The following is a 72,089-nucleotide window of genomic DNA, read 5'->3' as shown; positions in this document are numbered from 1 at the left end:
AGAATCGATAGGAGGGAAAAAGATCTTTTTTAATTTTTTGAAATTTGCTTTCTGCTGTTCATGAGTGCCTGTTACTTTTTTAAAATTATAATTCACCAAAATGGTCAAAATAAAATATTTGTCAAACAAAATACGAGTACCAGGCTAGCAGAATCGATAGGAGGGAAATAGATTATTTTTTATTTTCTGAAATTTGCTTTCTGCTGTTTATGAGTGCCTGTTACTTTTTTAAAATTATAATTCACCAAAATGGTCAAAATAAAATATTTGTGAAACAAAATACCAGGCGAGCAGGATCGATAGGAGGGAAATAGATCATTTTTAATTTTCTGAAATTTGCTTTCTGCTGTTTATGAGTGCCTGTTACTTTTTTAAAATTAAAATTCACCAAAAAGGTCAAAATAAAATATTTGTGAAACAAAATACCAGGCGAGCAGGATCGATAGGAGGGAAATAGATCATTTTTAATTTTCTGAAATTTGCTTTCTGCTATTTATGAGTGCCTGTTACTTTTTTAAAATTAAAATTCACCAAAAAGGTCAAAATAAAATATTTGTGAAACAAAATACCAGGCTAGCAGAATCGATAGGAGGGAAAAAGATCTTTTTTAATTTTTTGAAATTTGCTTTCTGCTGTTCATGAGTGCCTGTTACTTTTTTAAAACTAAAATTCACCAAAATGGTCAAAATAAAATATTTGTGAAAGAAAATACCAGGCGAGCAGGATCGTTTGGAGGGAAAAAGATCATTTTTAATTTTTTGAAATTTGCTTTCTGCTGTTCATGAGTGCCTGTTACTTTTTTAAAATTAAAATTCACCAAAATGGTCAAAATAAAATATTTGTCAAACAAAATACCAGGCGAGCAGAATCGATAGGAGGGAAAAAGATCTTTTTTAAATTTCTGGAATTTGCTTTCTGCTGTTCATGAGTGCCTGTTACTTTTTTAAAATTAAAATTCACCAATATTGTCAAAATAAAATATTTGTGAAACAAAATACCAGGTTAGCAGAATCGATAGGAGGGAAATAGATCATTTTTAAATTTCTGGAATTTGCTTTCTGCTGTTCATGAGTGCCTGTTACTTTTTTAAAACTAAAATTCACCAAAATGGTCAAAATAAAATATTTGTGAAACAAAATACCAGGTTAGCAGAATCGATAGGAGGGAAATAGATCATTTTTAAATTTCTGGAATTTGCTTTCTGCTGTTCATGAGTGCCTGTTACTTTTTTAAAATTAAAATTCACCAATATTGTCAAAATAAAATATTTGTGAAACAAAATACCAGGCGAGCAGGATCGTTTGGAGGGAAAGAGATCATTTTTAAATTTCTGGAATTTGCTTTCTGCTGGTCATGAACGCCTGTTACTTCTTTAAAACTAAAATTCTCCAAAATGGTCAAAATAAAATATTTGTGAGACAAAATACCAGGCGAGCAGGATCGTTTGGAGGGAAAAAGATCATTTTTAATTTTTTGAAATTTGCTTTCTGCTGTTCATGAGTGCCTGTTACTTCTTTAAAACTAAAATTCACCAATATTGTCAAAATAAAATATTTGTGAAACAAAATACCAGGCGAGCAGGATCGTTTGGAGGGAAAGAGATCATTTTTAAATTTCTGGAATTTGCTTTCTGCTGGTCATGAACGCCTGTTACTTCTTTAAAACTAAAATTCTCCAAAATGGTCAAAATAAAATATTTGTGAAACAAAATACCAGGCGAGCAGGATCGTTTGGAGGGAAAAAGATCATTTTTAATTTTTTGAAATTTGCTTTCTGCTGTTCATGAGTGCCTGTTACTTTTTTAAAATTAAAATTCACCAATATTGTCAAAATAAAATATTTGTGAAACAAAATACCAGGCGAGCAGGATCATTTGGAGGGAAAGAGATCATTTTTAAATTTCTGGAATTTGCTTTCTGCTGGTCATGAACGCCTGTTACTTTTTTAAAATTAAAATTCACCAAAATGGTCAAAATAAAATATTTGTGAAACAAAATACCAGGCGAGCAGAATCGATAGGAGTTAAAAAGATCTTTTGTAATTTTTTGAAATTTGCTTTCTACTGTTCATGAGTGCCTGTTACTTCTTTAAAACTAAAATTCACCAAAATGGTCAAAATAAAATATTTGTGAAACAAAATCCCAGGCGAGCAGAATCGATAGGAGGGAAAAAGATCATTTTTAATTTTCTGAAATTTGCTTTCTGCTGTTCATGAGTGCCTGTTACTTCTTTAAAACTAAAACTCACCAAAATGGTCAAAATAAGATATTTGTGAAACAAAATGCCAGGCGAGCAGAATCGATAGGAGGGAAATATATCATTTTTAATTTTCTGAAATTTGCTTTCTGCTGTTCATGAGTGCCTGTTACTTCTTTAAAACTAAAACTCACCAAAATGGTCAAAATAAAATATTTGTGAAACAAAATACCAGGCGAGCAGAATCGATAGGAGGGAAATAGATCATTTTTAATTTTCTGAAATTTGCTTTCTACTGTTCATGAGTGCCTGTTACTTTTTTAAAATTAAAATTCACCAATATTGTCAAAATAAAATATTTGTGAAACAAAATACCAGGCGAACAGGATCGATAGGATGGAAATAGATCATTTTTAAATTTCTGGAATTCGCTTTCTGCTGGTCATGAACGCCTGTTACTTCTTTAAAACTAAAATTCACCAAAATGGTCAAAATAAAATATTTGTGAAACAAAATACCAGGTTAGCAGAATCGATAGGAGGGAAAAAGATCATTTTTAAATTTCTGGAATTTGCTTTCTGCTGTTCATGAGTGCCTGTTACTTCTTTAAAATTAAAATTCACCAAAATGGTCAAAATAAAATATTTGTGAAACAAAATACCAGGCGAGCAGGATCGTTTGGAGGGAAAGAGATCATTTTTAAATTTCTGGAATTTGCTTTCTGCTGGTCATGAACGCCTGTTACTTTTTTAAAATTATAATTCACCAAAATGGTCAAAATAAAATATTTGTGAAACAAAATACCAGGCTAGCAGAATCGATAGGAGGGAAATAGATCATTTTTAAATTTCTGGAATTTGCTTTCTGCTGTTCATGAGTGCCTGTTACTTTTTTAAAATTAAAATTCACCAAAATGGTCAAAATAAAATATTTGTGAATTAAAATACCAGGCGAGCAGGATCGATAGGAGGGAAATAGATCATTTTTAAATTTCTGGAATTTGCTTTCTGCTGTTCATGAGTGCCTGTTACTTTTTTAAAATTAAAATTCACCAAAATGGTCAAAATAAAATATTTGTGAAACAAAATACCAGGCGAGCAGAATCGATAGGAGTTAAAAAGATCTTTTTTAATTTTTTGAAATTTGCTTTCTACTGTTCATGAGTGCCTGTTACTTCTTTAAAACTAAAATTCACCAAAATGGTCAAAATAAAATATTTGTGAAACAAAATACCAGGCGAGCAGAATCGATAGGAGGGAAATAGATCATTTTTAATTTTCTGAAATTTGCTTTCTGCTGTTCATGAGTGCCTGTTACTTCTTTAAAACTAAAATTCACCAAAATGGTCAAAATAAAATATTTGTGAAACATAATACCAGGCGAGCAGGATCGATAGGAGGGAAAAAGATCATTTTTAAATTTCTGGAATTTGCTTTCTGCTGTTCATGAGTGCCTGTTACTTTTTTAAAATTAAAATTCACCAAAATGGTCAAAATAAAATATTTGTGAAACAAAATACCAGGCGAGCAGAATCGATAGGAGGGAAAAAGATCTTTTTTAATTTTTTGAAATTTGCTTTCTGCTGTTCATGAGTGCCTGTTACTTTTTTAAAATTAAAATTCACCAATATTGTCAAAATAAAATATTTGTGAAACAAAATACCAGGCGTGCAGAATCGATAGGAGGGAAAAAGATCTTTTTTAATTTTCTGAATTTGCTTTCTGCTGTTCATGAGTGCCTGTTACTTTTTTAAAATTAAAATTCACCAAAATGGTCAAAATAAAATATTTGTGAAACAAAATACCAGGCGAGCAGAATCGATAGGAGGGAAAAAGATCTTTTTTAATTTTTTGAAATTTGCTTTCTGCTGTTCATAAGTGCCTGTTACTTTTTTAAAATTAAAATTCACCAATATTGTCAAAATAAAATATTTGTGAAACAAAATACCAGGCGAGCAGGATCGATAGGAGGGAAATAGATCATTTTTAAATTTCTGGAATTTGCTTTCTGCTGTTCATGAGTGCCTGTTACTTTTTTAAAATTAAAATTCACCAAAATGGTCAAAATAAAATATTTGTGAAACAAAATACCAGGCGAGCAGAACCGATAGGAGGGAAATTGATCATTATTAATTTTCTGGAATTTACTTTCTGCTGTTCATGAGTGCCTGTTACTTTTTTAAAATTAAAATTCACCAAAATGGTCAAAATAAAATATTTGTGAAACAAAATACCAGGCGAGCAGAACCGATAGGAGGGAAATTGATCATTATTAATTTTCTGGAATTTACTTTCTGCTGTTCATGAGTGCCTGTTACTTTTTTAAAATTAAAATTCACCAAAATGGTCAAAATAAAATATTTGTGAAACAAAATACCAGGCGAGCAGAATCGATAGGAGGGAAAAAGATCTTTTTTAATTTTTTGAAATTTGCTTTCTGCTGTTCATGAGTGCCTGTTACTTTTTTAAAATTAAAATTCACCAATATTGTCAAAATAAAATATTTGTGAAACAAAATACCAGGCGTGCAGAATCGATAGGAGGGAAAAAGATCTTTTTTAATTTTCTGAATTTGCTTTCTGCTGTTCATGAGTGCCTGTTACTTTTTTAAAATTAAAATTCACCAAAATGGTCAAAATAAAATATTTGTGAAACAAAATACCAGGCGAGCAGAATCGATAGGAGGGAAAAAGATCTTTTTTAATTTTTTGAAATTTGCTTTCTGCTGTTCATAAGTGCCTGTTACTTTTTTAAAATTAAAATTCACCAATATTGTCAAAATAAAATATTTGTGAAACAAAATACCAGGCGAGCAGGATCGATAGGAGGGAAATAGATCATTTTTAAATTTCTGGAATTTGCTTTCTGCTGTTCATGAGTGCCTGTTACTTTTTTAAAATTAAAATTCACCAAAATGGTCAAAATAAAATATTTGTGAAACAAAATACCAGGCGAGCAGAACCGATAGGAGGGAAATTGATCATTATTAATTTTCTGGAATTTACTTTCTGCTGTTCATGAGTGCCTGTTACTTTTTTAAAATTAAAATTCACCAAAATGGTCAAAATAAAATATTTGTGAAACAAAATACCAGGCGAGCAGAATCGATAGGAGTTAAAAAGATCTTTTTTAATTTTTTGAAATTTGCTTTCTACTGTTCATGAGTGCCTGTTACTTCTTTAAAACTAAAATTCACCAAAATGGTCAAAATAAAATATTTGTGAAACAAAATACCAGGCGAGCAGAATCGATAGGAGGGAAATAGATCATTTTTAATTTTCTGAAATTTGCTTTCTGCTGTTCATGAGTGCCTGTTACTTCTTTAAAACTAAAATTCACCAAAATGGTCAAAATAAAATATTTGTGAAACATAATACCAGGCGAGCAGGATCGATAGGAGGGAAAAAGATCATTTTTAAATTTCTGGAATTTGCTTTCTGCTGTTCATGAGTGCCTGTTACTTTTTTAAAATTAAAATTCACCAAAATGGTCAAAATAAAATATTTGTGAAACAAAATACCAGGCGAGCAGAACCGATAGGAGGGAAATTGATCATTATTAATTTTCTGGAATTTACTTTCTGTTGTTCATGAGTGCCTGTTACTTTTTTAAAATTAAAATTCACCAATATTGTCAAAATAAAATATTTGTGAAACAAAATACCAGGCGTGCAGAATCGATAGGAGGGAAAAAGATCTTTTTTAATTTTTTGAAATTTGCTTTCTGCTGTTCATGAGTGCCTGTTACTTTTTTAAAATTAAAATTCACCAATATTGTCAAAATAAAATATTTGTGAAACAAAATACCAGGCGAGCAGGATCGATAGGATGGAAATAGATCATTTTTAATTTTCTGAATTTGCTTTCTGCTGTTCATGAGTGCCTGTTACTTTTTTAAAATTAAAATTCACCAAAATGGTCAAAATAAAATATTTGTGAAACAAAATACCAGGCGAGCAGAATCGATAGGAGGGAAAAAGATCTTTTTTAATTTTTTGAAATTTGCTTTCTGCTGTTCATAAGTGCCTGTTACTTTTTTAAAATTAAAATTCACCAATATTGTCAAAATAAAATATTTGTGAAACAAAATACCAGGCGAGCAGGATCGATAGGAGGGAAAAAGATCTTTTTTAATTTTTTGAAATTTGCTTTCTGCTGTTCATGAGTGCCTGTTACTTCTTTAAAACTAAAATTCACCAAAATGGTCAAAATAAAATATTTGTGAAACAAAATACCAGGCAAGCAGAATCGATAGGAGGGAAATAGATCATTTTTAATTTTCTGGAATTTGCTTTCTGCTGGTCATGAACGCCTGTTACTTCTTTAAAACTAAAATTCACCAAAATGGTCAAAATAAAATATTTGTGAAACAAAATACCAGGCTAGCAGAATCGATAGGAGGGAAATAGATCATTTTTAATTTTCTGGAATTTGCTTTCTGCTGGTCATGAACGCCTGTTACTTCTTTAAAACTAAAATTCACCAAAATGGTCAAAATAAAATATTTGTGAAACATAATACCAGGCGAGCAGGATCGATAGGAGGGAAAAAGATCATTTTTAAATTTCTGGAATTTGCTTTCTGCTGTTCATGAGTGCCTGTTACTTTTTTAAAATTAAAATTCACCAAAATGGTCAAAATAAAATATTTGTGAAACAAAATACCAGGCGAGCAGAATCGATAGGAGGGAAAAAGATCTTTTTTAATTTTTTGAAATTTGCTTTCTGCTGTTCATGAGTGCCTGTTACTTTTTTAAAATTAAAATTCACCAATATTGTCAAAATAAAATATTTGTGAAACAAAATACCAGGCGAGCAGGTTCGATAGGATGGAAATAGATCATTTTTAATTTTCTGAATTTGCTTTCTGCTGGTCATGAGTGCCTGTTACTTTTTTAAAATTAAAATTCACCAAAATGGTCAAAATAAAATATTTGTGAAACAAAATACCAGGCGAGCAGAATCGATAGGATGGAAATAGATCATTTTTAATTTTCTGAAATTTGCTTTCTGCTGTTCATGAGTGCCTGTTACTTCTTTAAAACTAAAATTCACCAAAATGGTCAAAATAAAATATTTGTGAAACAAAATACCAGGCGAGCAGGATCGATAGGAGGGAGATAGATCATTTTTAAATTTCTGGAATTTGCTTTCTGCTGTTCATGAGTGCCTGTTACTTTTTTAAAATTAAAATTCACCAAAATGGTCAAAATAAAATATTTGTGAAACAAAATACCAGGCTAGCAGAATCGATAGGAGGGAAAAAGATCATTTTTAAATTTCTGGAATTCGCTTTCTGCTGGTCATGAACGCCTGTTACTTCTTTAAAACTAAAATTCACCAAAATGGTCAAAATAAAATATTTGTCAAACAAAATACCAGGCTAGCAGAATCGATAGGAGGGAAAAAGATCATTTTTGAATTTCTGGAATTTGCTTTCTGCTGTTCATGAGTGCCTGTTACTTTTTTAAAATTAAATTCACCAAAATGGTCAAAATAAAATATTTGTGAAACAAAATACCAGGCGAGCAGAATCGATAGGAGGGAAAAAGATCTTTTTTAATTTTTTGAAATTTGCTTTCTGCTGTTCATGAGTGCCTGTTACTTTTTTAAAATTATAATTCACCAAAATGGTCAAAATAAAATATTTGTCAAACAAAATACCAGGCTAGCAGAATCGATAGGAGGGAAATAGATTATTTTTTATTTTCTGAAATTTGCTTTCTGCTGTTCATGAGTGCCTGTTACTTTTTTAAAATTAAAATTCACCAATATTGTAAAAATAAAATATTTGTGAAACAAAATACCAGGCGAGCAGGATCGATAGGATGGAAATAGATCATTTTTAATTTTCTGAATTTGCTTTCTGCTGGTCATGAGTGCCTGTTACTTTTTTAAAATTAAAATTCACCAAAATGGTCAAAATAAAATATTTGTGAAACAAAATACCAGGCGAGCAGGATCGATAGGAGGGAGATAGATCATTTTTAAATTTCTGGAATTTGCTTTCTGCTGTTCATGAGTGCCTGTTACTTTTTTAAAATTAAAATTCACCAAAATGGTCAAAATAAAATATTTGTGAAACAAAATACCAGGCGAGCAGGATCGATAGGATGGAAATAGATCATTTTTAAATTTCTGGAATTTACTTTCTGCTGGTCATGAACGCCTGTTACTTCTTTAAAACTAAAATTCACCAAAATGGTCAAAATAAAATATTTGTGAAACAAAATACCAGGCGAGCAGAATCGATAGGAGGGAAAAAGATCTTTTTTAATTTTTTGAAATTTGCTTTCTGCTGTTCATGAGTGCCTGTTACTTTTTTAAAATTATAATTCACCAAAATGGTCAAAATAAAATATTTGTGAAACAAAATACCAGGCTAGCAGAATCGATAGGAGGGAAATAGATTATTTTTTATTTTCTGAAATTTGCTTTCTGCTGTTCATGAGTGCCTGTTACTTCTTTAAAACTAAAATTCACCAAAATGGTCAAAATAAAATATTTGTGAAACAAAATACCACTGGAGCAGAATCGATAGGAGGGAAATAGATCTTTTTTAATATTTTGAAATTTGCTTTCTGCTGTTCATGAGTGCCTGTTACTTTTTTAAAATTATAATTCACCAAAATGGTCAAAATAAAATATTTGTGAAACAAAATACCAGGCTAGCAGAATCGATAGGAGGGAAATAGATCATTTTTAATTTTCTGAAATTTGCTTTCTGCTGTTCATGAGTGCCTGTTACTTTTTTAAAATTAAAATTCACCAAAATGGTCAAAATAAAATATTTGTCAAACAAAATACCAGGCGAGCAGGATCGATAGGATGGAAATAGATCATTTTTAAATTTCTGGAATTTGCTTTCTGCTGGTCATGAACGCCTGTTACTTCTTTAAAACTAAAATTCACCAAAATGGTCTAAATAAAATATTTGTGAAACAAAATACCAGGCTAGCAGAATCGATAGGAGGGAAAATGATCATTTTTAAATTTCTGGAATTTGCTTTCTGCTGGTCATGAACGCCTGTTACTTCTTTAAAACTAAAATTCACCAAAATGGTCAAAATAAAATATTTGTCAAACAAAATACCAGGCTAGCAGAATCGATAGGAGGGAAAAAGATCATTTTTAAATTTCTGGAATTTGCTTTCTGCTGTTCATGAGTGCCTGTTACTTTTTTAAAATTAAATTCACCAAAATGGTCAAAATAAAATATTTGTGAAACAAAATACCAGGCGAGCAGAATCGATAGGAGGGAAAAAGATCTTTTTTAATTTTTTGAAATTTGCTTTCTGCTGTTCATGAGTGCCTGTTACTTTTTTAAAATTATAATTCACCAAAATGGTCAAAATAAAATATTTGTCAAACAAAATACCAGGCTAGCAGAATCGATAGGAGGGAAATAGATTATTTTTTATTTTCTGAAATTTGCTTTCTGCTGTTCATGAGTGCCTGTTACTTTTTTAAAATTAAAATTCACCAATATTGTCAAAATAAAATATTTGTGAAACAAAATACCAGGCTAGCAGAATCGATAGGAGGGAAATAGATCATTTTTAATTTTCTGAAATTTGCTTTCTGCTGTTCATGAGTGCCTGTTACTTCTTTAAAACTAAAATTCACCAAAATGGTCAAAATAAAATATTTGTGAAACAAAATACCAGGCGAGCAGGATCGATAGGAGGGAGATAGATCATTTTTAAATTTCTGGAATTTGCTTTCTGCTGTTCATGAGTGCCTGTTACTTTTTTAAAATTAAAATTCACCAAAATGGTCAAAATAAAATATTTGTGAAACAAAATACCAGGCGAGCAGAATCGATAGGAGGGAAAAAGATCTTTTTTAATTTTTTGAAATTTGCTTTCTGCTGTTCATGAGTGCCTGTTACTTCTTTAAAACTAAAATTCACCAAAATGGTCAAAATAAAATATTTGTGAAACAAAATACCAGGCAAGCAGAATCGATAGGAGGGAAATAGATCATTTTTAATTTTCTGGAATTTGCTTTCTGCTGGTCATGAACGCCTGTTACTTCTTTAAAACTAAAATTCACCAAAATGGTCAAAATAAAATATTTGTGAAACAAAATACCAGGCGAGCAGAATCGATAGGGGGGAAATAGATCATTTTTAATTTTCTGGAATTTGCTTTCTGCTGGTCATGAACGCCTGTTACTTCTTTAAAACTAAAATTCACCAAAATGGTCAAAATAAAATATTTGTGAAACATAATACCAGGCGAGCAGGATCGATAGGAGGGAAAAAGATCATTTTTAAATTTCTGGAATTTGCTTTCTGCTGTTCATGAGTGCCTGTTACTTTTTTAAAATTAAAATTCACCAAAATGGTCAAAATAAAATATTTGTGAAACAAAATACCAGGCGAGCAGAATCGATATTAGGGAAAAGAACTTTTTTAATTTTTTGAAATTTGCTTTCTGCTGTTCATGAGTGCCTGTTACTTTTTTAAAATTATAATTCACCAAAATGGTCAAAATAAAATATTTGTCAAACAAAATACGAGTACCAGGCTAGCAGAATCGATAGGAGGGAAATAGATCATTTTTAATTTTCTGAAATTTGCTTTCTGCTGTTCATGAGTGCCTGTTACTTTTTTAAAATTATAATTCACCAAAATGGTCAAAATAAAATATTTGTGAAACAAAATACCAGGCGAGCAGGATCGATAGGAGGGAAATAGATCATTTTTAATTTTCTGAAATTTGCTTTCTGCTGTTTATGAGTGCCTGTTACTTTTTTAAAATTAAAATTCACCAAAAAGGTCAAAATAAAATATTTGTGAAACAAAATACCAGGCTAGCAGAATCGATAGGAGGGAAAAAGATCTTTTTTAATTTTTTGAAATTTGCTTTCTGCTGTTCATGAGTGCCTGTTACTTTTTTAAAATTATAATTCACCAAAATGGTCAAAATAAAATATTTGTGAAACAAAATACCAGGCGAGCAGGATCGATAGGAGGGAAATAGATCATTTTTAATTTTCTGAAATTTGCTTTCTGCTGTTTATGAGTGCCTGTTACTTTTTTAAAATTATAATTCACCAAAATGGTCAAAATAAAATATTTGTGAAACAAAATACCAGGCGAGCAGGATCGATAGGAGGGAAATAGATCATTTTTAATTTTCTGAAATTTGCTTTCTGCTGTTTATGAGTGCCTGTTACTTTTTTAAAATTAAAATTCACCAAAAAGGTCAAAATAAAATATTTGTGAAACAAAATACCAGGCTAGCAGAATCGATAGGAGGGAAATAGATCATTTTTAATTTTCTGAAATTTGCTTTCTGCTGTTTATGAGTGCCTGTTACTTTTTTAAAATTAAAATTCACCAAAAAGGTCAAAATAAAATATTTGTGAAACAAAATACCAGGCGAGCAGGATCGATAGGAGGGAAATAGATCATTTTTAATTTTCTGAAATTTGCTTTCTGCTGTTTATGAGTGCCTGTTACTTTTTTAAAATTAAAATTCACCAAAAAGGTCAAAATAAAATATTTGTGAAACAAAATACCAGGCTAGCAGAATCGATAGGAGGGAAAAAGATCTTTTTTAATTTTTTGAAATTTGCTTTCTGCTGTTCATGAGTGCCTGTTACTTTTTTAAAATTATAATTCACCAAAATGGTCAAAATAAAATATTTGTGAAACAAAATACCAGGCGAGCAGGATCGATAGGAGGGAAATAGATCATTTTTAATTTTCTGAAATTTGCTTTCTGCTGTTTATGAGTGCCTGTTACTTTTTTAAAATTATAATTCACCAAAATGGTCAAAATAAAATATTTGTGAAACAAAATACCAGGCGAGCAGGATCGATAGGAGGGAAATAGATCATTTTTAATTTTCTGAAATTTGCTTTCTGCTGTTTATGAGTGCCTGTTACTTTTTTAAAATTAAAATTCACCAAAAAGGTCAAAATAAAATATTTGTGAAACAAAATACCAGGCTAGCAGAATCGATAGGAGGGAAATAGATCATTTTTAAATTTCTGAAATTTGCTTTCTGCTGTTTATGAGTGCCTGTTACTTTTTTAAAATTATAATTCACCAAAATGGTCAAAATAAAATATTTGTGAAACAAAATACCAGGCTAGCAGAATCGATAGGAGGGAAATAGATCATTTTTAAATTTCCGGAATTTGCTTTCTGCTGTTCATGAGTGCCTGTTACTTTTTTAAAATTATAATTCACCAAAATGGTCAAAATAAAATATTTGTGAAACAAAATACCAGGCGAGCAGGATCGGTAGGAGGGAAATAGATCATTTTTAATTTTCTGAAATTTGCTTTCTGCTGTTTATGAGTGCCTGTTACTTTTTTAAAATTATAATTCACCAAAATGGTCAAAATAAAATATTTGTGAAACAAAATACCAGGCGAGCAGGATCGATAGGAGGGAAATAGATCATTTTTAATTTTCTGAAATTTGCTTTCTGCTGTTTATGAGTGCCTGTTACTTTTTTAAAATTAAAATTCACCAAAAAGGTCAAAATAAAATATTTGTGAAACAAAATACCAGGCTAGCAGAATCGATAGGAGGGAAATAGATCATTTTTAAATTTCCGGAATTTGCTTTCTGCTGTTCATGAGTGCCTGTTACTTTTTTAAAATTAAAATTCACCAAAATGGTCAAAATAAAATATTTGTCAAACAAAATACCAAGCTAGCAGAATCGATAGGAGGGAAATTGATTATTTTTTATTTTCTGAAATTTGCTTTCTGCTGTTTATGAGTGCCTGTTACTTTTTTAAAATTATAATTCACCAAAATGGTCAAAATAAAATATTTGTGAAACAAAATACCAGGCGAGCAGGATCGATAGGAGGGAAATAGATCATTTTTAATTTTCTGAAATTTGCTTTCTGCTGTTTATGAGTGCCTGTTACTTTTTTAAAATTAAAATTCACCAAAAAGGTCAAAATAAAATATTTGTGAAACAAAATACCAGGCTAGCAGAATCGATAGGAGGGAAAAAGATCTTTTTTAATTTTTTGAAATTTGCTTTCTGCTGTTCATGAGTGCCTGTTACTTTTTTAAAACTAAAATTCACCAAAATGGTCAAAATAAAATATTTGTGAAAGAAAATACCAGGCGAGCAGGATCGTTTGGAGGGAAAAAGATCATTTTTAATTTTTTGAAATTTGCTTTCTGCTGTTCATGAGTGCCTGTTACTTTTTTAAAATTAAAATTCACCAAAATGGTCAAAATAAAATATTTGTCAAACAAAATACCAGGCGAGCAGAATCGATAGGAGGGAAATAGATCATTTTTAATTTTCTGAAATTTGCTTTCTACTGTTCATGAGTGCCTGTTACTTTTTTAAAATTAAAATTCACCAATATTGTCAAAATAAAATATTTGTGAAACAAAATACCAGGTTAGCAGAATCGATAGGAGGGAAATAGATCATTTTTAAATTTCCGGAATTTGCTTTCTGCTGTTCATGAGTGCCTGTTACTTTTTTAAAATTAAAATTCACCAAAATGGTCAAAATAAAATATTTGTGAAACAAAATACCAGGCGAGCAGAATCGATAGGAGGGAAATAGATCATTTTTAAATTTCCGGAATTTGCTTTCTGCTGTTCATGAGTGCCTGTTACTTCTTTATAATTAAAATTCACCAAAATGGTCAAAATAAAATATTTGTGAAACAAAATACCAGGTTAGCAGAATCGATAGGAGGGAAATATATCATTTTTAAATTTCTGGAATTTGCTTTCTGCTGTTCATGAGTGCCTGTTACTTTTTTAAAATTAAAATTCACCAATATTGTCAAAATAAAATATTTGTGAAACAAAATACCAGGCGAGCAGGATCGTTTGGAGGGAAAGAGATCATCTTTAAATTTCTGGAATTTGCTTTCTGCTGGTCATGAACGCCTGTTACTTCTTTAAAACTAAAATTCTCCAAAATGGTCAAAATAAAATATTTGTGAAACAAAATACCAGGCTAGCAGAATCGATAGGAGGGAAATAGATCATTTTTAAATTTCCGGAATTTGCTTTCTGCTGTTCATGAGTGCCTGTTACTTTTTTAAAATTAAAATTCACCAAAATGGTCAAAATAAAATATTTGTGAAACAAAATACCAGGCGAGCAGAATCGATAGGATGGAAATAGATCATTTTTAAATTTCTGGAATTCGCTTTCTGCTGGTCATGAACGCCTGTTACTTCTTTAAAACTAAAATTCACCAAAATGGTCAAAATAAAATATTTGTGAAACAAAATAGCAGGTTAGCAGAATCGATAGGAGGGAAATAGATCATTTTTAAATTTCTGGAATTTGCTTTCTGCTGTTCATGAGTGCCTGTTACTTTTTTAAAATTAAAATTCACCAATATTGTCAAAATAAAATATTTGTGAAACAAAATACCAGGCGAGCAGGATCGTTTGGAGGGAAAGAGATCATTTTTAAATTTCTGGAATTTGCTTTCTGCTGGTCATGAACGCCTGTTACTTCTTTAAAACTAAAATTCTCCAAAATGGTCAAAATAAAATATTTGTGAAACAAAATACCAGGCGAGCAGGATCGTTTGGAGGGAAAAAGATCATTTTTAATTTTTTGAAATTTGCTTTCTGCTGTTCATGAGTGCCTGTTACTTCTTTAAAAATAAAATTCACCAAAATGGTCAAAATAAAATATTTGTGAAACAAAATGCCAGGCGAGCAGAATCGATAGGAGGGAAATATATCATTTTTAATTTTCTGAAATTTGCTTTCTGCTGTTCATGAGTGCCTGTTACTTCTTTAAAACTAAAACTCACCAAAATGGTCAAAATAAAATATTTGTGAAACAAAATACCAGGCGAGCAGAATCGATAGGAGGGAAATAGATCATTTTTAATTTTCTGAAATTTGCTTTCTACTGTTCATGAACGCCTGTTACTTTTTTAAAATTATAATTCACCAAAATGGTCAAAATAAAATATTTGTGAAACAAAATACCAGGCTAGCAGAATCGATAGGAGGGAAAAAGATCTTTTTTAATTTTTTGAAATTTGCTTTCTGCTGTTCATGAGTGCCTGTTACTTCTTTAAAACTAAAATTCACCAAAATGGTCAAAATAAAATATTTGTGAAACAAAATACCAGGCGAGCAGGATCGATAGGAGGGAAATAGATCATTTTTAAATTTCTGGAATTTGCTTTCTGCTGTTCATGAGTGCCTGTTACTTTTTTAAAATTAAAATTCACCAAAATGGTCAAAATAAAATATTTGTGAAACAAAATACCAGGCGAGCAGAATCGATAGGAGGGAAATAGATCATTTTTAATTTTCTGAAATTTGCTTTCTGCTGTTCATGAGTGCCTGTTACTTCTTTAAAACTAAAACTCACCAAAATGGTCAAAATAAGATATTTGTGAAAAAAATGCCAGGCGAGCAGGATCGTTTGGAGGGAAAGAGATCATTTTTAAATTTCTGGAATTTGCTTTCTGCTGGTCATGAGCGCCTGTTACTTCTTTAAAACTAAAATTCTCCAAAATGGTCAAAATAAAATATTTGTGAAACAAAATACCAGGCGAGCAGAATCGATAGGAGGGAAAAAGATCTTTTTTAATATTTTGAAATTTGCTTTCTGCTGTTCATGAGTGCCTGTTACTTTTTTAAAATTATAATTCACCAAAATGGTCAAAATAAAATATTTGTGAAACAAAATACCAGGCGAGCAGGATCGTTTGGAGGGAAAAAGATCATTTTTAATTTTTTGAAATTTGCTTTCTGCTGTTCATGAGTGCCTGTTACTTTTTTAAAATTAAAATTCACCAATATTGTCAAAATAAAATATTTGTGAAACAAAATACCAGGCGAGCAGGATCGTTTTGAGGGAAAGAGATCATTTTTAAATTTCTGGAATTTGCTTTCTGCTGGTCATGAACGCCTGTTACTTCTTTAAAACTAAAATTCTCCAAAATGGTCAAAATAAAATATTTGTGAAACAAAATACCAGGCGAGCAGGATCGTTTGGAGGGAAAAAGATCATTTTTAATTTTTTGAAATTTGCTTTCTGCTGTTCATGAGTGCCTGTTACTTCTTTAAAACTAAAACTCACCAAAATGGTCAAAATAAAATATTTGTGAAACAAAATACCAGGCGAGCAGAATCGATAGGAGGGAAAAAGATCATTTTTAATTTTTTGAAATTTTCTTTCTGCTGGTCATGAAAGCCTGTTACTTTTTTAAAATTATAATTCACCAAAATGGTCAAAATAAAATATTTGTCAAACAAAATACCAGGCGAGCAGGATCGTTTGGAGGGAAAGAGATCATTTTTAAATTTCTGGAATTTGCTTTCTGCTGGTCATGAACGCCTGTTACTTCTTTAAAACTAAAATTCTCCAAAATGGTCAAAATAAAATATTTGTGAAACAAAATACCAGGTTAGCAGAATCGATAGGAGGGAAAAAGATCATTTTTAATTTTTTGAAATTTGCTTTCTGCTGGTCATGAACGCCTGTTACTTTTTTAAAATTATAATTCACCAAAATGGTCAAAATAAAATATTTGTCAAACAAAATACCAGGCTAGCAGAATCGATAGGAGGGAAATAGATCATTTTTAATTTTCTGAAATTTGCTTTCTGCTGTTCATGAGTGCCTGTTACTTCTTTAAAACTAAAACTCACCAAAATGGTCAAAATAAAATATTTGTCAAACAAAATACCAGGCTAGCAGAATCGATAGGAGGGAAAAAGATCATTTTTAATTTTTTGAAATTTGCTTTCTGCTGTTCATGAGTGCCTGTTACTTCTTTAAAACTAAAACTCACCAAAATGGTCAAAATAAGATATTTGTGAAACAAAATGCCAGGCGAGCAGAATCGTTAGGAGGGAAAAAGATCTTTTTTAATATTTTGAAATTTGCTTTCTGCTGTTCATGAGTGCCTGTTACTTTTTTAAAATTATAATTCACCAAAATGGTCAAAATAAAATATTTGTCAAACAAAATACCAGGCTAGCAGAATCGATAGGAGGGAAATAGATCATTTTTAATTTTCTGAAATTTGCTTTCTGCTGTTCATGAGTGCCTGTTACTTCTTTAAAACTAAAACTCACCAAAATGGTCAAAATAAAATATTTGTGAAACAAAATACCAGGCGAGCAGAATCGATAGGAGGGAAAAAGAACATTTTTAATTTTTTGAAATTTTCTTTCTGCTGGGCATGAACGCCTGTTACTTTTTTAAAATTATAATTCACCAAAATGGTCAAAATAAAATATTTGTGAAACAAAATACCAGGCGAGCAGGATCGTTTGGAGGGAAAAAGATCATTTTTAATTTTTTGAAATTTGCTTTCTGCTGTTCATGAGTGCCTGTTACTTTTTTAAAATTAAAATTCACCAATATTGTCAAAATAAAATATTTGTGAAACAAAATACCAGGCGAGCAGGATCGTTTGGAGGGAAAGAGATCATTTTTAAATTTCTGGAATTTGCTTTCTGCTGGTCATGAACGCCTGTTACTTCTTTAAAACTAAAATTCTCCAAAATGGTCAAAATAAAATATTTGTGAAACAAAATACCAGGCGAGCAGAATCGATAGGAGGGAAAAAGATCTTTTTTAATATTTTGAAATTTGCTTTCTGCTGTTCATGAGTGCCTGTTACTTTTTTAAAATTATAATTCACCAAAATGGTCAAAATAAAATATTTGTGAAACAAAATACCAGGCGAGCAGGATCGTTTGGAGGGAAAAAGATCATTTTTAATTTTTTGAAATTTGCTTTCTGCTGTTCATGAGTGCCTGTTACTTTTTTAAAATTAAAATTCACCAATATTGTCAAAATAAAATATTTGTGAAACAAAATACCAGGCGAGCAGGATCGTTTGGAGGGAAAGAGATCATTTTTAAATTTCTGGAATTTGCTTTCTGCTGGTCATGAACGCCTGTTACTTCTTTAAAACTAAAATTCTCCAAAATGGTCAAAATAAAATATTTGTGAAACAAAATACCAGGCTAGCAGAATCGATAGGAGGGAAAAAGATCTTTTTTAATATTTTGAAATTTGCTTTCTGCTGTTCATGAGTGCCTGTTACTTTTTTAAAATTATAATTCACCAAAATGGTCAAAATAAAATATTTGTGAAACAAAATACCAGGCGAGCAGGATCGTTTGGAGGGAAAAAGATCATTTTTAATTTTTTGAAATTTGCTTTCTGCTGTTCATGAGTGCCTGTTACTTTTTTAAAATTAAAATTCACCAATATTGTCAAAATAAAATATTTGTGAAACAAAATACCAGGCGAGCAGGATCATTTGGAGGGAAAAAGATCATTTTTAATTTTTTGAAATTTGCTTTCTGCTGTTCATGAGTGCCTGTTACTTTTTTAAAATTAAAATTCAGCAATATTGTCAAAATAAGATCATTTTTAATTTTCTGAAATTTGCTGTCTGCCGGTCATGAACGCCTGTTACTTCTTTAAAATTAAATTTCACAAATATTATCGAATAAAATATTTTTCAAACGAATTAACAAATCAGCAGGAATGATGGGACGTAAATTAATTTGTTTCCTACTGTTGATTCTCGTCTTTTACTTTCTTTAAAATTAAAAATCTCGAACATGGTCAAATAAAATATTTTTATTCAAAATATTTTAAAATTCCAGGCACGCAGAAATTGTAGAAGGCATATTTTCTGATTTTAATTTGTGGAACTTTTACTTTCTTTTATTTTTTGATATTATTGCTTGTTGTTAATGAGATATACAAATTTTTTTCAACAAAGTCACCTGACCTATGTTTTTTTGAATTACTGTTAATTGAATGTACTTATTTCACTGCATGATTATGTACGTAACTTACCTTTTGATTGAAAATAAATATTCTATTTAAATTTCTAGATTCTCGTTTTAGTTTTTCCTGCAGAAATCGGGTTTTTGTTATTTTAATTAAGATCTTTAAGCAGACGTAACGCATTTGTAATAAAATAAGTGAATCGTTTAATATATGGAAATTGAGGTGTATTGAAATTTATTAGTTTGTATTTCTACCGTGATTGTTTAGATTCTGTTTACTTTACAACAAAGAAAATTAAAGATCAAAAGCTCAAATAAGAATCAAAATAAAAAAAATTATTTTTGTTTTTTTGTTTAAATTTTATTTGTGAGAGTGGTTGTTTTTTTTAAATTATATTTTGATTGTTTTTATTTTTGCTTTCGTTGAAATATTTAAAAATTACAATCCAAAAAAAAAGTTATTATTATATATAAAATATGTAAAAAATAAACACATGCAATAATAAATAAATGCAAAACTAAAAAAATTAAAAGTACAAAATAATATAATTTTTAATATCTGTGCATATTCTAGCATACGAAGTTCGCAGATTGTGAAAATGGTATTTATGTAAAAAAAAAAACAAAAAATTTTTAGTGAATTTTCGATATTTTTTAATCCATAAAAGATTTACTAGTAGGTTCGTGAATTGCGCTTCGCACAAATTTCCATGTAGACCATACGGTAATCACGCGTTGTAATGCAAAATTCGGAAATCAATTTTTTTTAAAAAAAACTCAAAAATTTGAAGCCTCTCTATTTTCATATTGCTTAACTGTAGCCAAAAAACTCTTATTTGAGAATTGAATACGAAAAATTTATCTACTTCGTTTAATATGCGGTCTGGTTGAAATTTTACGCTTAAAGAATATATTTATTTTGTTTTCCTTTTTTTTCCCAATTACAATTTGGCTACTGTCCATGTAAGTTTGAAATGCAAATGCAAACTGCATTGTTAAAAAAGCATCCTATCTGAAAAGTATATTTAGTTGTCTATATCAAACCTTTTGTCACAAATTTTAATTAAAAAAAAGTCAAGATAAAAAAAATTTTCAAAGACACAAATACCGTACATTTATTAAAGTCTTTTACTTTACGATTGAAACAGAAAAAATTTATATTTTATTTGTATGTATATGGAGTTTTTACATTCCCACTTTAAAATAATTAAAGACTTCCGCAAATATTTGGCTGTTTTTTATTTCTTTAATTTTTAAAATTTTTAAATTTAGTTAGAGTTCATAATTTGTTTATATTAACGCTTACAATATGAATAAAAAAATAATTAAACAATCAAACAACTGCACAATTTTTGCAACTGTTTAATAACGTAACCGTTACTATGAAGTATATCAATTGGTACATAATTTAAAATGTAAAAATTTTAAAAACAATATTGAAGAGGAATACCACCCTCATAACTTTTTCATCTTAACACTTCTATTACGTGTAATTATTTAAATTAATTAAACCAGATTTCCCGGATAATAGAAAATAATTGATGTTTTTGTGCTTTAAACAGAATTTCTAGATAGACTTCTGAAAAGACCTCGTTTTATTGTTCTGCTATTTTTTAAGGTTTAGCTTTTCTTCAATTTTTTAGTATCATTTTGTTTTTATCGATTTAACTTTTTTTTTATAATATTTTTCAACTTTTTAATAAATACATATATAGAAACATAACTTTTAATTATAGTTTTTAATTTGTTTTTACTTAATCTTTATATTTTGAAATTGTCCAATATTTTTTTTGTAGAATCATGTTGCTGCTATAATTCATTGGCTGCCTTCTATAGTTGTTATTGCTGTTGGTTTTCTTGTTGATGATGATGATCACGATGTTGTATTTGTTGCTGTATTAAATTTTCAATATTTTTGTCATCATCTAATTCACTACCAATTACTTGAACTGTTTCAATAGTTGTTTTAATTTCACCATCAGGTAAAGTAGTTGATCTTGTTGTTGTTATTGTTCTTGATGTTAAAGTTTCGCTTCCATTTGGTGATGAGGAAGAATTTATATTACCAGCAATTGTCGATATTACATTACTTTCAATATCAGATAAATTAACATTTTGCATTTTTGGTGCAATAGATGATGATAATTCAGGGAGATCAACATTAACATCAGATATATCTACTTTTTCAGACTTTGTTAAAGCTTGTATTAGTTCAGGATTAATATTAGATAAGTCTAATTTTTCCAATTTTGTTGTTAAAGCTTGTAATAGCTCATCTTCTGGATTTTGTATTATAAATGTTTGTGTGATTGGAGCATTTTCTGTCCTTGTAATAACTGTCGTAGTTTTTGTTGTTACACCACTGTAACAGTAAAAAGCGTTATTACTTCTTATTTATTTAAAAATTTTTGTGAATTGAGACAAATTTATGGTAAAATAATAAAGAGATTGTGAACTGTCAATAAACACAAATTCAATGAATTTACAACCTCAATTGAAGTTCGTTTACTAAAGGCCAAAGAAAGCCGGTACGAAATCAATTTCTTTCTAATCATTTAATGAAAAGTTGGAAAAATTACTTCTACTTACTCTTCAGTTTTTGTATCAGTTTCTACTGTTGTTGTCTCAATTCCATGTGGCATTATTTTCATATCTAAAAATATTACGTAAATGAATTTTATAAATTAAGAACTTATGAATACATATATTGTACAAATATATTATATTCACCTTCTGGAATATCATTATTATCATATTTTTGAACATTTTCTGCAATTTCTTGATTCGCAAAGAAGTTTGGTGAAATTGTCGCCTGCTTTGACGAAATTGTTTTTTCAATTGGAGTTGGTGGTGGTACAGAATAATCACTTTTTCTATTCGGTTGATCTTTTTTAATTTCTTCTACAATATTTGCTGAATTTTGTAATATTGTGTCAAGATTTTCTGTTTGGGGAAATTAAAACACATTTATAATTTTTTGCAAATTGCAAATAAATTAATTTTAATTATTTTTACCTTTGATTATATCTTTGTCTAATTGCGTTCCAATAATAGATTTCTCTATTTCAATTGGTTTCTGTTCTTCATATACATCTGGTTCTATAATTATAATTTTTTTTCTCTCTTCTGTGAAAATTTCGGGAACTTGATCGATTTTACTTATAGGACTTTCATCTATAACTAATTTAACTTCCTTCTTTTGTGATGAGAGCTCCGATATTTCGGGTGCAGAAGGAGGATATTCCTTTATCTGTACGTGATCTACATAATATTGATGATTTTGTTGCTGTTCCAATTCTTGTTGTGGTTGTAATTCTTCCTGTAATTGTTTCTGCGGAAATTTTGGACGATCCCTCTGCTTCGGAGATGCGGCGATCGTTATATCTTCTTCTTGTACTGGTTGTATATGAATTAATTGAGTTATGTTAACATTATCATTATTTCCAATGTTATTTAGTTTTTGACCAACATTGTTAACATTGGTGTTGTTATCTTTTGTTCGATTCAATACTGATGTATCAATTATATGTGATGTTTCACATTCTTCTTGCAAATTATTAAAACCCGACTGGTCTAATTGCATTTTAGCTACAGCTTTTTCCATGTCATCTGTTACTAATTCCAAATTAAATATGCATTTATCAACAATGTCAGGTCGTTTAATTTTTTGTAAAGCCTGTCTCATTAAATTTCCACTCGATGGGTGCTGATTTGATCTTAGCCATAATCGTAGCATAACCATTGCCTGTTGTGTTGGTTTATCCGGATATTCCAATTCAATCAAATCAATATCGCTTTGCGGTATATTTAATTCTTTAGCTAATTTCATCCAATCATCACCTAATAAGTTACATATATCTGACAAACGTATATCAGCTTTATGAATTTCATCTTGATTTTGTGTTAAACCACCGTTCAAAATTATACAATAATTACGATCTAAACTTCTTTGTGATGCATTCAAACTGTGGCAGTTTTCAATTATTCTTTCATCAACTAATGAAACATTTAAATTACATATTGGTACTTGTGGTGGTTCACCTTTGGCAACTTTTGGTTCATTCATAAAGCTGACACGTCCGAACGGTTCTTCTTCGTTTTTAACGCGTACCATAAATGACAAACGGTTTTCTCTAAATGCTTGAAATTTCATATGCAATTGTTCACCCGATTTTGCAATCGGTACCAAATTTCCTGAAAATTCTAAATAAATTTGCTGTTCCTCTAGAACTTCAACGTCTCTTGATTTAGCAATTTCACTAAAATATTCCTGTTGTTCTAATGTTTTATCCTCTTTATCATCTGTCATACAAAAAATACTTAATTTTGCTTCGGTATTACTAATTCTTTTAGCAAATACAACGAATTTGACCATAAATGGAACTTTTGTCATGTAAGTATATAATTCGGTAGCCATGCGACTTGCATCTGCAATATTGCGACAATCCATTAACCAAAACCTAGCTGACACTGTTGTTGTAAACGAAACACTATCTTTCACAAAAGTTAAAGGTGTCGAACCAGTAACATCTTCCCATACTGCACGATTTTGTCCACCAGTTATAGAACATAACAAACGTAATGTTGGAGCATTACCGGAATATTGATTAACCATACCTTGTGCATGTGTTCTTGGTGCTGGTATGCTTAATGTAATTGCTTTATGAAATTTACGACGTCTTGGTTCAACTGTAACAACTGGTGATACAGCAACTCCCTGTCCCAATAATTTTGCGCAACCATTTAAATCAACTGGTTGTGCTTGTAAACCCACGCGAATTTTTTTGGTTAAAGCATGTTCTGGAAATATTGCTTGTACTTGTGGTACTGCTACCGAACTAACAGTACCACCATCCGGTCCGATTGCGTGTACTTCTTGCCGAATTCTAGATATAACAGCAAAAAAGTGTGGAAAATCATGTGTTACTATACGAATGATACGATTTGTATGTAAATCTTCTAATGGATTTAAAGCATCACCAGTTTGTTCAATTTCATTTAGTACATCACGTACAGTATCATCGTTCGTATGATTTGCAATTAAGGTATGTTCTCGCCATGTTTCACCATTATCAGAACGTAATATTACAATTTCTCTTTCTTTGTCACGCAATGAGCCAAAATGTGGTACCTCAATTATAACAGGTCTGAAAAAAGGGAAATAAAATTTTTTGAGATATAAAAATAAAAATTATTAATAAAACTTACCCCAAAAATTTTGCTTCTACTGGTGATAATTCTAATATACGACTAACAAGAGCTTCACCTTCCATTAAAGGTGGTGGATTTGAAATTCTTGGAGGTTTTACATAACGACATGTTATTCGAGTTGGTTGTGCACATGATTTTGTTGGTACAATAACACGTACACCACTATGGCGGCAACCGCGCATTGCACCACCTCTGGCATCAACTAAAAATGAAACTAAAAATCTAAGCAAAAAAAAATTTAATTTCCTATTAAACTGTTTTAATTGAAATTTTAATATTTTATTTACCCAACATGTATTGGCGGTCGAACAATATTAACGTTATCAGTTGCTTTTATTATATATGGATTTGACATTAGATCTGTATTTACATATTGACTTGTTATGGTTTCGTTGATCACTTTAAAATAAAAAAAATTGTGAAAAAAAGCCAAGTAATATATTATTTTTTTGTTTTTTACCTTTTTTATGATCATCATCATCTGTTGTATCAAATTTAATTGTATCAGCCATAATACCGTCTGTTACCATATATTTATATTGATTATGATGATCGATATGATCTTCACCTCCTTCGTCTTCAGAATCTGACATAAATGTCTCATGCATAGATTCTGGTGCAACAACTTTATATTTTTCTTCTAATGCACCGGTAACTGTATTTATAATACTTGTTTCGGTAACAATTTTTAATGTTTCAACTGCTGTAACATAGCCTAATTTATTTGCAATACTTAAAGCTGTTTGTCCATTCTAAAAAGAAAAAAGAAATTTGAAATTATATAGTTTTATCATACAAGTGGAAAAAATAAAAAATATTCTACTTTTTTACCATGCCAAAAAAAACAAGTAAAGTTTGTTTACAATGTGTAACGTTATATATGACGTATTTTACATACTTTGGGTATTCAATCTTACTGTTTTTTACACTGAAAGAAATTTGTTTTGTAACTTTTATAATAACTAAAACTAACTACATGTTTTTAAAACTATTCAATAATTTTGTTGTACATTGTGTAATTAGAAAAAATGTCATATGTATATGTAGAGATACTAATGAAAATATATATTTCGAATAAAATTCTTAAAAGAATTTGAATAATGAAAAATGAAATTATAAATCAATATTATGTAATTATATCACAAAATTTATTAAATTTTGAGTTTACATTTGTAGTTATTGAATTAAAGTTAACGCGCCGCAACACCAAACACACTGAAATCGCTCTGTAAAATTACGAAATTCATTAAACGCAAAAAATTTAAGCTTTCAATGCCTCGTTTTTAAAATACAATAAAAGGCCGTGGCACTGCATAAGGTTGTGTTTTCTGTAGTTCGAAGTTGATGTTGAGACATATTATGTATGATCGGTTGAGAATATTATAAATTAATAAAACCGTGTATGACGATGGTTTTTCTGGAATATTAAACTAATTTTCTCAAAAATTTTAATTCTCATACAGATTTTGAAGGTACTTACTTTTTAGATTTCAATGTAGATTTATATGCATAAATACTAAAGTTATAAAAATCTTTTTTTTTTTTGCTAGAATAGAATTTTATATACAAAAATGATTGGCAAATTATTTTCATATCATGTAAATGGATAAACGTAAAATATATTGAGCCTTATTCTAGTTATCGAAATTGACACTAATCGAGGAATATCAACAAACATAATATGTATATTTCAATTATATTCCAGTTCTGATGTGACATATGGATTTTTAGTCGAAAAGGGTTTAGCAAAAGTGTGATAGACAAGATGAAACCTAAATTTAAGTTTAAACGGGAAAATTTAATGAAATTATAATAAAAAATAATCATACTCAAAACAAATTAATCATACACAAAATTCAATTTTTAGTATTAAAGTGATAACAAGAAAACCACTTGAAGAGAATAGTAATTTTATGACAGAGGACGGCCTTTATAGCAAAAGGCCTAAATTCGCAAGAAATAGCTGCATAAGTGACTGCAAGTAGTAACTGAAGCCAAGTGGAACCAGTTGATAGAAGAGCTGTCCCTACTGTTAAATCTTTTTGTTCCTTAATTTTTGCGCTTTATCAATTTCATCAATATTAGAATCTGATGAATCCGTAAGCCAAAATGCAAATGAATACATTTTTTATTTGAAAATGTAAATAACATATACATTGAAAACTATTTTTTTATTTTCAACTTAACTCGTGACAATTTTTTTTTTAAATATATCGATTGTACTTGAAACATTTTCGATTATTTCTCTTCTTACATTTTCGATTATTTCTCACATGTCATGTCGCTCGACAACTGTAATATCATACGATATGACAGTGCCAATCAGAATAAGGCTCATTATGATTACATAGTAAAAAATTTATGAATTATAATCAATTGAAAAATAAGAACTCTAAAGTTTTATATACAATTAAAAAATTTGCTTAATATATATAATTATATATATATATATATATATATATATTTTAGATAACAATTTTTCATACTCTATATACATATATGCATTTTCTATACATACTGTACTTGATATTCGGGGGAAAGTATAATTTCCGTATTTTCCATTAATTGCATATTCATAATAATGACATTTCATATATTTTGATATGATTTCTATAAAATCCTTATTTTTTTTTAACATCTTAATGTCATCATAATTAGTTACTTTTTTGTAATTATTTTTTAAAAGTAATTTTTTAAAATCATTAATTTCACTTGTATCATAATATATTTGTTTTGATAATTTACTATAATTGATGTGTGATATACTGTTGGATTTAATTTTCTATAAAAAATATAATTAATTAATAAATATTTTTAATACGGTAAAAAAATTAATAAAATAAATAGCTATAGACATTTAAAATTTTATTATTAATTCGATGTTCTTTTCATTAATAGTTAAAAAAAAGGTAAATATATTTATTTATGTTTTTGCGGATTGTAGTATTGATCGGTTGAAAATTTTTGGAAAAAACCTTAAAGTGAGAAATTTTGTATATACCATCAATCGGATTTTGCATTTATTCGGGTTGCAATTACGTAGGTTCTACTGTATATATTTCAGTAATTTTTGTCATGGAATGATATTAAACCTATATAAAAAATATAAAATTTTGAAAACATATACAGGGTGTTTCGCTTAATTGAACATTTTCCAGCAAAAAATTGTAAGGCATCAGATTTTTTTTTATATAAATAAATGCCTTTAACTTCGGAGCCATTCCACATAGAGTAACCATTGGGGACTGGTTTCAAATGCGATTGATTGTTCTTTATCTTCAGTCTCACAATCAATTTGATCAAAAACTCGAAATTTCTCAAAAATGTGTGTTATTTTTTTTTTCGTTTTGCTACAAAGTTAGGCCATATAACATTTTCCTTTACTTCTTTATGGTTTTGCAAGTAAAACATATTAAATGTGTTTAAAAAGCATGCGAAAAACGCAAATTTCACACATTGATTTTGAAATTGAATACATCATTTAACCCCCCAAAAGTTACTTTATGTCGTATAGTTCTAAAGTTATAGGTATTTATTTATATGTAGAAACAGTCTGGTACCTTTGTTTTCAACAGGTTGTATCTCAAAAATTAGTATATCTGCAACCCCATCCCCATACAACTTTTTGCTGGAAATTGATTAACGAATCATTACTGAAAGTATTTGCCTTCTTATGCGAAACATCCTGTGTAGAGCAACAACTAACTATAATAAGATCATAATTATTTATAGCATATAAATTTTTACAAATAGTTTTATGATTACTACACACCACCTTCTTCAAATTTTTTTATATACATAGATAAAAAAAAAAAATTATTGAAATTTTATTAAATTAAATTTTTTTGTTCAGCAAAACAGCTGATTTAAATAATAAATAAAATGTTTGTATTATGTCTAATTTAATTATATTAGCAAATTATTCATACACTTACACTATTTTCTTAAAATGGAGAACTCGAACTAATAAATCCAAAGGATATTTTAGTTTTAATTTAAAATTTTTTTTAAAAAGACACACTTTACGTTTTAAACTTTATTTTTTTTTTCATAACTAAACTCAATATTTTAGTTTTTTTAGTTTGGTTTTTAATTTATATTTACTTTTTGTTTCAAAATATTTTAGAAAATTAAAAAATATTTCCAAACTTAAATTAATTTAAATTTTAATTAACTTGTTTTGTGTATTTATGACAAAAAAAAATTATCTTTAAAAACAACAGTTTTGATGCTGAATAATATTCAAATTGAAAACAAAAAAAAAAAAATTTAAACGAAAACAAAAAATTTAAAATTAAATTTTATTTTAATAATTTATTTTTTTTTTCATTTTCTTTTTAGTTGTTTCTTTCTGTTTAAAATAGAATCCACCATTTATCTTTTTCTTTGATTTTAACAGGTAGCAAAAGCACTACACATCATTCATCAGTGAGGGAGACAAAAATTTTTAAAAAAATTTGGAATATTCAAATTAGAACTTTATTTCAATTCACAAAACAACAACAAAGCAATTCACCCATATTCTGTTAGTTTCGTCACTGACTTGATAAAAAAAATTTATCACATCACGTCATTTCAAATGATGCCTTTTTGGTACCTTTCATGTGCCCGAAGAGGCTGACATGATGTCACAAAAACAATTGAAATAAAGAATGACATAAAAAATGTTTTTAAATAATATGTACAAGAATATGGGTATTTAGCTCAGTTTTTTCCAGGAACCAGAAGACATAGAAGGATATTCCAGGAACCAGAAGACATATGTTTTCAAGGATATTTTTAGTGCGTTATTATGAATGAATAAAGCTTAACCATGTTTTACGTTTTCAAAATTAATTATGTTATATTCTAATCTTTCTCAGAAATCGAAATAATCTAGATTTGAAAAAAACTTTTATGTGTTGTTCATACGTAAGTGTAACACCTATGATACATAAACAACATTTTTTATTCTCCGTAGTTTTGAAAAATTATTAAAACATATAGCAAATTTTGTAAAAAAAAAAAGTGTAAAAAACAAAATCATGCAATAAAAAAAAAACTACATTAGTATAAACCTTAAGAATACACACACAATTTATACAATAAAGTAACAATTTAATGGAATTCAATATAGTGTCTGCTCTTCTTTTATATTTTATTTTTTGATTCCATTAAATTTTTTTTCTAAAAATAAAATAACATTACATTAATAATGCTAGAGCATACTACGTATTAATTACAGAGAGAAGGAGAGAAATTTTAAATCTTGAACAAATAAGAAGAAAATTGAAGAGAATAAGGAAAATTAAAATTTTCTCAAGATTTTTAGCACTTTTAAAGAAATTAAAATAGTGCTTATTAGTTTCACTCTGTCCATCCGTCCGCTATAAAACTTCTACATCCGTTAAGGTAGACAGTTGAAATTTCAAATAAAAATAGATCTTAGTAAAAATTTATTTCCGCAGAAGAAAAGTTTTACCTGCGTATCTCCCCCTTCTAAGTTATACATTCTAAAAAGTTTTTAAAATGCAATTTTATGATTATTTATTGTAACGAAACCATAAATATATTTTCAATTCTGTAAACGCAGAAAAGTATTGGTTGATTTTTCCACCACAGCATAGCATAATTGAGCATAGAAATGAAAAAATTTAAATGGTCGTTTAATTTACCGTTATTTAAAAACCGTTTTTTTATTGGTTTGAAATTTATAACATTGGCTTTCTTCTAGAGCTTGATTTGTAGGGGCCTGAAATTTTTACAGCCTTTAGAAATAGTTTATTTCGTTAGAAGAAAATTTTTTTCCACCTCTATCCCCTCATAAGTTATCACCACTAGAAATTTCTAAAATTGGAATTTTCGACACCTTATATTTCCACACTGCAATTTTTTATAAATGCAGAAAGCTAAATGACATGTCATCAAAAAATACAATAACGTTAACTCACGTGAGTTAATTCGACAATTCAAGAATTAATTGAGATATATATAAATTTTATTTAATAATACACAAAAGTTACGAAACTAACTTTAAAATTAGTATATTAAAAAAATATTGAACCTAAAATTATAATCTACTATCTATCACTAATCCGAATTTAGCTTTTTAAAAAAACGTGGATTTTTTCGGCTTAAAACAAAATAAATAAATTTGTGATTGACAATTTGTAAATAAAAAAATAATTATGATTGAAATAATAAGCCACTAATTGTATATAATTTATAATAAAATTCAAAATAAATAATTACTATTGTACTAACCCTATAAAAATTTTTGTAATTAAAGAAATTAATGGAGCATTTTGTAACAATACTTACATTTGTTAAGGCATTTGGATTCGCTTTATGTCGCAATAGCAAATTAATTATTAATGTATGTCCTTGTTGCGCTGCTTGATGTAATGGTGTATAACCGATGTTTGTACTCATTTCAATATTAGCATCATTTTCTAATAAAAATTTTACCATATTTACTTGTCCAAAATGAGCTGCAACATGTAATGGTGTATAACCAGCTTTTGTTCTTTCATCGATTTTAGCATTATTATCTAATAATATTCTACCAACATCAGTTTTATCTTCTTGTGCAGCTAAATGCATTGGTGTTAAACCATTTTTAGCTTGAGAATTGGAATTACCGTCATGTTCTAATAATAAATTAACCATGTCAACATGACCTTCTTGTGCTGCTAAATGTAAAGGTGTAAAACCAGATTTTGATTCAGCATTTGTATTAGCACCATATTGTAATAATGCATTTGCAATATCCATTTGATTTTTTTTGGCTGCAATATGTAATGCAGTATGACCATTTTTAGCCATTGTATGCGGTGATGCACCCTTTTCTAATAACATTAATGCAACGTTTTGGTGATCATAATGATTAGCAACATGTAATGGTGTAACACCATTTTTACCTTGTGTATCAACCTGGGCACCCTTTTGTAATAATAATTGTGCAACATTAACATTACCATATTTTGCAGCTAAATGCAATGGTGAAAAACCTTTTTTGGTTGTTGCATCAATATTTGCATTATTTTCTAATAAAACACTTGCAACTTCTTCTTGTCCTTCTTTAGCTGTTATATGTAATGGTGTATATAAATCTTTTGTTTTTGAATCAACATTTGCACCATGTTGTAATAATAACATAACAATATCAATATTACCAAGACGAGATGCAACATGCAATGGTGTTTGACCTTCACGTGCCTTAACATCAACTTGTGCACCATTTCGTAATAATATACGTATTATATCAGTTTGTTTAGCACGTGCTGCTAAATGTAATGGTGTTTCACCACGTACTGTTGGAGCATCTGGATTAGCAGCATCATGTTGTAATAAATAAATAACAATATTCATACAACCCATAAAACTTGCAACATGTAATGGTGTTAAACCACTTTCTGTTGTTGCACTAATACTAGCGTTATGTTTTAATAATAATTCAACAACTTTAATACGATTTTTTTTACATGCAATATGTAATGGTGTAAAACCATTTAATGCTCTAGCATTTGGATCAGCTTGATGATCTAATAATAATTTAGCAACTTTAACATGACCACAATGTGCTGCAACATGTAATGCTGTTAAATAATCAACTGTTACCTCATCAACTGGTGCCATATTTTGTAATAATATTCTAGCTGCTTCATCATGTTCACCTTGTGCTGCCATATGCAATGGTGCTAAGCCATTTTTTGTCTTTGACAATATTGGTGCATTGTTTTTTAATAAAATTTCAATCACTTTTTCATGACCCGATCTAGCTGCACAATGTAATGGTGTTAAACCATCGCGTGTTGTTGCATCAATTTTAGCCCCTTTCGATAATAATAAATTTATAATATTTGTTTTACCCCATTTACATGCAACATGCAGTGGTGTTATGTTATGTTTTGCTGTATAATTAACATCAGCACCTTTATCAATTAATAAATTTGCAATATCAACATTGCCATAATGTGCAGCAATATGTAACGGTGTAAAACCAGATTTTGATACAATATCAGGATTATGTTCATTTTCTAATAATAATGCAGCTGCTTTAACATCATCTTTTTTCGCAGCAATATGTAATGCTGGTAATCTTACTTTACCACGTGAATCTGATTCTAATAACACAGCAACAACTTTATCATGTCCCTGTTGCATTGCAACAGCTAATGGTGTAAAACCATCTTCAGTTGCTAATGATGGATTTGCACCTTTTGCCAATAAATATCTAACACATGCATCATGATTCTCTTGGGCTGCCATATATAATGGTGTGAAACCATTTAATGATTGTACATTAACATTAGCCCCATATTGTATTAATAATTTTATAACATCTTTTTGTCCAGCTAATGATGCAATATGTAATGCTGTATTACCTTTTTTAGTTGCATTATCAACATTAGCGCCACGTTTTAATAAATCATTAACAATATCAACATAACCATCTTTTGCAGCTAAATGTAATGCATTTAAACCATTCTATGTTGAGAAAGATAAAATATAATTTATTTGTATATAAATATATGGCACATGCATATTTTAATACATATAAAAAACAAATTCTTAAATAAAAAAAAATAAGAAACGTTAAAATACTTACCGCATTACAAGTGTTTAAATCTGTAACTTGACCGGATTCTAAAAATTCTATAACTTTTTCAAAATCACCACTTCGCGCTGCTCTTAAAAACGATATATTTGCATCAGCCTGTTAAATGTAATATTGAATTTATTAATACATAATATATATAATAAATTTCTACAATAAATAATAAATGTACTTTACATACAAATAATTTTAAAAGCATTAATGATAGCTAACAGAAAAACGAGAAAAAATAGAGTTGACCATGTCAACTCTGTGATATCTGTACGAATTTGTTATCCTATGTGCGATTAAATATGTCATACCTGAATATCGGACAGACTATGACTGTAAATTGCCGTATTACCATATTAATTTATGCAAAATTTCAGTACTGTTATTTAAATATTTTCTAAGATATGGCTAATCTACTATTGAAGTTGCATGGCAGCTTCACAAGCAGTCTAGAAATTTTAAAAAAATTTTTCACACATATCAACTCTAATAATACACTTGTTATAACGAAATTTCTGTATTTTATAACTCCAATAATTTTGTGAGATAATACCAAATAAATTTTGTAGTTGTATGACAGCTGTAATAAGTACTCATGAGATCTCAGCAACTTTTAATGAATATAGTTACCCTTTTACCATATTTTATTTTGCAAAATTTCAGTACTGTAGGTTGAACAGTTTTCAAGATATAACCAAGTAATTTTTTAAATTGTGTGGCCGCTACCAAAAGGCGCCAAGCAATTTCAACGACTTTTATCAAACACATATTGTCTCTACTATTTTATTTGCTTGTGCGAAATTTCAATACCACAGCTTTTACAGTTTCTGAGATGTAGACAAATAAATTTGGAAATTATATGGCAGCTACTAGAATCTATACCTCGATCGTAACCAATTTAAATAGGGTTCTCGCATTTACTATAATAAATCATTTGTGAAATGTTGGTGAACTTAGATCAATTAGTTTTTGTGTTATGTTTGGGACGGACGTACAGATGGACAGACAAAGCTAAATCGACTTCGACGCTGAACAAAATTCGACGCTGAACAAAAACATACCCTTGAGTCTACATCTCAGACCATTATTTCTTAGCGTTTCAAACGGTAAGGCAAATTTAGTTTACCGTTCGAACATACGTTCGTTCGGGTATAAAGAAAACGAAAAAAATTTTCAGATAGATCTGTCAGAAAAATAAATTTGATGTTATGATGAAAAAAACTGCAACTAGTTTTATGGGTTATGGGTTACTAGTTTTACCAAAAAACAGACACATTTCGATTGTTTCCCTTTTTGCTGTTCGAAACAGCAGTTAGACTAATAAGAGCCTAATTAAAGAGAATGTGAAACGAAAGGAATCGAAACGAAACCAAATAAATAGAAATTGTGTTTTAATGATGTGCTCTTTCTTCCGCCTTACTTTTGATAGATCAAAGTGAGCACAATGCGATATTTCGATATTTTTGTTACAATACTCACGTTTACATAATATGTATAAGTCATTATCTTAAAATAACTAAAATATGTTATACCTAACGTTAATTATACATATATTGAAGTTATTTTGAATACAATTTTATTTACATATTTAAAAAGAAAATGTTTACTTCATATACTTTTTATGTTCTAATTTTTCACATTTTTTATACCGTTCACAACATGTGAATGACGTCATATTTTAAATCTTCTATTAAGCACCTTTTCACATTTATATATACTTCAAAAACGAAAAAAAGAAAAACATTAACAACATACACAGTTGCGCTTTATATTATTAAATGACATCATATTTTGCTTTTATATTTTTTTACGGTATGCATCGAAAGCACATAAAATTTTTCAAGATTAGTACTTGAGCCACCCAATAGAGCTGTAAACAGGAATTAAACAGGGTTCCACCTCTTTTCTGCTCAATATGATCACAAGTGAGCTGACTAGCAGATGACAAATAGGGCAACAGAGAAATATGATGATAGGTACATTTATCCAAAATTTTTAAGTACGTAGACACTCCGGTATTAAGTAGATAGTTAATAGACCGGCTGCACCAAATAAGCCGGCACACATGCATACTTATTGGCCGACAGATTCATGAGTCGGAAATTTATGTATAAACTATACCTGATTCGTAATGATTTTATTGTTTATTTTATTGAAAAATTTATTTAAATATATATAATATTATGTGTACATAATTTACATTTTACTGTTAGTGTACATATATTATATGAGTCAGGTATTAATTTTTATATAATTATTAGTTTTCATTATTTTAATACAGACATTTATACCACTTATATGCCTAATTATAAAGTGAGAGTGAAAAAAAAAACAAAATAAAAAAAAAATTTTAAGTATCACAGAAAATTGAATAGTGAATATATAAATCATACATAATATAGTACTTATCCGATTTGTGAATACATATTACAGGGTGTTTCAAGTAATATTGCAGAAAATAATTTCAGAAAAGGTTCTTTTACCAAGTTTCAGCAAAAATCACGTGAGTAAGGAGAGGGAGGGAGTAGATCATATAATCCTTCTCGGACTACTGCCAGTCCCACTCAGCCTTTCCCTTCAAACAAATATGTACTAAAAACTTTTGGAGCCATTTATTATATATAGATAATTGAAAGCTGTTTTCTTCTTCGTAATTAAAAATTTTAAAGTTTTTGTTTTTTTTTTTGTCGTGTTAGATAAGATTAGACAAGGGATGTCAATGTACCACGACACACGGGGTGGTTCTATTGGACCCGCAATCCCTTTAATATCTAAAGTACACATCCTCCAGACTCATCCTACTGATCAATTTGGGTCCTACTGATCTTGCAGCTCTCTTGCTGCGGGTAAAAGCACCCAAAGACTCTCTTCTGCAGTAGATCAATCTCGAAATTCACCGAGACGGTGCATCGAATTTCCTCCGTGCCCCCAGAGAACCTACAAGTGCTCTCGCCTTCCAGGCCCAACCTCCTCATGTAACCCCCCTGTGTACAAAGGGGGATAAAATATTCTCCATACACTTTTTTTCGACTTTTTTCATGGTTAACCTCTCAAATAATTTTTTATTGCTAGAATTGATCAAAAAACCACTTCGCAAAATATATCCGAACCAACCTGTATAGTTTTGAAATATGTGAAATTTAAAATTTATAAATATACCATTTGGATAAATTATTTTAAATAGAAAAATCGCCATGTTGTTTTCGTTTTGTTTTAATATTTTACTTTGCCATTCGTTCATCCACCGGAAATCAAACCATATTTATATATTTTTTAATCATTAACAATATTCATTTGTGTTGTAACGTATGTATACGGTGTTTTCTAATGTATAGATACTATCTATGTAAGTCTTATACATGTTCAAATATGGAAGGTAATAAATAATATTTTTTTATTTTTTGTCGATCGGATATATTTGCATACTTTAATAACAGGCAGAATAAGAGAGCTATGAGGTTATATGGCAATGTAGTAAATACTCTTATATTTTTTAGAAGAGCACTTATAGAGCATAATCAGTATTTAAAGTAGTACATATATTAGAAGTGTAAGTAGTACATATTAGAAATGAAAGTTTAAATGAAAGTGATAAACAATTAATTCTCTTTTTACTTATAAGTCCACCAATGATACCATCACCCTATATACTTATAATTTTAAAATCTCTACACTATACGTACAATATAATTAAAAAATTACTCCAATAATCGATTCGAATTGAACATATGCATATATAATATGTAGAAGTCTAAATAGTTTTAATTAAGATATGTATAGAATCTAGATGAATTTGTGATTTTATATTGACAATACAAATCATTATAATTATTGTGCAAATTTTTTAAATTAAAAACTTTTATTTTAAAAATTATTTACCTGTTTTGTGGTTTTCTTTTCATGACCTCCTCCTTTATTATGGTGTTGATTATCATTTTGCATTTCAATTTTATCATTTTTTTCACTGTGTTTATTATTAGAGGCATTCGTTACAGTACCGTTTTGTGATTCGCCCAGAGCCATAATGCCGTTTTGTTTTCTTATATATGATATGTTAGATTAATTAATTTTTTTACTTTTTAATTTCTTTATTTTTTTTTCTTTATCAATTAATAAATAATTAGCAAAATTTTAAAACTGTAAAGAAAAAATAAGAATAAATTCATAAATTAATCAATGTTTTTTTAATAAAAAAAAAAAGGACACAAATTTAATTCTAGTTATAATGGTTAAAAATTAATATAAAAATTTTGAATAAGATTTAGATATGGATAGTTCAAATAAAGTTGAATTAAACAATTAATTTGTAAAGAAGCACACTTTTGCCTTCAGCTTGTGTAAAAAATCTTGCTTTTATAAGTCCACTATTTACAATAAAAATCCGTACGAATGTATTCGAATTCGAAGGGTATACTAAATTATCCTTACCGTTTGTAACGCTAAGAAATAATGGTCTGAGACATAGACTGAAGAATATGTTTTTGATCTGCGTGGAATTCTGTGTCGATTTAGCTTTAACTGTCTTTTCGCCTTTGTCTGAATATGGCAACTTAAAGGCATAGTCTTTTACATAGTCAGCTATGGGATATTCATAACTCGCATATAGAATTACAAATTCGTACGGGTATCACAGAGTTGACAGGATCAACTATATTTTTTCTCGTTTTAAACTACTTTTATTCCTATACTAAAATATATTGCATACTTTTAGGAATCAGTAAAAGAAAATAATTAAAAGGAGTAAAGAAAAATATTTATACTTTTTGATTATATGATTTCATTTTTATAGAAATTTGAAAAGGCTTGTAGATTGACAAACTTTATAAATTTCAGGAGCGATAACTTAGTAAGGAGTGGAAACGTTCTTAGACAAAACGGTGGGTGGTGGTGTTATCCATTATAAAGTAGGTTCTGTTATCCCTTATGATAATTCTAATATAAGAAAGTATAAGTAAGGTTTTTTTTAAGGTTTTTAAGGCCATAAATTTAGGAAATATGGTTAATCTAATATAATTATATTTTTAAGAGAAAAGAAAGAAAATATAGAATTTTATAATTTCCCCTGTTATATTGTAAGCACACCTTAAAATAGTATGACCTTATGTAAAACATAAACTATATACATATGCGTACATAAATTATGTATACGAGTATGTATAGATGACAATTATAAAAGAAAATATTTACATCGCATACCAGCTGCTACTGCTGCTGCTACTATTTTTTTGTTGGTCATTTACATATACGTATACCAAAATGATGATGTCAATCATTATATCAGTTCCTCTTTTCTCTTTATTAATAATATTATAAATTTGAACTTGTAATAAAAACTTTTTAAATTATAACAAATCACGCACCACATTCTTCATATATATGCATGTATAAAGAATAGTTACGAAAAAAAAATATTTTTACTATATTATTTTTATTATGGAAATCATAATAATAAAAACAAAATTAATAAGAATTTAATTGAAAACCCTAGCACAAAAAAAAATGTTGTTTCAAGTCACCCATAAAAATTAAATTATAATAAAAAAGGCAACAGGTTATAATTTTTAACCCCCTATTCTCTTCATTTTTAGACTGATAATTGTGATCTAATATTCTCAAAGTTTTGAATTTGAACTCTTCCAAATTTTATAAGCTATGTATATGAAAACATTTCTAAAATTTCTTAAACCCAACCCCCCAGCCACCCCACCTCACCATCTGTCGACCTTCCGCATTACATTACAATAAATTACTGGGGGAGGGGAGGTAGGTGTTAAATTTTAAAAATGTTGTCGTATACAGAGCTTATAAAATACAGTTCATACAATAAATTAAAATATATTTTGATATGCTGGTCACGGTGCACTCTTACCCCATCACTGTAATCAACAATCGTACTCTTCCCAAAAAATCTGGACACCTTTAACTTAATTAATTGTAATTTTTAAATTATGTTATCTAAATTTATGCAAAATTACATATATACAATAATTATTTCATTATACAACTGAACTAAAAGCGTTATAGAGTAACAGTCTTTAAAACTGAATGTTCTATTAAACACATAGTGCGTGATTTGTGGGGTTTAGTTCTCTTTTCTTATTTATTACTTTTATATTTCTTATTTTTTTTTTATACTTGGCATTCCTGCAATTTTGTACCCATACCAACATAATTTATTTGAAAGGGTTAAAGATATTTTTACGTGAAGAAAAATCTGATTACATTCTAAGGTTACGTCATTCATTTTTTTTTTTTTTTATTTTAGTTTCTATATATGTTAATCTATATAGAATTCTTTCGTATACATATACGAGTATTCAAAATCTGAAGAGTGCAGAGTAACATTGAAAAAATTTATACGATAGAAAATGAGTTTATGCCAAATATATTAAGTATTTTTTTTTAGTTTTGTGTTTACTTTCTTAAAACAGCAAAAAATAAACAATATGAACTTTTTCAGTTTTTGTTGTAATTGTTTATACAGAACCACACAAAAATTAATAGAAAAATATATTAAAAATAATTTTTTAAATTAACATGTTAAATGGTAAAGCAGAAATATGCAATCTTACTCATTGAACTGAATACGGACCGAATTATTATAAGTAAGAAGATTGTAAGAGTAATCGACAAATCAACATATACACGGACATATACAGTGTCTCACAGTGAAAATGGTCCGTCCGTCTTAAAAAATTTTCTTTTTACTGACCGTATTGTGTATACAATAGGTATGTGATGTGATGGCGACGAATTTGCATATCGAATTTTCGGTGGGAACTCACTTCTCCATGGTAGGGAAGTGTAAATAAACTATTTTTAACAACCTGTCTGTCTGTGTGCACGCGTGTATACGAAGTTCGGCTGAACCGATTTTGATGAAATTTTATATGTATTTTTATTTCAACTATGTGACAGATTGATCAACTTTTGGGATATATCAAGCTTCGGGAACTTACTTTTTAGCGGGCCTGTTTTACATTTTTGATCATTATGAAGAAAATATTCAACAGATTTACTTGAAATTTCATATATAAGATTCGCTCGACCGTCCGGCGAAATCTCCTAACTTTTGGAAGAAATCAGGCGTCACTGGACGTTTAATATGGGCCCAATATACATTTTTGCGTATATAAAGAGAAATAATTAACTGGTTTTGTTGAAATTTAATATTGAAATTCTTCGTATTAAAACAATGAATATATAAATTTTTTGGAAAGATCAACTGAGCTGAGGGCAGATTTTGCAATTGATAGAATTTTTTGAAATTTGATATTTAAGTTCTGGTTGTTACCGAAACCAACTGGCGAGCATTTCACGGAATTCAGGTAGCACAAAGCAAAACTCTACTAAGAGCTAATTTTACATTTGTCTAGGTATGTTTCCTAAAAATTGGAAAGAAGTATTTAACAGGCGTTTTTATAATATTCTGTATAACACTTTCAATTTACTAGACAATACACATTAAAGAAATATTATCTGATTAACAAATTAAAGTTTATAAACTTGCTAATTTAATACATTTCTTTTTTAAAACCACCCTTTTAATCATTCACTATTCAAATAAAAATAAGAGAAAATTTTAAAATATTGCTTAAAAATTACCTCATACTCAAAATGGTTCATACTAATTTTATTTATATAAAATGACATGAATTTTTTAGCATTCGCCGTTACCGAAAACATAAACTGCAATTGCAAGTGTTTATCATTATTTTTTTGTTATTTTATTTTATCTTTCAACACGTTGAATTATATCTGAGAAAATTTATACTTTACAATATGGGCCGCCATACCTTTATGGACATTCGAGAATATAAAAATGGTAAAAGCCAAAGAGAAATAAGGTAGAGCACGTACGAAAATTAAAAATATAATATAGAAATATAATAACAAAAATCGGATTACCAATAGGCCTAGCAAGAGCTAAAAAAAAATTTCTAAATGCCATGATGGTAGTTAGAAAAATAAAAAGTAATCCTAAATCAAGAGCTGCCTATATTCCAAATATGGTGCAAGACCAGTTAAAGATAAAATTTAATGCCGAAAAAATTAGGAGAATCCTTCAAAACGCTGATTTTCACGGTAGAATTGTAGAAGAAAGACGTGCTGAAGACACGGTAGAAGAAAAACAAGAAGATACGATTAGAGTTTGCTGAAAAGCTGAAATCAAAGTATGTAGTACCCAAAATAAAACACGATGGAAGTCATGTAATGATTTGGGGTGTTTGTTCAGAATCTGCGGTTAGTAATTTACATTTTATTGAGAGAAATATCAATATGACATAATAAAATATAATTTAAAACAAAGTGCTAATAAACTAGGAATTCGTGATACATTTCATATGTACCAGGACAACGACTCGAAATATACAATTGCAATAGTAAGGTAATGGCTATTGTACAACTGCCCAAAAGTAATAAGAACTCCACAGCAACCACCAGATATTAACATAATTGAAAATTTGTAGCACAAATTAGAGATGAAAATTCGGAAACATCAGATATCTAATAAAATTGACTTAAAAAGCCCCTATAAGAAAAATGGCAAAAAATTTGTCCAGAATATACAAAAACTCTTTTCTAATCCATTCCGATCCGTTTAAGAATGATAATTAAAGCAGGAATTTCAATTACTAAGTATTAAAACATATAAAAATGCAATATAATGATATTTTTCTACACATTTAAGTGGACCAGCTTGATTGTGATCCATAATATTTAGCACCCAAACGTTTATGAATTGGTATTTATTTTCTTTCTATTATATTGAAGTTTTTTTTGTTAAAAATAAATTTATGTTGTAATCACTTAAATTTTTATGTTCAAATTTTCTTGATTTCATATAATATTATTCGTTTTTTTAAATGATTTAATGTTTGTTTTGAAGTGAACCATATTCACTGCGAGTCACTGTACATACTTATCAATCGAGATTTTTTGAATTCTCCTAATATTTCTGAAATATTGGAAATACTTTTGAAATTTGAATAAAAGAATAATTATAAACTCACTAATTATTTCGTGATTATTAAAATTATTATTAATATAGTAATTAGTAGCCCATGTTATGTATTTCAATTATGGAATTGAAATTTGCACTCAATTTAAAATTTGATGTCACAAAATGGGTGATCGCTTTTGCAAATTTTCAAAATGAAATGTTTCAAAATTTCATATACAAAAATCACCATATGATTGTCAGTTTTTAATAAAATGAAATATCTCTCTATATGAAATGGTTTATATGCTTTTTTATGAAATAAAATTTGAAGAAACTGCTAAAATATTACTCAATTACGCTAAATAAATGGGAAAAAATGAGCAGTTAAATAAGCATATGAGAACCTTTAAATTTCAACTTATTATTATGGATCGAATAATCTTCACAATTAATTATAGTAATAGGGAAGAATATACTAATAAAAAGGAGATAAAAATTTTCTTAATCTTCCAGGAACAGTGAATATATTTAATTTTTTAAAGAAAAACTTTGATATAAAAGTAATACGTTTCCAGGCTATTAAGATTATAGAGAAGCATTTAGAAATATTTTAAATCAAATCAAACCGCAAATACGAGAAACAATAAATTATTGCAACTTAATTCTAAAACAAATTTTGTTTTTACTTACATTTCTTTTGAAGAATAACTATTCGAATCAAATCAGATGACAAAGTAAAAATGATTTTAAATCCGATTAAAATTTTATAGTGAATTAATGTGAATTAACAAGAAATTGTTGTAGAAATTCTAATTCACAAATACTTCATTTATCAAATACGTTTTGAATTGCAGAACACCAAAATTCATTTTCACAATTCAAAAAGGTCGAAATCAGAATACATAAAGTGGCCTAGTTCCTTTGTATATATCTAGCCCTTATTTTATATAATATGATTTAAATGATTTAAGAAAAATTTTTTTTTGATTTCATTGATAATTTATTACCGTGATGTTTCAATTAATTTTAATTTTATTAATATTTTTTTTTATATTAATATTTAATTTTATTTTACATACTTATTCACATCTGGTTGTAAATTACCGGTAGTGGATCTCTATTTGAACAACTTTAAAAAACTAATTCGATTGAAATTTTGTCGACTTCCTCGTTTGAGGCTTATTTATCATTCGTAATATAAGAACACCACTGTATATACAACGAAAAATTAATTAATGTACGGATTACATTAATGACTCCATTAATAATAAGTAAGAATTTTCATTAAAATCCGGATAAAACTATTTTTGATATATTGGTTGTAAACTATTTTAAAATTTCTTTGTGTGTTTCGAAAATCTAATTGAAGTTAGGCTTAAGAATTTCCTATATTAATAAAATTATAAGAAAAGAGTTTATAAAAATGTTGTTCAACGTTTTCAAATAACCGTACTTAATAGTAAATCATTCTTTAGAACTTTTTTGTTAAATTTTATTTTAACAAAAAAATTTTAAATATAAATATCCAAATCTTGAAATTCTTATATCCTTATACGGTTTGTTGACTCAAGGAAACTTGTTGTTTTCAAGTTTAAATCATTTTCAACATTCAATTACATACTGACTAAAAAAGCATATTTATACAATTTGTTTTCAAACCTTGTTTGTTTTAAATGCTTTATTTAAGCACATATATGAATTTCATTTTTTAGTTGTAATCCAGTTTTTTTCTCCAAAAATTACGTAATGAGATGCTTTGGAAAATCTTTAAAATCTATCTAAAATTTTCAAATTAAATTTAAATGATTGAATTAAATAAAAAACAAACTATAAGAGAGGTGTATAGTGGCGAGGTTTTTTTTTTGAGTGAATTTTCAAAAAAAAACATTTGTGGAACTATATATAATTTTGAATTATGAAAATATACTAAATTATTTTTAGTATATTTTGTTGAAAATTTTAAAAATCTTTATAAACGCGTTTTCACACTCAACTTTAATGGAATGGTTTATTTTGAAAGTGACCTAAGTTCATTTGAAATTTCAAAACTGTCTAATTTTCAAAGCAATATCATAATGGAATTGAAACTTATGTTGTTAGGATAAGAAAATAAATATTCTGTAAACACAAGCGCAGTCATTACAGTTTTATTAATTGAAATTTTGAAAATTCCACTCTGAACTTAATAACAGGGTATTGTTTTTTCAGCGAAATAGAATGTTTTTTTAATTTCAAATTCAATTTGTGTTTCATATTTACCTTTTAATATTCTATAATATTTTAATCAGTTATCGTTCAATTTATTCGTTATTTTAATAAATTTTTTTGGAAATTACAATAACAATTTCGGTATATATGGGATGGATGATGGCAAATTTATATAGCACTTTATATTTCACACGCTATTAAATTTATCGAACATGATTAATTTTTATTAAAATATAGAAACACAACTACACTTTTCTTGACAATATTGTAATAAATATTTCACAATTTTAGAAATCAAAAAACATTATTTCAAAAGCAAATTAATTCGAAATTAATTTCATTTAAAAATATAAGGAAAATAAATACTTTCAATTTTGGTTCGATTTAACGAAAAAAAAAATAAATAAATATTTTCTTTTTCAAATTTTCGTTTTAAAACTACAAAAAACGAAAGCAAAAGCGCTATCAATTACTAAAAAAGAATGACTAAATAGTAGACATTCAAATTTTTTACTAAAAAATGAAAAGAAACAAAAAATTAACAACAAAACAGACAAAAAATTAAATAGAAAAACATTAAAATTTTTTTATTCCTTTTTTGCTATTTTACCGCGTTTTTAGAGCTATCCAGAATGAACTTTAAATAAAGAAAATAAAAAAAAATTAATTACTTAGGAATTTCTAAAAATATAGAAAAATTAAAAATATAAGGAAAAAAAATTAAAAAAAATTGAGTTGATCATGTCAACTCTATCATACGTACTTGTCGAACTATGGGCGAACAAATATGCCATAGTTGACTCAAGGACAGACTATGACTTTAATTACGTTGGTTTTATTTTACAAACATTTAAATACAATATATCCATGTGGTGTTGAACCTTTCTTATTCGGTTGTATTCGACCATTTACTCAGGTAATAGAGAATAAAAATTACGGCGTAGCGAATTTATAATACCCTTCAAATTATGTAATACCCTTCATTATATCAATAGTTACCATAAAATATCAGCTATCATAATTAATCAAGAAATTTTAACGGTTCTTCAAAATGTAACAGCCTATTTGCTTATGCCAAAAATCGATATAATAGCCTGAATAATTTTTGAGATATACCCATATAACTTTTGAAGTTACATAAATAACTACCTCGATCACAAGCAATTTAAAAATAGGGTATCCAGCATTTACTCTTAAAAATCATTTGGGAAAATTGTGATCTTAATTCAATTAGTTTTTAAGTTATCGTTGGGACGGACCGACGGACAAACATGGTTAAATCAATTTAAAATTTTATGATTAACCAAAGCATATGCAATATTTCTTAGCGTTACATACGATAAGGTAAATTTACAATATAGTTAAAACATACATTCGCACGGGTACAACAACAACAGCACAAAAACACACAATTTATTGAAATAACTTGACTTAAATTGGATCATCATCATTATCATTATCATCAATAATTATCAAAACATCCATTATTGTCATTATTGTCAGTTCACAATCATTACATAGAATCATCATAAATATTATATCATAATCAATAATCAACAACATTTTATTTCGAATATTGGGGAGAAATAAAATTTAAAATCGACTACATTTTGAAATTTGAACTTTTTTTTGGATTCTTCTAAATTTCGACACTCGAAATTTTGCTTATTTACGTATATCTTCATTGTTGGCTTATTTTTTATACGTATATATGTATGTAACGTACATGTTATGTAAATATGTAAGGGGTGATTTTTTGTTGTTTGAACTTATTTTTGACACTCACTTCGTCACTCACTTCTGTCATACAGTCTTTATTCAATGTCAAATCAATTATTAGCACTTTATTTGTGCCTGCTTTTAAAATGAAAACAGAGAGAGAAAGGGAGAGAGAGAGAAAAAGAGAAAGGAAGAGAAAGAGAGAGACATTGATATTTGAACCAAAATCTACTTCTAAATAATTAATATGTTACAAAAATATAAAATAAGAATCTTCTTTCAAATTAATTTCGCACATTCTCGATTTGACCGGGCGTCCACTCCATTTTTATACCGTTCAATTCTTTAAAGAAAGTTATATAAATCCTTTGAAAACGGATATTTATTAAAAAAGCAAGTACACCGTTCAAACGAAATCTCCTATTTTAAAAACGAGCTGTATAATATTCTTATATTATTTACAATTGAAGTAGAATAAATTAAGCAAATCATATAAATATAAATTATTATTTGAATACTTATATAATATGAAATCCACATTAGCAATTGAACTCACAAGCAACAAATGCATAAATACAACAGCACACATTCAATTTGAAATGATAAATTGAAAAATCTTGTTTTTGGAGGGCAACTCTCGTATTTATAGGTCTATACAAAGATTTCATTCTATACATATTGATATTATATGAGATTATTATAAGTACGATTATTTTAACTGAAAAATACGTTAAAAGTTTGTCTGGATTCCAACTGTTTATCAGAAATGCTAGATTAGATAATAGATCTCACAGTTTAGTATAGTTTATGGCATAAGCCCTCCAAACCTGTAATTAAATATAATTAATAATATCGAACTCATCACAGAATCATCCTGTATAAAATTTAATTCATTTGCTAACAAAAATATGCAAAATAAAATGTTTCCGTTAAATTTTCCCGAAAAACTTTTATTTCACCATATTAGGTCCCAAAATATTTGTGAAATTTTGAAAACTATAAACAGCTACATATTAATGAAGTTCAAATTAAAATTCGTATAGTACCTACATATGTATATAGTAATATGTAGTTTTATCGTAAATACAATTTAAATTTATAACATGGAGGCTTTGTGTTTGGTTCGCTTAATATAACCTTATAGAAGCAGATCTAAGATCTAAATTATAATTTTATACAATGTTATGTGATTTCTGTTGTTTTTTTTTTTTACTTCAATTGAAACGGATCATCATCGTATTATGTATTAAAATTCATAATATATACATAATATACATACATATTTATATATATAAATTATAAACGATATCCATGTATACATATAGCGTACACACAGTATGAATCAATTAATGTTCAGTGTGATAGCATCATCATCTTATTAATCATATAATAATCATTATTAATATAAGCCAGATGATGTTTATATAGTATTTTGCATATGTAGTCAAACATTCAAATGTTCTTGATGATGATGATGATGAAGATGTCTGTATATATGAAAAATAAAATTTGAAATTTTCTGTAATCTAGATAATATAATAAAAGAGAAAAAAAGCAAATAGAAAAAAACTAAAAGAATCCGAAGGTCACATTAATTTAAATCGATTTGGATGATTGTTTTACCGTATGTTCTGTACTAACCGTGATACATTATACAATTTACACCATGTTTTCATATCTAATTGTAAAAATTAAAAAAAAAAAATGAGGATAAAATATAGAGTTGACCTTGCCAACTCTATGGTGTTGACCATATGTATAATTAACAATAATATGATTTTAAGTAAATTCTATGTCGAAAAAATGTGTTCAATAAATTTATGTAGCATCTCCAGTAAAAAAAAATCTGATGCTATCAGCACATAACCGACCGCAATATTTATTGTCTAGTTAAGTGAAAGTGTTACAGAATGTTATAAAAATGTCTTTTAAAAACTTCTTTACAATTTTAAGGATACTAATAAGACATTTTTAGTTTATATACCTAGTAAAATGTAAATTTTGCTCTTAGTAGAGTTTCATTTTGTGCCGTATACGAAAAGTTCGTCAGTAACTCCTGGTAACAACCATTACTCAAATATCAAATTTGAAGAAATTCCATCATTTCCGAATTTCCGTAGGTATGGTAAAAAATGTAAAATCGACCCCCAGATCAGTTTCCGACACCAGATCTTTCCAAAAAAATTTATAGATTCGCTGTTTTAGCACCTCGAATTAAAATATAAAATTTCAATGAAATCGTTTGATTGTTTTTCTTTATATACGCAAAAGTGTATATTTGGCTCGTAATAAACGTCCAGTTGCTGACACCTTATATCTTCCAAAAGTAAGAAGGTTTCGCGTGCGGTCGAATGAATTTTACATAATATGAAATTTCAAGTAAATCTGTTGAATATTTTCTTCGAAATTATCAAAAATGTAAAACATGCCCGATAAAAAGTCCAGTTCCCGAGGCCTGATATATCCTAAAATCAATCTGTCACATAGTTGAAATAAACTCACATACGAAATTTCATCAAAATCGGTTCAGACGAATTTGAGATACACGCGTGCACACACAGACCGACAGATCAACAGGTTGCTAAAAATAGTATATTTACACTTCCCCACTATGGAGAAGTGCCTTCCCATCGAAAACTCGCCATCCAAAATTTGGTGCCATCACATAATCTAAATATATACTGCGGTCGGTAAAAAAGAGTGATCTAAGTCGATATGATAATTAGAAAGGCACTCTAGTTATAAATAGCAAAATTATGGGACGGGTGATAGATAAAATTCAGAAAAATACAATTTGCACGGAAACACTTAAACACCATTCGAATAATTGTTATAGAGTCAGTGTTGGGTTTTTAGCATTTTTAATGCCAAATTTGGTATAATGAATTTGATTTTTATACTGAATTTTTAAAAGATTACGTACATTTTTAGTATAATAGCGTTCTGAAAACCATTGAAAAATCTTTGAAAAAAAAAAACCCTAAAGGTCTCATTTTTATAGACAGTATCACATCTATTTTATATCATTTTGAATATTAAAGTTAAAAAGAACGTTTCATTTATTTACATACATATTTATAGGTTATAAGTTGAATAATTAAAAAAATTGTTTGTTTTTTAACTGAGTTCCTTTAAATCACCAAGTTTTTGAAATATGGTATAAGATGGCATTGTATTTGGCCTAATCTAGAAAAATTTACTCGACTAAATATCCCAACACTGTATAGAATTTTAAAAAAATACTTGTCATTTATCAAAATTTCACATCATACTTGTACAGCATATATACGCATAGTATGAAAAAAGAGATGCAATATTGAAAATATTTTTAATAAAATACATTCCGACGGCCCTAAATATAATGAACATCATCAATGCACAACCCTATCATGCATTCCACTTGTATAGAGATTATGAACTTACCGATCGCATTGCATACAATAAAAAAGGTTATGTAATAGCACCAAATTTCACATGTGGCGGAAATGCGTTTCTAAAGAAGCGTAAATTAATTACTGCAGATCAATATTTCAAGTTCGATTGGGAGACAGGTAGGGTGAAAGAGAATATTCAAAGCCTATGCTTAAAAATCGATTCAAATTGTTATATAAGATAATGAAGAACTGCCTAGTTTTTAGTATTAAAAGGTATCGTGAAATCCTGTTAAACATACAGAAATTTAATTTTATTATATAAAAAAATCTTTTAGGATTTTTATTAAAAATGAATTCCTAGCTTACTTTATTTATAACTCAAATTAAATATCTTTTTTTTTTAATTATAATTACATTTTACATTAAAGAAGAAAAAAATTCATATGTTTTTATTATTCATTTTTTTTTTATTTTTCACATTTGAAAAGGTTTTGTTTTTGTTCTATTTATGTTTTTCATTTTTTTTTTTTGTATTTAAATAAAAATCCTTCAAGTATATACACATATTTCTATATAAAGAATTCATACATATTTAATATAATTAAATCCTCCGTTAGAGCTCAAAAGTATACAATGAAATAAAATAAAAAAAACCTGATGTGAAGCATATAACCGACCGCAATGGGTATTGTCAAGTTAAGCGAAAGTGTTACAGAATATTATAAAAAATACTTACATATGTCGTTAAACACTTCTTTTCAATTTTTAGCGTGTTAGTAAACTTTTAGTTAACATACTTAGAAAAATGTAAATTTGGGTTTAAACAACCAGAGCTCAAAGTTTCGGTAGCAACCACAACTCAAACATCAAATTTCAAAAAATCCGTTCCGTAGATAATGTAAAAAAATGTAAGATCAGCCCCTAGTTTGGTTTCTGAACCCTGATCGTTCCCAAAATTTATATTTTCATTTTTTTAACACTCCAAATTTAAATATTAAACAAGGAAATTGGTTGATTATTTCTCTTTATTCATAGTACAGACCAGTCCAGACATAGTAACATACAGTCCAGTTTCCGAGGTCTGATATATCCCAAAAGTTGATCAATCCGTGATTTAGCCAAAACAAATTCACATATAAAATTTTATCAAAATCGGTTCAGCCGAATTTGAGATACACTCGGACGGACAGACAGACAGACAGACCGACATTTATCTAAAAATAGTTTATTTACGCTTGCCTACCATGGAGAAGTGCGTTCCATCGAAAACTCGATATGCAAAATTTGTTGTCATCACATAACCCCCCCCCCCCCCCCTATTGTATGCAATGCGGTCGGTAAAAAAAGTGTGGACGATCAAATCCATAAATTGTCTTACATAGCAATTTTAATTTCAATATACATACATATATGAAAATTATTATTAATTCACTTGAAGAAGTCTATAAGCTACTATATATATTTCATGAATAATGAAAACGGCTGTGTTCAAATTCAATTCTCTAATTAAAATACCTACAATAACTTTCGAAATTTATTATACCATCGTGAAATTGTAGTTATCACTCTTATTGTGAATCTTACTCGTAAAATTTTACAAATTTCAAACTAAGTTGCGAACTAAGTTATAAGTAGACTTTTGAGTAATTATAAATCTCACTCGTAGAGATTATGAATCTGCAACAATATTTTTCGGAATATCAAAATCGATATTTTAATACAGTTGTCAAGTGTCAATATTTAAATTCTTTAAATTTCTACTATAATTTAAAAAAATAATATAGTTTCATAAATAATAGACATTTTAAAAAGGCAATGATCTCGTTTTCCTTCAAGAAAATTTTAATGCAATATAAATAAATTTTATTAAATACTTGCATTTTCCTCTTTTACATAAAAAAAAATTTAACAAATAAATTCAAACTTAAAAAAATTAACCGACCACTTTTGAATACTGGCTTTCTATTACTAATTTCGGAATACAATTTTACTATTCGGAATTCACAATATGAAATTCGTAACTTCTAAGAAATTTCAGTGCTACGAGTGAGATTTACAATAAGGGTTTATATAATATATAGTTATGACGTATGTATGTATATATTAGTATGTATGTAATTTTATGATAATATATGGCGAGTATAACTGTTGTTATACTTTTATTTTTATAGAACTTAGCCGCTAATAGAATGAAACTTTCTAGAAAACATATACATAACTTTGAAAATTTTGAAAAACATTCATATAAAAAATTTTCATGTTAAATACAATGTGCTACTCCATTTAATTAAAATTTCAAAAATTTCCTCTAAAAACTCTATTTCTTCTAATTTTGGTATAGAAAATGAACGGAATTGATTGTAGAGATGGATATTTTAAGCAAAAGACAAAAAAACAGACAGTTTCAAATTAATAGCAAGCATTTTTATTCCAAAATGTGCTAAAAAGTAAAAAAACAAAAAAAAAATTATCTTAATTGTATGAAATAGATAAGGGCCTGTACAATGAATGTTATTTTTTGTTTGCTTCAAATCATTCACATTTTTTTTTATCTCTTAACTTTAATACCATTATTTTACTACTTTAATACGAATGAATGTAATTTATATTATAAGGATTTTTTTCTATCTTATTTTATAATTGCTATACTTTTTTTCTTAATATTCATTTCAAAATATACTTTTCTCCTTATATTACGTCTCATGCTCCATAAAAAAATATACTTTCAAATATTGTACAAACGACTAGTTATAGTCAAATTTAAATCTTTGCATATTTAAACATAATTTATGAACACGATGCTGCTTCCGGTTTGATTTATGAATTTTGCATCATCTCATATGATAAAATAATATTTTACTAAAAATTGCTTTGAAAATTTGTATAATATATTAAATATTTGAATTGTATTTCAAATGCCATATCCTATTGATTCAGAATTCAAATCTACATACTATAAGTATGTATGTGTAACTCAATTACAATTCGAATGTTTTATCGTGCAGTTTAGTATAGTTATCCAATTTTTCTTTGACTCTTGACCAAGTCATGAGTTTTTGGAAAATTCCTCATCAAAATATGAAGTCTCCTCATCATCGAAGTTGAAACTTTGTGTCATGCATATAAATAATGATATTTCTCGGTATGTGCCTATATAAGATTAACATAAAAAAAGTTTTGATTTTGACAATTAATTCACTCTTTTTTTTTTTTTAAAAAAAATCAAAATATTTCAAGGATACAACTTAAATAAATTCGATAAGAGGGTTTTCTAATAAAAAAAAACGTACATACATATATATAAAATTTGTTCATACATACAAAAATTATCTCCAATATAAGATCATTATTATGAAAAAGCTATTGTACGTATAGTTGGTCACTCATAAACGAAGCAACCGAATACATAAATAAGGAAGGAAGAAATATCACATAAGAAATTTAATTTTAATTTTGTTATTATTATTATTATTAATTTTTATCTTGAGAAATGCGACTGCGCTTTTTTCACAAAACTTAAATGAACACAAGTAAAAAAATATATGTATGTATGTTTTTTCTTTTATTATTACAAATTGGTTTCGGCCTTAGATCAGAACTATCCTAAGTCACAAATTGAAAATTTTTCATTGAAATGCAAATTTATTGAATTTTACTTCTGAATTGAAATGATTTGAGTGCACCCTTCGAAGGAACGCATCAACCCAAACTAACCTAACCTACCGCTTAGCGAAATTTTGTCACTTTTTTTTAATTAAAATTTGTTTTATTTTTAATTAAGAATATAACAGTTTAGTATATGTTGGTTGTTTAATCTTATATGCGATTTTTGAGCGAAAAAACTATTTCGTTTAAAAATGGACATAGACTGATTTGCATTTGGACGCGACGATATATATAATTTGAAAATAAATCTATTATTTATTATTTACTCTTAAATTTCCAATTATATATTTTAATACATATGTATATATTTATATATACACAGAGAAATTGGTAAAGAAGAAAACAAAATTCCCTTCTTCCTCCTTCCCTCTCTATAATTTCGATAATATGTAAATATACTAAAAAGAAACCAAAAAAAAATTAAGTATATCTATACTTTGTTAGTAAAGGATACTCTTTTTTATGACTTAAAAGAAATATGGATTCTGAAATTCTGTAGTTGTATATAAACACGGAAATAATATGCATAACACATAATGTAAATAAAATATAGATATTTGTAATTTATAATATCAGAAATTTATCAAAGTTTATTTGTGATATTGTCAGCATTGATTACCTACTATATTTTTTGCTCAATTGACCAGAGCAGAGACGTCATATGAAATAAGTTTAAAGAATATTGTGAACTCTTATAATTGTACATATTAAAAGAAAATAAAAATTAATGACTGAGTACACTTCACAATTGATTCATATTGTCAATTTTATATGCATCAAATTTTAATGGGGGTTTTCGTTTATGCATGCTGCGCTGAAAATTCTACATTAGAACTAAAATTTCTAAGCCGCAGCGTTAAGCAGTATGCAAATACTTCAGTTAAGTTTTTTTAGTTTACGCAGTCTACAAATTCTGAAATTTCTAAATAATCAGTTGTTCGAAAATAACAGAAATGACATTGTTTATGAAATAGTACCGCAATACTTTTCGCCCTCCAATTCACTGCAAAATATGGAAATTTTAAACTTAAAGAAAACTTACTTTAATAATCCCTTTAATATCTGAATCTGCCATTTTGAAATTTAAATTTTTTTTTAATTTTAAATTTGAAAAAAAAAAGTTTCAGAAGGCAGCGACAATATTTAAACTAGAAGTCTGCGCTACATTTCTGACATTTTTTGATTAAAGATTGAATTTTCGAACGCACTTTATTGCAGCCAGTAATTTCCGAACGATCTATATTTTTAGTGTATGTAGCGTGAATTTTCGAACGTGCTACAAACTAGAACTATTCTAGAACTGAATAAACGAAAACCCCCAATTTCTTTCAAAATTAAATAAAGTTTTCTGCGGAACTCTCAAAATTATTCGGTATATGCATGTTTTAATTTGAATATTTCGAAAAAAAAAAATTTTGTTTTATCACTTGAATGTCTGGTACGTACGCAATAGTAGCATTCATAGGGATTTGAGTGTAAGTGACGTAAAGTAAGTGACGAAATAAGGTGTCATAAAACATAAGGCCAGTAAAAACATGTGCTGAAACAGCAATTTAGACTAAATGGAGAAAAACTAGCAGAGAAAAACTAGCAGTTACTCAGTTTAGAAAGTTATGACTACTCATGTGCGTTTTAAGTTAAGTTAAATTCTCCTCACTATTGATTATTTGACAACGGTTTGAGTTCGCCTATCTTTGTCTATCAATGATTTTTAACATCTGTATATTAAAACTTGAATTCCATAATAACTTTTTATGGAATTTTCAAGTTAGCTCTCTAATCCTCTTTCAACACAATAAATTATTATGTATTTAATAAATAGTTTTTGCGAAATTTTAAAAACGCATCTCAAAAAACTTTGTAATTCGAACTTTTCTTTCTATAATAAGTTTATAGCACTGTCGTATATGTGTTATATACAAAATTTCTTTTTATTTCTCTTTGATATTACTTTGATATTTTCAATATAATGTAGTTTCGCTCTCCTTAAAAATTATATATAGTAAATAGCCTCTCAGAGTGAAGTAATCTTAAATATATTGTACAAAGCGATCAATTATTTAAAAATTTTATAATAGATAAATGGTGCGAATGGAGACTCGCTGGGGCTACTCTTGTATATATAAATATTTTGAATATATGTATGTATGTACTAACCAATATGATTTAATTTAGGACGTAAAAATTACTTAATTTCAAAATTATTTAATAATGATGTCATTTTTCTGAAAACGAAAAATACAAAAATGACAAAAAAAAGTTAAAATAAAATAAAACAGAATCAACGCAACAACAGTATTTAAAACTATGACGATAAATTTTTATTTTAACAAAAAATTTAGTAAAAAATTAAAAGCATCGTTAGGGAACCCTCATGGTTTTTATGTTTAATACAAGAATTAAAACACACAAAAAAACACAAGAAACCGGTTAACTTTGATTTTTTTTTTTGTTTCGTTAATTAAACGGAGGGTTTAACATTGAAAGTTAAGCAAAAAAAAACCAACAGTGACGCCATCATTTTCATTAAATGGGAATACTAACCAAAAAAAATAATAAGCAAAAGAAACTTAAAAAAAACTGATGTGAGCAGCAACATTACCGATCGACCTGACAGCATTGTTAAAATGCTTGCACTAGAAAAGTTTCCTTTAAATATTTATTTAAAATTCTATGATATATGTACGAGCACGTATATATAAAGTAGCCTTTTAAATAGTTCATACACCTTGAAAAATATAAATTTTATTCTTGGTAAGGTTTAATTTTCCCTGTAAGGTTTTTCCTAGTTAAACAACTAGAAAACAGTTTTCTAGTTAGATTCCTGCGATATTATCATATATACGACATAGGCCCTTAGTGAAGGTTCTGTTTCCGAACACTGATATTCCCGGAAAATACGGCCCTGCCTGACTTACCATAGTGGTCATTAATTTTTATGCATCCCCTTCTTTTAAATGTATTTTTGTCAAATGAATACATGTATCTTTCTTATTCAATTTATTTATAAATTTAATTTACAATAGTAATTTCCAATTTACAATAGTAACTAAATGAGTTTATTCAAACATTAGTATCTTAATTTATTCAATCTTAACTAAATAGTTTGTGATACATGATATCTAAATGAGCTCAAGATTTATAATTGTGCAAAATACAAATGTATGGGCATGATATTTTGGAACGCTAATACGTATCTTTCAGTTTTCCGTATTAGTCTCTTAAAAATCTCAATGTAATAAAAAATTAATTTTTTAAAGACACCCATGTGTATCTACATACATATGTGTACAAATATACCTACAAGTCTAAATTCAATCAACCAGTTGTCTTACATAAATAAATGTAGTTAAATTGTTGCCATTAATTGCTGCCAAAATAAAAGTCAATATTTTTGATAATTTAATATCGAAAACTAATTTAAAATTTTTACAATTGACTGTTTCCGATTGAAAAAATTGGAGTATGGTAGAGTGGGTTTATAGGTAAATAGGTACTCACTTTCTTGAAAATAAATATCCACTAGTTTGTAAGTTTATTGCCTTTTGTATAACTTGATGTGTTTATTTGATACGTAAACTTTTAAAATTATAAAAAATAAGAGCTACATGCCGACCAAACCCTGCATAGGATTCTTATACGATAATTTTATGAATTTATATTTTTATTATGAACTTTTAAGGTAAATAGGTAAATACCCGCTCATACTTATGTATGTATTTTGGTATAAGTACTAACATTGGTACCTACTTATCTATTTACTTTAATTAAAAATATATTTTTTAAATTTTTATTGATTTTCAAAACAAATTCAAAATAGTTTATTGGAATTTTTTTAAAATTTTATATTATAAATGTTCTAAATAATATTTACGTATGTATACGTACATGCATACATTAAAAAGAAAAGTTCAGACAACTCTTTGAATTCTTTTTCTACATAACATTCTTAAATAATTTAAAAAAAAATGTTTACAAAAACATTTTAAATTTTATTACTTTTCCTAAATAAATACAAATAAATACTAGGCGGAGGATGATTGAAAAAAAAAAAGAAACAGGAAATAAAATATTAGGAATAGGTGCAGAAAAAAATTCAAATTTTATTCTTATAGGTACACTCATACATAGTATGCATGTACAGGGTGCACGAGACTTATGAGAAAGTTCTAAATTAAATCTTTTCACACATACATACATATACTTATTAATCCGCAGAAACTTAATATTTCACTTCTGCAGATTTTATAAGTGCTACACGAGTAGTTTTTTAGTTTTTCAATATCCAACATTTTTCTATTACTTAAGCATTTTTTCTAATTTATATTATTTTTGCAGAGTACCTATAGCTATAAAAAACTTAAAAATTCCTCTAGAACTCTTAGGTACCCATACAACCGTTATTTTCGCAGATTTTGCAGTTTGAATTTTTTTTAACTTGCTTTATACTAAAGAGTTAGAATTGAATTGAATCGAAAGTCTCTTGTATATAATAAAACTAATATTTTAAAATCATACACTGATTGAATTTTAGAACCCTCCATAATAATTTAGAAAGGGTGTATAGGACTATAGGTATTTGTAGAGAAATTTTTTTCATAACAAAATTTATTATATTTTTTTTATTACGTATGGACAAGTACGCAGGAAAATTAAGGAAAGGAAAAAAAAAAAAATATATAAAACGCATGCCTTCAAGAAGAGCAGAAGATTTTTTAGGTTTTGCAATTTTTTATTATCCTAGGACAAAACAACACGGAAAAAAAATTGGGTGTCATCTCTTTTGGTTTGTTTTGTTTGTTATTGGTTTTTTTTTTTTTGGAAATTACATACTCGTACATGTATATACGTATGTACATATCCAATACAAAAGTATTAATTATTAAACCAAGTATTTTTTGAATGCACAAATTCTATCAAGGGAAGCAAATTAGTACATACATACATACATACAAACACGAAACCAAAAAAGATAATAAAATTTTCTCGAAATTTCTTTAAAAATTTTTCTCTATATTATTATATTTGCAGACATATTTTTTTTTTTCATTTTATATACCTACATACATACATTAATACAATATCTGTAAATATTTCAAATTCACACTCATATGTACATATGTATGCACGGATGTAAAAATGTTGTAATACATAATATATTGTTGTATTTCACTTAATTGTTGTTTTCTTTATTTTTTATTTTTTTTGTATCAAACTCACAAAATTACAAATATACAAAAAAAAAAAATTATTTTAATTTGTTGGATTTTTCAAACAAAAATTAAAATTATTAAAAAATATTAATTATTTTTTTTTTTTAATTACACAAAAAAAATGTAGCGGTGGTGTACCTACATTTTTTTTTTAAATTATTTACCCGAGAAACGCGCGATTTATCCGCAAATAAAATAATAATAAAAATAAACGTCAGTTTAATATCACTTATTGCTTACAACTAAGAAGAAAAAAAATAAAACATAAATACAAAAAAAAAAAAAAAACAAATAAAAAATCTTGGTTGTTTTTTTTATTTTCTTTTTTATTACATAAAAAATCTAAAAAGAAAAGCAAAAAAAAACAAGAATTAATTTTTTATTTCTTTTTTTTTTTTTAATTTTGTTTTATTTTCGTTTCGCGTTGCTTTTTTATTCGACTTTATTACAAAAAAAAAAACAACAAAAATGGAATAGGTAAAAAAACAAGAAACAACGGCAAAAACTAGCTATTGACAGCGCACACAAGAAACTTTTTTGACAACTACAATGACAACTACTTGTTCTGAGTTTTGCATAGAAATTGACAAAATTTCGTTTTTTCACTAAATTGAAATTACATTCCTGTTTATATGGCGGTGTTAAACGTACTTGAAACTTATTTTATGTCCACCTAAACGTCAAGAACTAGCTGCACTCAAGTTAATATTTGGACTTTCAAGTTTACTATCTATCGAGTAACTCTACGTTGTATGGTCGCGAGATATAAGGATGTATTTATATGCAGGAAAAGACCGGTACCTTTTTTTTCAACAGGCTGTAGCTCGAAAACAAGTATATCTGGATCCCAAGCCTCGCTATTGGTTTTTTGCTGGAACAAGTCGAACTACTTTTGAATAGATATATGTACTTTGGTTCAGAGATATCAGACAGCAGTTATATTTTGATAGAGCTCAGATATTACGCCAAAATTTAATAATTTTGCTACGAGAATTATTACTAAAATAAAAATCTACTGATTGCTGCTCCAAGCTCTCACAAAAAATCTGACAGCAAATCTGACAAGAATAGAAAGTAATTTCTATTATTGTATCCATGATTAAATCTGCGATAAAATCTGATAAGAATTTACACAACAGATTTTATTTATACCAGAGTATATCTATCTAAAAAGTTGTTCGGCTCATTCCATTCCGTCAGTTTCCGTTTGCTTGTCATTTCCAAATTCTCAAAATATTCCATTTTTATTTAAAAATACTCGTAGATAGTAATAAGAGTTGTGTAGGCAAAATAGAAACAAAATATTGCAAACAAACTAGTATATCAATAACATCGAACTGTAACAAAATTTAATTAAGTTTGGAAATAAACAAAATTAAATTTTGTTATTTTTATTTTGATAGCAACAAAATTTATTTTTAATTTCATAAAAGTTAGGTAAAAAAATTCGAATATATGAAAGCTATAGATATGATTTTAAAATGTTATATATTTTAATATTGTATATATGTATGTACATATAGATGCACATGGTACAGTAGATACATAGTTTCGAGTAGTGAAATAGAAATAAAGCAATTTATAAAGAAAAAAATGTTTATGCATGCTGATTAATATTTTATGAAATATAGTTATTACCGATATGGGTACTATGAGTTTTAATTCATAAAGAGAAGACTAAAATAAAAATATGAAATTTAAGAATATATATTTATACCATTAATTGACAATAATATAAATTACAAATTTAATTTTTTTTTAATATTATTAGTCTTTTTAAAACTTATTTTTATTATTTTTTAAATAAGAAGGCATACTGATTAGCTAAGGGACTTTTACGTATACAAAAATTAGTGAGTGATTGCATTAGTGTAATGTAAACGGAGAGTCGAACTACTTCTTACATAGATATACTTTGATTTATATTTTTACGTCAAGCTTCTGACGGTAATGTTTTCAAAATTAATTGTAATCTATTAACAGCCAAAAAAATTAAAAAAAAAAGTTTTTAAAAATTTTTTTTAAAAATTTATTTTCCGCCGTGTTATTTTTAAAAATCTGACCGAAAATATTATGCTATTCGGATATGTTTTTATTTTTTTCATCAGATTTTTTTTTATATCAAACTTCGATTACACATCAGATTTAGATTAACTAGACTAACCTAGATTAAGGTCCTGATCGTTTTTTTCGTTCTTTTACTCGGCAAGTGAGGAGAAAGTGAGTAGCTACGAGTATTATATATTTGTATAATCTAATTTTCGAGTGAGAAGAATTATTCTGTATTGCGTACCTTTTTTTTTTCAAAAATGTATACAAAATTTATTCACTTTATTTTTGAAATTCAGACGTTCAGTCGATAATTTGAAAAAAATGCAATTGACAAAATGAGTAATCTTGTTGGAAAAATGAAATATCCAGTAGAAAGACCGAGAATTCTGATTTGAAAGTGAATAAAAAGTGAGTAAAAAAGGCCAGTTAAAGGATTAGACTGTAAATCTGATGGTGACAAGCGCCTCAGATAAAATCTGATATTAAACAATATTAATTTACATATATAAACGACTTTCAACAGACTCAGATTCGAATTTAGTCGAATATTCAACAAAATGATGTTATGGTTCGAGAACAATTAAATTTGCTAGGCCAAAATCGTCGCTATCGAGGTTTCCAAAAAAAAAAAACATTTGAAGTTATTAAGAAGTGAACGAAGTGAATAATGTAGGTAAGGCCATTCAACTTCAAAATGAGGCCCATCATTCTTGCTTCCAAGAAAAAAAAATATTCGATTTTACTATTAAAATTTAAAAAAAATTTTAAAAAAAAAAAATTAAGAGTTCAGCCATGAAAAATATAGATTTAGTTACATAAAAATTCCATACAAATTTATTATTTGTCAAAAAAAAAGCAATCAGTAAAGTTAGTTGAAAATGCCATTTCTTCTTGTAAGTATGTGATGAAGGAAACTCGAGTGGCCCATACTCACATAGCGCATATTTGCCAACACCTCACAAAAATTGGCCGACAGTTGATGTAGATTATAATAATAAATACATTTTTCAAAAATTTAAGGTTTCATTGTCATTTTAACATTTTTAATTTATGAAATAAATGCAAATATGTTTTCATTAATTACAAATAGATTTTAAAAAATAACTAACAATACCAACAAGCAATAAAGAGAATGCCAATTTCATACAAAACACAAAACGAGCCCGTCGCAAAACTGACAAACCAATGAATTCATCTTAAGAGTTTATAAATTTTAATTTAAATAGTTCTAGCCAGATAGGATTCGGGTAAAAATTAAAAAAAAAAAACAACATCGATCAAGTTGATTATTCAAGAGATCTTTCTTTCTAGAGAAAGATTAATTTATTGAAAATTACTTAATAAAATTATGGAATTTCTATTCAAGTAACTATAAATTTCCTTTTTCAAAGATTATTTCATTTGGGATATCTTACTTAATTATATTTCTATATAAGGTGGAAGCTTAAACTAACACTACTGTTAAGTAAACAAGTAAATAGATTCGTACACTTTAATTATGTTTTTACTAACCGCATTGCATACAATAAGAGAGGTTATATGGGAATCCGCTTCTCCAGAAGCGAAGGTAAACAAACTATTTTTAGAGATGTGTCGGTCTGTGTGTTTGCCTATTTGTGCAGATCAGTATCTCAACTTGGGCTGAACCGATTTTGATGAAACTTTATATTATGTTACTTTATTTTGACTATTTCACAATTTAATCAACGTTTGGGTTAATTTTGCATTTTTGCGCACATAAAGATAAACAATCAAATTATTTCTTTGAAATTTTATATGCAAATTCGTTGCATATCGTTCAAACAATGAACCTATAAATTTTTTGGAAGGACCGAACGAGCAGTTGATTTTACTTTTTTTTACCATATTCTTGAAAATTAATATGTGAGCTCTGGTTGTTACCAAAAGTAAGTAATAAATTTTTCTGGGAATTCCGATGGTACAAATCCAAATTCACATTTTTTGAGGAGTTAACTAAGAGCAAACTAGGGTCCTTAAAATAATAAAGAAATGTTTAAAACGCATTATCATTATCTATGTAGATCTTATTACCACGATAATCATATTTACTAATTGAATAATCTACAAAATAAAATATAACTTACCTTATTAGCAAAAATATTGTTGCTTTACTTAAAATCTCTACATTATTTTAGCTTGAATCCTGATAAATGCCCATATTATTTAATATGGATGAAGTGTCCTAGTTGTTCAGCTTGACAGTGCTATGCACTCATTCCTATACACAATACAATAAAATTTTTATACATTTTTATATCTAGTATAAAATTTTTTTATAAAAACAATTTATATCACATATTTATTCACTGTACAATTTTAAAAAAAGTAAATTATTGTTTCTTTTCAAATATTAGAACAAAATCATCTAAAAATTATAATTTTAAGCGGTAGCGGTATTATTAACGCCCGGCGTCACTAAAACGTCAAATATGACAATTAACACATGTAGCTGATGTGATGGCATTTAATATAATTTAAAAGCAAAAAATATTCACAATAGTCGAGAGTTAATATTGTAACTAGGTCTGTTCACATTTCTTTTTTTTTTACTTTTTTTACATTTACTTTATTTTCACATTATTCATTAAAAAATTGATTCTTTTTTGTATGCCGTGTATTTGAAATAAAATTTTGAAAGAGAACTATAAATTAAAAGTGGATAACCTTTTTTATGCAATTATTTATAATTATTTATTATAAATATCTTATTTCTTCCATTACAGATATGCACGCATAACTCTTTTTTCCTAATAAGTAACGTATCAGCGTTTCTGTCCATTTTTTGGATTTTCTTGTAAATTAGTTTAAACAGATAAAGAATAAGAAAGATAATGTACAATTTTACTTTGTATTAGTAGATTCAAACGTTCACCTCAAAAAATTTTTGGTACAAAAAGGAAGACAGAAATTTCATAACTACAAAACTATATATTTACTATATGGCAAAGTGAGATGGAAGGTACAATGAAAAATCAAGTAATGAAAGAAGAACACGACTTGTAAAGTCACAATATTTTTAAATATGTGAGTACATTTTCCTGCCAATAAAATATTTTTATTTATGTTAAATAAAAGTTGATTCATTTAATTTAATTTTAAAGCTTCGACGATTTTTTCAACAGTGTTTTAATTACATTTAAAATATCAAATGATTGAAAAGTTTTAAACTAGCATATTATAGTTTTAAATTGAATTGAAATTCAATTGTTTGAAAGTTTTAGAAAATATAAAAATTATTTTAACATCGTTTTAAGGGTGAGAAAAGTAAAACTAGAGGTACTGTTTACATGCACGACAAAATAAAAAAAATAAATTTGCGATAAAATCGGATGACTATGTTATCAAACTACAGTGAATGTTTGTATATCATACAAAAATTATCTGATAACTCTCAGATTTAAAGTAAAAATTTAATAATTTGCTATCAAAATTATAATCAAAATAAAAGAAACATATTCAAATTTGCCGCCATTTTACTTTTAAAAAATCTGACAGTAAGTCTGATGGGAATGGTATAATTTTATTATTTGCTTTCAGGCAAAATCTTATGCCAAACAGGATTTACATATAGTAACTACCTATTTAAACTCAAACTACTTTTTATTATGTTAGCTTGAAAGCCTGAAAATTACGTTTAGCTATTACATTTCAAGTCAAGAAAGCAAAATTTTCTAATTGACTTAAATGAAATCAGCTTCAAGTCAAGGAACAATTATATAGGCTTTAAGTATGCTTGGAACTGTCATATAAACGGGGTAAATGCTCACGTAACTAAAGTTTTATACATTTTGCTATAGTGAATATTTTTGTCATTGTGAATGAATGGTATTTTTTTTCTTTGCTTCTCTTCTGTAAAAAAATGTCCAACAGTTTTGATTGAGGTTTTTTTACGCCCAGAGAAAAATATCAAAACTTATAGAAAATTTTATTTTGAATAAAATTCCAATTATAATGAAAATTTAGCATACAAGTTAAAAATTTCAAAATTAACAGAAGATAGCGCTTCTGAAAATTATGTATTTATATTTAAAAGTATTTTGATATTTTTGACAAATATGATCATTTTGAGCAACCCATGAATCATTCTATAATTTATATTCTTAAATATACCTTTAATATTCTTGAAACGTTTATATTATATCAACACAATGTATAAATTATATTGTTATATATAACTTATACACAATAGTTTATATAATTATACGTCTGTCTTGAATAAATCTTGAAAACTCTTTAAAAAGAAAAAAAATAAATTTGTAGCAAAAAGGAAAAAAAATTCTCATTCAAAAAAAGAAATGAACTGGACGGAAAAAGTAAATATGTGATAAACGTCAAATTTCAAAGTATTTATCCAACATAAACAAATATTTTTTAGTTATACCAAAAACCGAAAATTTCGACTTTATATTATAAAATTGTGAAACTTAAAAAAAAACCATTTGTGAACCCATTTTGGTTATTTTATTTTTATGAAAAGTTTTTAAAACACCAAATTTTACTTTATAAAACTTGAAAAAACTTTAAAAATTGAGAAAATGAAAACATCATTATTTTCTCTCATTTTTCTTCAAAAAGTATTCTCCCAGAATTATTGCATGCAAAAACTTTATAGATTTTTTGACAGTTTTTAAAAGCTTTCTTGTACCAGATTTATGTATGAGATTTTAGACGTAAAACAACGAATTAGAAATACTAAAGAAAGGAACATCTTTGTTTTTATAACGTTTACACTCCCTAAACATAGTGAAGCCAAAAACTACAAGTAAGTCACTTTCTTTGCTCTGAGCATTGTCAAAGTGAAATTAAAATTAAATGCCAAATGTTGTTGTTCTTTTTTTCTTAGAAAATTACGCGCCTCTATATAAAAAGTAAACAAAGAAGATTTTGTTATTTTGCTTTTAAAATTAGTGCAGTTTCTAAATAAAAAATCATAAAATATTTAATAATAAGTGATTTAATAATAAGCAGTTTCTAAATTAAAAAACTAATAAAAAAAATATAACAAGTGAAAAAAAGAAAAAAATTTGTTGAAAATGAAAAAATGTGTATTGATCTAAATTCTTATTCCCATTTGCAAAAATAAATGGTTCACCAAATGCATTTAAATATTGTTCATTTCAAAAATTAAAAGATATATTTTTATTCAAAAGTGCTTTAATTAATTCATAATTTGTAATTTTATTAGGTTTTTAAATTTGCAAAGAAAACATTTTTTTTTTGTTTTGTTTTAAATTAAAATTACTTCGGATAACATAATTTTACCAGGACCGGATTTTTTAAGCAAAGTGAGTTTGTGTTTGACTAAATTTAACATACAAACAAATATTATAAATGATCTTTTTTTTTGTGTAATTACAGTTTTCCTAGAAATGATGAAATAAAAAATATTTTCCTTTATAGAGTGAAGATTTGGTCACCAAACAAATATATGAAGACGTCCTGATGCAGTTGAATTTAGTAAGTAAAATAAAATATTAGCGTGAATTATTTATAAAATATTTTGTTTTAGAATGTATTAGTATGTGAAGCTCAATTAATGAATAAGGAAGGATACGACAACATACCATCTACTTCAGTGAGTAATAAATATCATCTTAATTATAATTTGTTAAAAATTATACTGTTTTAGAGTCATTAAAATTTATATGTATTTATATTTATTATTGTTTAGAGTTGTAAAATTGTCAAACAAAACTTATAAAATAAAAAATTTTTCAGCAAAATATGTTCATTTTCGAGGGTGAAACCAAAGAAAAAAATAAAATAAATACGCTCCTGTTACGATTTTGATAATACTCGGAGCAAAGAAAGAGACAACTAGAAAAAGTTTGGTTTCATTGTTTTTTTTGTAAAATAAATGAAAAAAAGCAGAAATGACTTAGGCTGACCCTGTCGTTTTAAAAACTACCATCTCTGACATTTGTAATTCCCTCTCACCGCTCATAACATAATAATAACAATATTTACTTTTGATCGTCGTACGTCCATACATATGTACATAATTATTGTCAAATTTAAAATTGTATTAAAAACAAAGTACATATTTCAATTTTTGGCGGTAATTCTAATAATAATTAGAAAAAAAGTTGGTTTTAGCGAAATTGAAAAAGATTTTTATGTATTTTTGATAAAAATAAAATTGAATAATAAAAATTAATATTGTAAAATTATATAATCAAAAATCTAGGAGAAAATAATTAAATTATAAAATTTTTTTGGTGAAGAACAAAAATGGACAAAAATATTTTGCCAGTTGTTGAACATTTAGAACAAAATAAAAAAAATTCTAAAGAATGGCATTTTACTATTCAAATTGGAGCTCTGGAGTTAGTAATCTTGGCTTAACTAATATTATTGTGGAGTTCATGAAGAAATTATTTGGTATTTATTGGAATTATCCTGGATAATGGAGAGGATTTGAAAATAATTTTTTATCAAATGTAAGTAAGTAATATATACACATATTTGTGTACATATAGGCGATAAATAATTAGAATTACATTATCTTATTAATCATATATAAACATGTATGAATAGATCCTTATTAATCAGTTTGATTTTAAAAATTTTTAGAAAAATTTATTTCTGTTATTAGTTTTTTTCATTTTTAGTTATTTTAAAATTAGTTTCTAGTAGCCTGCCAATTAAAACTAATATGATTTTATATGTACATATTATGTAGATGTCAATTAGGGATGTAAACTAAATTAGCTACCGAATCTAGTAGATATAATGTCTGAGAAAGTTGGTTCCACTATAATTTGTATCACCAAAAATAATTAATTTTTTTATTAAAATGGATTTGATTTTTAAACAAATCCTTAACAATTTATTCTGAACTACTAGTATTTAGTAGAATCATGTTAGAAAAAAAAAAAAAACTAATTAAACTTAGTAGTTAAACTTTCTGGATTTAAAATCTGGGTATATGTATATTCAGTGAATATATATATGACCATAAATATGTAATGTTCTCATTCAGGTACGGAAGAAACTATTATATGAAAGTTAAAAGTTTTAAAAAATTAAAGAAGAAATATATTGTAAGATAATTGTTTAAAAACTGGTATGATGAGCACAATTAGGGCCTCCAAGACTATCAATTTTGTCAATTCATTTACAATGAAATGTCAAAAAACATCGAAATTGATTCGCAAATTCAAATTACTAAACAATATAGTTTGGATGGTAATTAAATTATCGTATGATACTTTTCGGATCCTTCTGACTGTGGTATAAGGATCAGATTGGTGAACTAATTTCGATGAAATATAAAAAGAGAGATATTACGCAGTTAATTTTTTTTCTATATTTGACATTATATAAATGCCTAGATGTAAATATGTATTATATACTTGTTTTATCTCAATATCTCAATAATAACAATAAACATAATCACATATATCTTAAAAGGTTGTTATTAAGGTTCTATATACTAGATTTTTTCAAATCTTGTAAAACATGTATTCTTTTTCAAACCTATCTACCTACATATAGAAATGTTTATATATATACATTTGATAACTCATGTACAAATGAAATTTTATATGTAAGTACATGTAGTATAACAAAACATATTTATATAGTTTAAATTCATTTTACACATATTTAATGTAGAAAAAATACTTATAAAACTGAAATATACAATTACACACTCTAAATAAATCTTTATTTTAAAGACATTTTCGTATTCTTTATAGGCGGCTTTATGTTTTTAATATACATGAATAAACGTAAATGATAGATCTTATAGAGAAAATCATATAGAATTAATAAACAGTTTGAATACAATTATAGTCACCCATATTTCACATTTTCATAATACTCGTATGGGACCACGAAGAAGAACACGCTAATTCATGAATTTTTTAATCTATAATCCTAAAATTTATTTCAAATTTAGGATTATGTATTTTATTTTATATGAAATTTAAATTTCTCCATATAATATATATATTTATGTATGAAGTCAATTAAATCATATGTTTGATTTTTGAAATATTAATTATATATTATTTTATGTCACATTTAATGCTAGTTTTGTGGGTACATAATTGAAATTTGTGGTTGTTTTATGGTAGCGCTAACCGCTTTTAACCTATTTATGGTATCGTTAACCGGGGTGTTATTGTATATACATACATATTATGTTATACATTAATTTTTTTAATATGCGCCTAAATTTATGCAAATATTTTTTTTAATGGTAAAAAATATAAAATCAAAGTTTTATTTTAAAAGTTTTAAATATTAACAATTAAGAAATTTTATAAAATAAATATAGCACGTTCATTTTTCAAAATTACCAAAATATTAAATCCGATAATGACAGATATTAAATTGTATATGGCACAAAAAAAAAAAAAAAAGAGTCAATAAAATATGACTTTTTGTTTTAGGTTTTCTTTTTAAATTTTATATACCTGCTTACATAATCTGGCACAAGCACAACGAAAAACTATATAGTCAGATTATAATCTAGTGAGGTTTTGATCTACTTATATATTTCTTTATATGTTTGCAATATGATACTATGATATTATATATTCTTTGAATACATATAAATACCACATTATTTACACATTAAATTTTAATGTATATATCTTACAATTTATCTTATAACTGCAGACAAAATAATATATGTTACATACTTTAACGAAATATTATATTAAATCTATATATACATACACATTACACAATATGATGACAAAAACAACAAAAATGGTCTGTGACATTAAGAGAGCTGGCTATTCGATAATATATTTATCATTGTCTTTTAAATCCAGAAAAAAAAACATCTATAAAATGAAAGAGAACTTAATGATCTACTCTTAAAAAAAAAAATTAAATACATATATTAATATTATGCTGGTATATGTATACTAACTATATACATAAATTTTTATTTGTTACAAAAAATGATTCTGAGAAAATGTTGAGAAATTCATAACTGGAAATATGACATAATAATAGTCATTATTAATTAAAATATTAAATTAATCAAAATTAACAAATTAGAAGAAAAAAATTTCAATTGAAAAATAAGACCATAAATTTTAATGTCATCCAATAATTTCTTAAGTCATGTCCAATATCCATATTACAAAACATAATTTGATATTGTATATAATATAGTAATTTAAAAATAAAATAAGCATCTCTTATTTTTAAGTAAAGTAATCATTTTAATCAAGAATGCAGATGGAAAAATTACATTACAAAGAAAATAATTTTTTGTTATAAAAGGATGCAAGTATGAAATAACATAAAATGAAATATGTATATACAAAATTTTCAAAAAAATAAAAAAGAAAAAGACAAATATGAACTGAGCATGAAATAAAATTTTCAATCAGCAAACATATTGTTGAAACATAAATATTAAGAATGCAGGGATGTTAAAATTGATTCCAACTATTTCAGATAAAATTCGAGAACGCAGTACATCTAGCATCGCATCAGTTTTTAAAATTTAAAAAGGTTAAAACAAAGTTTAAAATTTTTCTTTTGCATCATAATTGCATCTGATGCGCGATTTTAAGGAAAGTACAAATCTTAAAAAATTGCAGTGTTTTCTAGCATCGCAGCCTTTAGGTGCTATCAAAACGTGTTTCTTGTTTTTATTATAAGTGAATTATACACACACATGGATTTATCAACTGACTACAATGACAATTCTCGGGCGTGTCATTGGTAAAATTTTTATATATTTGACATAAACATATTTCATTCTTTTATTAGATTTTTTGCGTATAATTTATCCTATTAAAATTCAATAGTTGGCACTCAAGTTAGATGTTATGAAAATTAACCAAATCTCATTGTTAATTAATTTAATATTATTCACCTATGGGCATTTTCACATATTTCTATTTGATTTTTGATTAAATTTTGAAGATACTAACATTTTCTCTTCTATATTCTTTTTAAGTACTAAAAAAAATTGTATGTAAAAAATTGAATGGAACACCTCTGGATTCTAATACGCATACATATCTATAATATACAGAATTTATCGGTATGTTTGAGCTATTAAACACGTACTACACATGTGCGTTAACAAAAAAAAATTAAAGAAAAAAATTTAAAGTGACATACATAATATTTTTAAAAAACTTAAATTTTATATTTTTTAATCTTTATACATAATTTTATATTAGAAACTAATCCATTTTATTTTTTTTTTAATATCCATGAAGATATTTACATGGTTTTTTTCATAAGAAGTGAAAACAAAATTATATTGAATTCATAATATAAACTAAGTGTGTAGTAGTGAAAAACAGGTAGTGATTCCGCGTTTTTGAAAACAAAAAATACAGTAAACCAAAGTCAAAGTATTGGATTTGAAATTTTACGCAATTTTCTCAACTTTTTTAATATATACTATGTACCAAGGAATGGTTGCTTGTGACTCTATATAGTAAACATTAATAGGTCTCCATGGTGTAGTGCTGCGACTCGTATAATCTAAAATTTGCATTTAAAAAATTCATGAAGTACTTTTTAGAAAAAAAAAAACAAAATAAAATACTAATTATCTGAGCTATCACATAGCCGGCATATTCAGTATTTTCGAAACGATAGCTTTAAGGTGGTACTGAAATGCTAATTTTTACTTCATTCAAAACAATTTTAACATATTGTTAAAGATACTGACAATTCGTCAGAGATCTGCGGAATGGGATATAAACTCGCTTATGTTGTTCACCTATATTATTAATTAACAGCCTGATCGTTTATTTGGCATTGTTAGTCACTTTCAAATCAGAATTCCCAATATTTTCAATTGGATGTTTGACTTTTCCAACAAGATTACTCATTTTGTTAATTGGATTTTTGCATTTTTTCTCAAATTATCGACTGAACGTCTCAATTTCAAAAATAAAGTGAATAAATTTTGTATTCATTTTAGAAAAAAAACAAGATACGCAATACTAAATAGTTCTTCTCGAAAATTACATTATACAAGTATGTGATAGTTACTCACTTTCTTTTCACTTTCCAAGTAAAACAGCGAGATATATGATCAGGCCCTAAATAAAATAAAACAGAAACGACAACCCTTTAAAATATAATAAATTATAACAAAATTTTGAAAACATCAACTCTTTTTAGGTTTTTTTTTAGTGTATTATTACTTTCAATTTTTCTTTACTTCAAAAAATTTTTTTTTTTTGTTACTTATACAACTACATATAAAGTATGTATACAGAGAAGCGAGCGCCAATGTGCACAGGTAAAAATTCATGTATTCTCTCTTTATTTCATTCAATGTTTTGTTTTTATTTTATGAGAGATATTTAAGAACAATATGAAAGATACTATCTAATCAGTGCTGTTTACACAAAATTATTAGAAAAATGTGCTTAAGGCGTTCAGTATCCATTGAAATATTAAAATCATGTCCCGTTACAAAAAAATCGATTAGCAAGGAATTCCTAGCGGCCTTACTCTCTCAACCAGGGTTTCGATATTGAGGGATTCTTCCCATTTTATATGGGAATTTGAATAAAGAAAAAGTTAAAACGGGACATGGGAATTCAAATATAATATAAAGAAATTTTTATAAATCACGATAACTTCATTATTCGCACTGTACTAACTGACTGGATATCGAATATTTAGAATCGAACAAATTACAGAACAAAATTTTTGAGGGGACTCCACCTGATATATTTTGCATATTTGCAAACGTTTATGGAATTTTTCTACTGTAATTATATTTTGTATGGAAATAATTTTCATCGTCAATTTTATTACGTCAAGTTTTAGCTGCTAGCCTTATGATTTGTCGCATGTCTTTTTATTTTTATTGTCGAATTTTGATGGTTGATTTTCACGTTTCGTGAATCTCGGAATATTTGTGGGAAAATCTAAATTAAACATTGTATGTTCCACCAGTTTTAGGAATCTTAATATCGCAAGACTGCTATCCACTGATACAAACAATTGCTTATTTATATATATTTATCCCTTATTTACACACGTTCTTGTAATTTATTTTAGTACTTTTTTTAATAGTTCCTTTATTTTTCAATAGGTACTGAACAGATTACCACTGAATTCACCTGCATATGAACTTATAATAAAATGTAAGTATCTATAGACTTACATTGAATACCATATAGGTATTTAGAAAAACAAAAAAA

At 27.3% G+C, this 72,089-nt stretch overlaps 1 protein-coding gene across 6 annotated transcripts; it reads right to left on the bottom strand.

The window, feature by feature from the left end:
- Positions 1 to 19,674: 19,674 nt before the first annotated feature.
- On the bottom strand, positions 19,675 to 62,300 carry LOC129613778 (ankyrin-3). 6 transcript variants are annotated; one of them, XM_055528004.1, is made up of 12 exons: positions 62,022 to 62,300; positions 36,620 to 36,877; positions 32,741 to 32,848; positions 30,451 to 32,619; positions 26,669 to 26,932; positions 24,611 to 24,902; positions 24,438 to 24,549; positions 24,148 to 24,372; positions 21,955 to 24,086; positions 21,670 to 21,882; positions 21,529 to 21,592; positions 19,675 to 21,301 (listed from the first exon to the last, which is right to left on the bottom strand). In XM_055528004.1, the coding sequence occupies exons 2-12, from the start codon at positions 36,761 to 36,763 to the stop codon at positions 20,779 to 20,781; spliced, it is 6,246 nt and encodes a 2,081-aa protein (XP_055383979.1). In that variant the 5' UTR covers positions 36,764 to 36,877; positions 62,022 to 62,300; the 3' UTR covers positions 19,675 to 20,778. The 6 variants fall into 6 exon arrangements, with proteins under 6 accessions (XP_055383979.1, XP_055383978.1, XP_055383980.1 ...); XM_055528003.1 differs by lacking the exon at positions 62,022 to 62,300 and adding an exon at positions 57,723 to 58,092; XM_055528005.1 differs by lacking the exon at positions 62,022 to 62,300 and adding an exon at positions 58,029 to 58,079.
- Between the last annotated feature and the right edge of the window lie 9,789 nt (positions 62,301 to 72,089).

Source organism: Condylostylus longicornis, unplaced genomic scaffold (genome assembly GCF_029603195.1).
Source record: "Condylostylus longicornis isolate FDR11 unplaced genomic scaffold, ASM2960319v2 ptg000091l, whole genome shotgun sequence".
In the NCBI taxonomy this organism is placed as follows: Eukaryota; Metazoa; Arthropoda; class Insecta; order Diptera; family Dolichopodidae; genus Condylostylus; species Condylostylus longicornis.
The sequence above is the reverse complement of the archived record's forward strand: the minus strand, read 5'-3'. Positions and strand labels throughout refer to the sequence as shown.

Bases quoted from the DNA above. Each gene is read 5' to 3' on its own strand.
- LOC129613778 (XM_055528004.1), bottom strand. From the start codon at position 36,763: ATGGCTCTGGGCGAATCACAAAACGGTACTGTAACGAATGCCTCTAAT. The intron at 26,933-30,450 runs GTAAGTATTGTT...TATTTTTTATAG, and splicing joins ATCCAAATGCCTTAACAAAT to AAAATTAAATCCAACAGTAT. The intron at 24,903-26,668 runs GTATGTATAGAA...TTTTCTTTTTAG, and splicing joins TCCCCCGAATATCAAGTACA to AATGGACAAACAGCTTTAAG.